The sequence below is a fragment of the Corvus moneduloides genome, chromosome 6 (assembly GCF_009650955.1).
Source record: "Corvus moneduloides isolate bCorMon1 chromosome 6, bCorMon1.pri, whole genome shotgun sequence".
NCBI classification, from domain to species: Eukaryota; Metazoa; Chordata; class Aves; order Passeriformes; family Corvidae; genus Corvus; species Corvus moneduloides.
In genome coordinates this window covers 8,051,134-8,123,222 of record NC_045481.1, presented here as the reverse complement: position 1 = coordinate 8,123,222, position 72,089 = coordinate 8,051,134, and the positions used below count along the sequence as shown (strand labels likewise).

General features: G+C 45.5%; 1 long non-coding RNA gene across 1 annotated transcript; it reads left to right on the top strand.

The window, feature by feature from the left end:
• Nucleotides 1-45,804: 45,804 nt before the first annotated feature.
• Nucleotides 45,805-55,030, top strand: LOC116446219. Its single transcript, XR_004241090.1, has 3 exons — nucleotides 45,805-46,123; nucleotides 47,799-47,887; nucleotides 54,144-55,030. It is a non-coding gene; the product is annotated as an uncharacterized LOC116446219 (long non-coding RNA).
• Nucleotides 55,031-72,089: the final 17,059 nt, after the last annotated feature.

The following is a 72,089-nucleotide window of genomic DNA, read 5'->3' as shown; positions in this document are numbered from 1 at the left end:
TCGTCAAAGGCCTGAACTGTCATTTGGGTTTTTCTACCCACATTTTGTCTAGCAATGAACCTGGATAGTAATTTTCCTTTGAGCTAGAGAATTTATCTTTTTAATGCTTAGTGTTTAGGGCAGACAAATAATCAGGTCACAATCAGGTCACAAAGATGCCTGGCATTCAGAGGTCAACAAACTTTCTACCCTGCACTTGGTTCACCACGATATGTTGTAATGAATGTTCTTACCGTGGGTGTGACCCTCATGGGTGTGACCCTTACCTGTACCACCCAAATGCTATTTTTCTACTGGCTGCTTACATCTCTAGCATGTGTCTCCCATGTGAAGCTCTCTATGCATACAGAACTCTTCTCTCCACAAATTGGATGAAGGTTAAATGAATAATGGGTTTAAAAGAACAATCACCCTGCTTTTTGACTCTGTGACTTTGTCTGGTGGTCTGTAGCAATCGTTCTGCAGATACTCTCCGGGTTCTGCTGAGCATCTTGTAAATCTGACTTAGCAGCTCACATGTCCACAGTGGTGCTAAATAGAACCACCCCCAGTCTGCCCTTCCTAATCAACAGTTTTATTTCAGTATCAGGGCAGTCATCTCGCCAGGGTTCTGTGACATCAGCTGCATCAGATTCCATCACAAGTAACTTTCTGTTCTTCTCATTTCTTACTGGCCCTTCTAGCACCCATATAATTGACCACAAGTTTCTTTTTTCATCGTTCAGTCCTTCCATCATTCAGTCAGCAAGCTGCTGTCTGCATGTGGAGTTGCATGACACACACACTTTCTTGGCAGTGTTTATTGTTGCTGGTCCAGCCAGCCCTATATGGCTCCCTCTGAAAATGTGGGCCACCTACATGTGACAGTATTGGCTTTTTTTTTTTTTTCTCTTTCTGATGTTACCACTCTTCCTCAAGGACAGGAGACAAGCAAATCTGTTTGCCTCATACCCGTTGTGCTGGCCATCTACAACTCATTCATGAGTTGTCCTGCTTTGCTTTGGTACACCAGAATTCAGTCAAATACAAATCTTCTTTTTTTGTGTGTTGAGGCTATTATTTTGTGTCAGCTCTAGCTGGATGAAAACAAGAAATATCTGAATGCTCATGAGGAAATCTTTAGTTTTAGGATATTTCAAAATCAGTTTTGCTGACCTGTTGATACACGTGAATATTTGACAAGTGAAACTGCTTGTGAGTCACATCGCTGTTACGGTAATAAAAAATGAAACATCATCTGTAGTATCTGGGTTGAGTGAAGGTGGTTGTGAAACAAGCTGTTGTGGTGGGAATGTCTTTCCAGAAGGAGAAAAGGAGAAGCGTATGAGACAGTAATAGCAAGTGTGTATAGGGGAAAGTGAGAAACACCATGGGCCAGAGAGCCTCCCACTCTGGGAGTTGCCGTGGAACACGGCAGGGCAGGGCAGTGCCCAGCAGCACAGCCCCAGCTCCTGTCTCCCAGCTCCCACCCCTTAACAGGGAAGCCAAGTCCAGCCAGGACTCACCCAGGTGGAGATGTCTGTGCTTCTGTCTGCTGAGCCTGGAATGGGCTAGGGGAACATAATGGAAATCTTGAGCCGGGTGGAAGCATCTTCTGCATACAGGCAGCGGGCTGCTGAGGCAGAGAGAGACCAGGATCCCATGGATGCTGCATTAGGTGATGTGGAGAGGGTCAGGGAGAGCCTTGAGAACAGTGAGGAATGTAAGGATGGAGAAGAGTCATCATTGTGCTATGTCTAGAAAATCAGGACAAAACTTGAAGGCAATGCAGCCAGAGTAGGCACAGGAAGAAAAGGCAGGAAGAGTGGGCTGGTGCAGGGAGGTGAAGAGGGTTTCTGTAGCCATGGCATTTGGGATCGGAAGTTAGGGGAGAAGAATTTGTGCTGCTGAAGGCTGGGATGGTGAAGAAGGTGTGGGCAGGATGTATTCGTGTGGGCAAGATGAGAACAGCCCCAGAGTGGTGATGCTATAGGCGAAGTTAGGAGTTATTGAATGTGCCTGCAAGGAGAAGATAAGGAGACAGGAGAAGAAAAGGAGAGTGACTTTGTCATGAAGGTGAAAGAAGGCATTAACAGGAATGGGAATGGGTCTAAAAGAAAGGTTTATGTAGGAAGAGCAGTCTTTGAGCTGCTCCTTCTGCAAGAACATGTGAGGGACAAGAATGCAAGAGCTCACAGTTACAGAGAGGTCAGACTAACAGTACAGATGAAAATACCTTTCTGAGAAAAGTGGTTACTGAGGTAGGGAATAGGAACAAGTCTGCCAGAGGAGGGACTGGCAAATGGTGATGACACCTTCACTGGCAAGGCCTGCAGAAGTGGCATGAGGGGAAGACACCAGAGGAATAAAGTCCAGCTTCTGGAGCAGAATGGGCTGAAGGTTCGCAGGAAGGATCTGGATGGAGTCACATCCAGGTTTGTTAGTTTCTCCTCAGAGATGAAAATGGTAAGGATGAGCTTGGGAATAGAGACTGGGCAGGTGGACAGGCACTATCAGTTGTCCTGGGAGGTGAGGCACGAAGCCTCCAGTTTTTGGAAATGAGACGTAGCTACAAGAGAACTGAGGACATCTGTCCCAAATATGGAAAGGGCTTAGGAGAGCTGTTCCAGGGCTTTAAGGAAATGAACCCCGGTGCTCCCCCCTGGAGGGAGTTAGGAGAACATCTAGTGGTGGCCTGGGGTGTTGTGAGGTTTCCCTCCATCCCTGTGACTGGTGGCCCCATGGTGTCTTCCCAATGACTCAGAGAATTTCCCGAGGCCCTCCTGAGAGCTCTCTCTGCATGCATCAAAACTGGTTTGTGGTTGGTTTCTTTCGAGCACCAAAACTGCAGAAGAAGTTTTCTAGCTCCTCTCTGTCTGAGAAATGGAGTAGGTCACTGGGAAAGCACATGTCAGATGGGAACTGGGTTGTCTGTCTGTCTGTCTGTCTGCCAGTTTGTGTGTCCCCAGGCAGGATGTCCTGGGTGGTTGGATCCTAACACCTACAGCCAGGGCTGTCCCCACCCTGCCACTTTGCCAGGGTCACAACTCCAGGTCTGAAGGGCTACATGAGAGACAGTGTGGATGCAGCCCTGCTTTTGGTGGGGAAGATAACTTCTAATACTTAAAAGTAAAAGTTCTTTTTTTTTTTTTAACCTCTTAAAAGTAGAAGTTCTACCTCTTCAAAGCTTTGCTACTTTACTTCTTTACTGCTCATGGATAACCACCACAGCCCTTCTCTCCTCATGGACATGCAATTGGTTCCACATGTCCAAAAGATTCCCCCAGGTGGAGGAGCACAACTCTGCCCAAGAGCCACTGGGGAGGAAACCTCACACTGGGCCCGGAGCAGCTCAACAGAGCTACCTGCTGCTGATATCAAGCTGCTTTTACTTTTTTTTTCCATAGCTATTTATTAAAGAGGCCCTGGGGTGGTGGTGAGGAGCCCGTGCATGCTCTCGGTGTGTGAGCACTAAGCTGGTGCTCATTTACATTTTCCTGTGTTGTGTCAGGCTGGCTGCCTCAATAAATACCCTCAAGTGCTTGTGGCCTGTCCTGAGATCTTCTTGTCCTTGCATGACTGAAGGGATCTCACACACTTCCATGCAAAGGACTCAGAGGTGGCACAGAAAAGCCATCACAATGTATTCATCAGAAGAGAACCTTTCAAAGCTTATGCAGTCAGGGATAGCTTCTTGTTTTTTCTCGAGTCACTCATTGTAAAACTATTCAAGCTACTCAGGGATAGAGAAAGTTATCAAGGAGTTTAAAAGAGGCAAATTCAGACATGTCTTGGCTGTTCAGGCTGCACATCCAACCTTTTTGCTTGTAGATGGAATGTAGCTGTTTCCATGTTGAAAAAATAACATGACTAAGATGTAGTGTGTTTGAATAATAAAGCAACCCAGTCTGGGCCCCACTGAGTGTTAAGGCAAGTCTCAGCTTGTAACTTGTGGCTTCGAGGCCTCTCACTGATTGGTGATGTTTTGTCTGAACCTCTCAAACCATAGGAATTCAGGAATGGCTTAGGCCGACTCTACAAATGCTGTTCCTGCAGAATGGATGTCGTCTTCCAGGATAGAATCATAGAATGGTTTGGGTTGGAAGAGACCCTAAAGATCATCTCATTCTAACTCCCTGCCATGGACAGGGACACCTCCCCCTAGACCAGCTTGCTAAAGGCCCCATCCAGCTTGGAATGAGCATGACTCTGTTCTCACTGAGCAGTCAGTGAGTCTGTCCCCTTGATCCACTCCTCACAGCCACAGCTCCTCTTGGCTGTGCCTGGCTGGATGACCTTGGTCTTGGGAAATGTTCTGTCTTGACCAGAAAAAGGTCTGAGACTGGGGGTACAGTCAGCAAAGTCAAGGGAGGCCCTTGTGAGCTTTAGGCTGCAAAAGTGGGATACAGAGAAAGAGTTTGTGTGCCTCTGTGGCTGTGGCTTGAGCCAACAATGAGAAAAAAATTGGACAAGAGCAGTGCCAGCATTTAGACTTTGAGGCTATTTGTTGTTCATTTCAAAGCTCAGGTGCTTTGAAAAGGATGGATAACACTGAGGTTCACTGCCTGGGTCTTTAACCTTTTTTCATTAGTGTTTGGAGGAAAAAAACCCATTAAGCTCACATATTTAAAAAAATGCCCCAAAACCTACAAAGCTGTGAATGATTCTAAGAGGTCACTTTCAGCTGTCATTTCAAGGTTTTTGGATAAATGTGTAGCATCCTTGGGGAGCAGTAGCTTCATCTGAGTGATTGACACCTGTCATATTAAAAATATGGACTAGTGAGGATTCCATTTCCAAGAATGGAGACTATTCCCCTGGCCCAGAAATGAGCTTAAAATTACAGCCATGCCTTACCTTCAAGTGGCTTGTCCTAGATTTTTAGGGCTGCTATGTGGTCTCATCCCACCCAAGATTTTATAGAGACTTTGTTTTCTCAAGCCTAGTCAATATATTTTTCCTAAACCACCACCACCACCATAAATGAATAAATAAATAAATAAACCGACATCCCAAAAGCAGATCAATTATTCAGGGTGCTTCCTGGGTATAAAATCTCTGGAGCAGCAACATTTAAGAGGCTGTGGATCAGCTACTTTGCAGTGCCATGAAAATTTCATGCTCTCTTGGCAAGGAAGTTAGTGAGTCAGGCAAACGAGCTCTTATGCTGTCTCCCTGACCTCGATGCAGGCATACACAGTTTCGGATTACAGCTGTGTATGTATGGCTCCGAGAGGAGAGACCCAGGTGCATTTAGGCCTTTGACATCCCAGGAGTCTGAGTTTCAGATGTGCAACACCATTAAACATGTTTTGAAAATTTCAGTCCTGATGACCATAAAATAAAAAAGTAATAATAATAATAGTAATAGTAATAATAATAATAGTAGTAATAAGCCTTACAGATGGATTATTTGTTTCTAAATGCAAAGGTTCAAGCCATGCACAGAACATCCACCTGAGAGGAGCTTTATTGACCCGATGGCACTGACTCCTCCTGCCCCTGGCCATTACTCCTACAGCCCCAAGGTTGTGTGGCTCACCTGGCCTGCAGACTGTGGCTGGAGGTGAAAAAGAAGTGGAAACAGAAAATGTGGAAGCAGAAAATGTGTCAACTAGTTGCTAAAGTGTTGAAGTTTAAAAAAAGCCAAGTGTGGGGGAAATGAGAGAAGAGAAAGAAGAAAAAGCAGAACAGTAGACCCAGCAGGCACATTTAGCCGCAACAGAAGCAACTACTAAAAAGTGAGAATCTGAATTTTTGAGTTGCTTACAGCTTGGTTACGCCGACTTTGCTGTACTGTGTACTTTGCTGTATTTGCTGCTCCTGACTGTCACACTCCCACGCTCTCCTGCGAGGCGTCAGGACCAGTTAATTCACCTCGCAAATCTTCTCTGCTTCTCGGCCGAGGCTCTGCCAGCCCGGGGATGCTCCAGCCTCGAGCTGAAGGTGCCGACTCTGGCCAGACGGTGTCACGCTAATCCCGCGGATGCTCGGCAGCCGGGAGTTTCTCTTCCAGCCACAAGCACTGCAGTGGAGGTGCCTCCTGTCCTGCTGCATCAGTGCCTTCCCAAGCTCTCCTTTTTTGTACCAATCACACAGCACAGAAGGTGCCATTAAGGCTTTAAAATTTAATGAGCTCTAATAAAACCCCTCCCTGTGATATACAACCCAAGAACAGGCTGTGCTGCAGGAAGATTGCATTTTGTGTACCTGTATATCTGTCCCTCCTCTTTGTTTTAGCTATATATTCCCAAATCACTTTAATAGCATTTCTGCATCTTTATGTTGGGGAGTTATTGCAGATTAACTCCTAAAGGTAGGTAGGTGTCTAAGTGTCTGACGTGGGGTACCTGCCCCACCCAGCCAGAGTGTTTTCATTCCTGACACCTGATAAATGCAAACCTGCCTAAACCTTGGCTTGGCTGAAATGATCATGCCTAAATCCTGCTCGATGACTTCCCAGCCCATGGAAACAAACGGGAAGTCCATCCTCTCTCCTGATTTGACGAAGGGTTCATCCTCTAAATTTACAGGGTGCAAGAAGCTCTGTAAGTGGCTATATCCCATAAGCTTTCTCAGCACACCAGTGTTCTGCACTGGAAACAGATGGCACTGGTCTAAGCCCTCTCTCAGGCTGTTGGAAACCCAGACTGAACTTCTGTTTCCTATGTAGAGCCTCCCATGTCCTGAAAACCTGCTGTGAGCATCCAACTGTTAGATCCTCTGGGGTCTGGTCTCAAAGTCTCCTACTGAGGCTGTTCCATGTGGTATAAATAATTAAAGCTTCACCAGACCAGAGAGAAGAAGTGGAAGATGGACTCTCCTTCCCCACAGTCAGGACACTCATGTGTATAATGTGGGAAAGTCTAGTTATAGGTTCCTGCTCCAGTGAACAGCTAACTAGCAGCACAAGTTGGACCAGCTCCAAGAGGAGAGGCTGAGACCCCCCTTCCCAGGACCATCCAGGGCCTGCTCATTTGGGCCTTTCCCTGAAACAGAAGAGAAAGAAAACCAAGAGCAACCTGCAAAATCTGCAAGCCCCTTAACTGCTGATGTGAGAGCTGAGATATCTCTGTGGGAAGGACCTGAGCTACCTCACATGAAACCTGAAGGGTGAGCTAGATCATAAGGGTGCATCCAGCTCTGTGTCTGTCTCCAGCCTTGGCTGAAGGCAGGCTCTGGTGGAAGAGCAAAACCACGGGGTAAATCTTTAACGATACCTCCCCAGGACTCACACAGGACCCAAGTGGATGACCCTGGTCATCTCACCTGTGTTCCCCATGGTTTATTCTTGTGCCTTACCCAGTTAGATCATTTGCTATGAACTTAAGCCCCTTAATTTCCTTGTACCTGTGGCAGAGGCCTGGACAGCCAAATGTGAACTGGGAGATCCCTGGGGTGGCCATGTGCCTCAGAGGTGAGCACAGCAACTTGTCTGCGGGTTTGCTGCTGTGCAGCACCAAGCATTGTGCATGTCTGAGGCCCACAGGCACCACCACAGCACAGACCCGAGTGCTGGTTCTGTGGTTTGCCACCATAAGTGACACCAGTCTCTATTATTTGTCACCTGATATTTAATGACCTGGGTGTGCAAGAGCATCTGAAGAGATTTTATTTTAGTCTCAGATTGGGTTTGCTCATTTTGCAAAAAGAAAGGGGAAAAGAAAAATGGTTTCTTTTTGAAATAAGCCTCCATCAAAAGATCTCTCAATTCCCCAGTCTGTTGCACCAATTTCAAAGAGGACGCAAGGTGTGGAAAGAGAATCAGTATTTTCATTTGTTATATTTGGACAGAAAGGCAAGTGCCCAGGTCTGAAGAAGAAAACTCCAGGCTAAGTTTAGGAGATTCTGTCTCAGACTTGGAAAATTGTGAGTATCTGAATTTATCCAGATCAGTAGTGGAGCTAATGAAAAGTGTTTTTTTGCAGGCCCTCCCCAAAGGATATCCTTACATCACCTCAGCTGGCCGTGACACTTGGCAGAAATGAGTGGAGCTGCACAGGTGTTAAAACTCAACAGTACGCAGAAAACCAAGGCTCTCATGTAGGCTCCTTGTTAGGAAGGTTTTTAAGCACCTTTAAACATGTTTGCAATTCTCCTGATTTCAAGTCAAGCTCCTTGCTTAACACATTAAAAGGCAGAATGACTTCGCTTTGGGAGCCCTGGAGACTTCATGGAGAAGTTGTTTGACCTCCTTGTGTCTCAATCCATCCAGAACATGAGAGTGAAAAATAAACAGCACCTCATTAAAAAAGAAACAGATAGTGTGACTGACCTGAGCTTGCCTTGGTAAATAAATTACAAAGCCATAAAACTGCTTGAGGAGCTGCTTTGCCCCTTTGAAACAACACCCACTTCAGTCACTCTAAACACACTGTGCTGGGGGTGATGCAGAGTAATCGCTGAGGAGCTCTTATCACTATCTGCCTGTCAAGCCCCCATACATTCTTCCTTGTCTGAGCTAAGCAGAAATTACAAACCAGTGATGAGAGGTTACAATAAACACCAAAAGAGGCTGATTCACCCACAAGCTTTCCCAGCTGTTCTTGCCACACAGAAGCATCCCAAGGTCAAATTTATACCCATGTCCTTCTCTGTTCCCAAAGGACTCACCTTGATAGTTCAGTTACCCAGGGTTCTAGATGCTTCTGCTCTCAATGCTGTTTGCTGGGATGCCCTGTATTTCCTTGGTAAATAGCAGAGTTTGCGAGGCTGGCACGAACAGTTGCACTGGATGATGTTGGAGTTACAGTGGGTGTCTTCCAGCTCAGGGTATTCTGTGATTCTCTGAATAAGGAGCAAAACAGCCAAGGACTGCTGGGAGAAGGGTCAGAGGAGTGATGTGGGATCTTGAAGATTAAAATAAACAGCCTACCAAAGTTTGGGACTGGTATGGGTCTGTTTAAGCACTGAGACAGAGTTTGTCTGAATGAAAATCAGGGCATCTATTTCAGCATCAAATCTGAATGCAGAGTGGAAAAGTCCCATGGCTGTAAAACCAAAAACTGTCTCTAGAAATGTATTTGTAGGGAGTTCACCACAGATAGGGATAGATACTGATATAACAGGATTGAAAGTGGGGAAAGGCTCCATATACCACACAACCAGGTGAAGCATGATCTCCTGCCACACAAACCAAATGCACAGCACCCCATCAAATAGAGCAAACTTCAGCTTCCTGCCCAGTGCTGCCTGGATTATCTGCCCATGTATTACCTTCCCATGACCTGAAACTCTCATCCTGCCCATTGCCTCATCCCTGGATAGCCTCCGTCTTTGGGAATGCAACCTGCCAGGGGTCACACAGAGAGATTACAGCCTAGACATTTAAGCTACATCAACACCTGTCCCCGTGCTGTGTCCTAAGGGCAGGATGGCAACAGGATGTTTCCTCCCATGTGTAAACAGAAATTTTCCTGATGGACTATGGTCCCACCAACGAGAAGGTGCAAGCTTGCTTTTCAATAGCTGCAGAACCAGTGCTTAACTAATGTGGAACTGCTGAGGAGAGATAATTTCTTGGCATGGTCTTTCTATGCTACCTTTAAATTCTTGTAATTAAAAAGAAGCAAGGAAAAAACCCCAAACCACAACAAGCACCGCTTTTTATTGCTCCCCCTATGCTTAATGAAGTCCTAAAGATTAGAGAAATGTGCAGACAAGACACCTGAGCATGGCAGACCAGAGCTCGTGGGCTGTACCCAGCCTGCTGCTGGCACTGTACACTGCCAGTGTGGCTGCAGAAGATCTGTGAATGATGCAGGTCACTTATTATCCAGGACAGCGAGGCTTAGGTACAGTGAGTGGAGAGAAACAACCATGGCACTTACATTAGGTACCCAAATGCCCTTTGTCCCGGGCAGAAGGTGTGATTTTGTGTGAACTGACAGCTCCTCTCCCTTCTGCTCAACCGTGGGAAAGGCTCTGTCACAACCAGATGCTGTAAGATGAAGATGGAGTTTTTCCTTTGTTTATAACCATCTAAGCAGCTGTGTCATGCCTCTGAATGAGTTTGAGATGAGTTTGAAAAGCAGCTCAATGGTAACCTCTGCATTTGAGGGCAACCACGTTTATTATTTAATTTTACTGCTTAGCGTTGCATGATGTTGTTCATCTTGAGGGGGGGCATTTACTGAGAGAAGTGCAGCATTCCAGACAGAACAATAAGTTAGATTTCCGTGGTATAAATATTCCCCTACATACAATGCAGTGAAAGGAGCTGTTTGCTCAGGATGAGTGAAAGTATTTTGTTGGCCTCCTCTCACAGCAACTCATCTCGGGCCATACCCTGTGGGCTCTTGCTCAGATGGGTTTCTTGATGCTATCAGCAGCAGCAGCATATCTGCAAATGTCTTAGGGGTACAAACCTTGGCCAAGCCACCCCAGGAGCCCGTGGAGTTACCCTGATGCACTCTGTTTTCCAGCTCGAGCTGTTTTGGGCAATCTAGATGACTTTATGGGCAGATTCCCTCAGGCTTGTATATGCTGAGCAATATTTAATGGGACATCTTGGGGAGTGAGAGGCCATCCAGGCTGAGTGGGGACTTGGGACTGGCCGTGACTTGGAAATATTGTGTATAGTTAAAATCTGCACACTCCAGTGAGATAGTTAATGTGGTTAAAATCAATGGGCTGTGCTAATTAACCTCAGCTGAAGCCTGCATTTCACATGGCTTTTCAGTACTCTTCCTTTAAACTCTATTAATTCCAATGTTTAATTGCAAACAAACTGGCTGATGGGTCAGTTAAAGAAAAATCTACTATAAAGGGTCAAGGATTTAACCTGTACTATCTCTATGACTCCCATGCAGATCTTTCAGAACAGTTTTTTGCATATGTTAAAATCTAATTTGAATTGTTCATCACATAGAGCTAGGTAAGCTTTTTTTTTTAATGAGAGATGTAACTTCAGGGCACTATTAAATTCTAATTAAAAATCAGTCAAAAGCACCCTTTTCTTAGTGTTTGTGCCTGCAGCAACACTTCCACTGTGGTATCAAAAGCTTAGTTCATTACTTCTTAATTAATTTTGCCTTGAGAAGCTGTAAGTTCTCAGAGGACCTGTTGGGTTTTCAGAACGTTGTCTACATAGTGTTTGCTTGTACACAGCAGCCACAATGACATTCAGATCAGGAATTCTTAGCCATGTAATCCAATTTGATACAATGTCTGCAGCCTGCCAGCTTTTGGGAATCTGAAAGATGCCTGAAGTTCACAACACAGAGGATATCCTGCCCAGAGCTACTGATCTTGTAGGGATTTTCCCATCTCCCTATTCCCAGTGTGCCTATTTTACGGTTGAAAAGGTTGGTATGTAGGTCGATTTTTATTTCTTTTTTTGCAAGGAAGATCATGATGAATACGAAACTAGTCTTGCTCCTGACCCCAAAGAAATCTTGTTTGGAAGTACTTGACTTGGCCAAGATTTTTTTCCTCCACCAGGCTCCTGGAGATGTTCATGCTCTTTTTTTCAAGATAAGAATCCTGCAATCCTGATCTCCCACTGCAAATGATTCATTTCCCCTCTTGGCCTGGCTGTGTACGCACGTGTCTGAGGGTGGTGAGCCAGAGCTGACCAGTGCCCCGGGACAAAGAAAGGAAAAGAAAGGAAAAGGGTGGAGGAGAATAATCTACCCAGTCCCAGGGCACATTTATCACTGGTTTAGGGCATTTTCACCAGAACAGTTTTGGTGATGAAGAGACCATAAATGTGCTTGGGGTGGCTTGAACATGCGAGCACTCCTCAAACTCTACAAGACAAGGGTTTGGCAGGAGAGTGTGAACCAAACTTGCAAATGTCCCTCTGAGCTGGGCCAAGGGGGACATCTGTAGCTGCTGTCTATGCCAAGAGGGACCTGGATGATACAAATTTTCATTAGGAACCTTTGTATTAAGCCTAGTTTGCACAAGCAGACCCTGTAACTATCAAAGCCAACAGTTCAAATCTGCCTTCATGTGTGTCCAAGTCTTCTTGCTGCAAGGCACAGAGTTAGATGGGTGTGGCTGAGGGAGCTGTGGATGAAAAAACTGTATAAATTGGGAGTGGGGAAAGCTTAAAATGAGATTTCGAGGCAATGTCAGCTTCCAGATTTCCTCTTAGAGAAAGTGCACAAAAAAAGGGTAAAAAATTTAAAAACAGAAAGAAAAGAAACCTTGATGAGTGGATGTGGGCAAGGTGTTTTTGATTCTGGGGGAAGCTCCCTCCTTTCCCCAGGTTATCCTGTCCTTTTCTTCAGCAACACTTCAGAGAGAGCTCTCCTCTCCTCTCCTCAAATGCTGATTTTGGGGCAGAACAGTGGCTGGATATTTTGCTCCTCCTCTTCTCTGCTGGGGATGGTGAAGGGGCTGAGCAAGAAAACAGACTGGACAGCTTATAAATTACCCTCTCAACTCTCTCTTCAGAGCTTGTGCACACTGGCACCAGCAGAAGCAGATCTCAAGGCTGAGGTCCTGAGCCCTGTCTGCCCCTTCTCTCTTGCTGGAACCACACTTAACAGCAGAGTGGATGGATGGATGGATGGATGGACAGATGGATGGCTCCACATCTAAATGGTCTCATTTCACATTGTGGAGGCCAGGAGAGGTTGAAAATCAATACCAAGTTTGGTTGATAAAGCTGCAGAGTTTGATTCTCCTGCTCTGTCATAGAGCATCAACACTCAACAACAAGCAGCTACCAGTTGAGATAAGCATCCAGCTGAGTTGAGAAAGCTGCAGCCCTGCCTGTATCAGGGAGAGGTGGTCATTATTTCTTTCTGTCCTCAGTAAAAGAGCCAAAGCCTCAAGCTTTTGAAGCTGCAGTTGTAGAAGTGCTAAGTCAGTGTGTAGCCTTCAGCTGTGGCCACGGCTGTGTTGTGCCAACATAGACACGTCAGTCCTGGAGAGAATAAGCTGAAAGTTTCCTCAGGTTTGATTTTCATGTTCATTCAATTTTGCCAAGTTTTTTTTAGTGACAGGCAGCAAACCTGAGCCTAATGTTCCCCAGAGATGTCTTCATTCAAATGTCAAGAACCACAGGGGATGTGAAGCTCAGAGAGAAGACAAGGGGAAGGAGAGACGTGTTCTTACCTGAGATGTAGGAGCAAAGCTGGCCTGGTTTTCCATGGAGGAAAAATCACAGCAGGACTGTGCCAAGGCCGTAGTGGTACAAAGATGGAAAATTTCAGGGGAAAACAGTGAGGCCATTGCCTATTCCATGTGGCTGGATAGGACAAATTTTTGTGATACACTGCAGGATGTGATAGCAATTCTGGGTGACGAGGTGAGCAAGGCTGCAGATTAGTTTTAGCAGGAATCCCCTGTATAGTTGAACCTACCCCTCTTCTTTTTCTGCTGAGAACAGCCAGTCATGGGGCTGTCACTGCAGTCTGTGCAAGACCTCCTGGCAGGGAAAGCAAGCCACTTGTGAAAGACTTCCTAAGGGAAATGCTTGTAGCCACTGAGGTTTAGCATACTTGAAAATGTACAAAAAGGAAAAATTCTTGTGTAGGACAGAGGATGGCCTGGATAAGATAAGATAAACAATCTTGTCAGGCTCTTAGAGCCTGTTTGTTTATACACCACATCTCATCAAGTGAGGGTGTATTGGCAGCATCCTCCAGCCTGTACCTCCTCACTTGCATCTGGGCAGAAACCCAGCAAAGAGACTGAGCCCAGCTGCAGAGCTGAGAGGGCAAGTGGACCTTCTCTCTCATTCCCTGCTCCCCTTCCAGTCCCTCTGCTTCCCTCACCTCCCTACTACCCCTTCCACCAGCTGTCCTCAGGAAGAGCTGACCTTTGGAGTACGTGCCTCTGACCACCGTGCACTCAGCGCTCTGGGATTACCAGGAGCAAGTTTCCGAGGAATTCATTTGTCATTGCTGGCTAAATAAATGGAGTGTGATAAGAATCTGCATTCTGCTTCCATAAAAACCTGTAGATGCTGTCGCTGGTGTCTCAGTAGTTTCTCACAAGAATGCCCAAGTCACTTATTCTTCTCCATAAAAGCCGGAAAGGGCTGCCTGGCTCAGCTGGTGTGGTTAGTTCTTGGGAGGGAGCCTCGGCACTTTCATTATCAGCAGTTGCCACGAAGTGTTGGACAGGGAGGGCTCAGCAGCACAGCAGGAAAAGGGCTTCATATCTGGAAATAATCTTGTAGAAGTCTTTCCTAGGCCTAAAATTCTTGGCAGCAGCCTTTCATCCAAATTTCCTGAGACAGCAAGGGGCTTTCATCCTTTGGTAAAGCCTGGCAAGTTTTACATATTTTTGAAAAGCAAATAATGTTTTTTTAAACTCCACACGGCATAAAAAGAATACATCTGGTCCCTTTTTATGATGGACATAAACCAACATATTACACAAGTGATTTCCTCAATTGTCTCCTCAGGAACAGATCTAGCTCCAGAGCACCTGAACACCAGATTTTCAGACACCTGATTGCTGCTGATATTAGTGTGATTTAGTTAGCTGCTTAAATATCTTTTCAAATTAAGCCTGTGCTACTTTGTATGTGTTAATACATTTATTCTCATAAATTCTCTCTGAAGCAGGGTTGTATTTCAAGGGTTGGAGTATAGGGGCAGAGTAACATAAGGTCACATTTTCTGAAGAGCCTGGAGTAAATCCCAGCAGACTGAAAACCCTTCCCCTGCAATTTGTCCAGTGTCTGGGGATAACATTCACATCTCCATCCTCCAAACTTGGATTGAGCAGTGCCAAGCAGGCATCAGCTAGAGCTCATTAGCTCCAGTAGTCTTTTAATTTTTCTATTAATACATAGAGTCTTTCCATTATAGAAACACCAGGCACTGGGGAGGGAGAGGATGACTTCTGTGCTTCAAATAGGTCTTCACAAAAGGGCTAAAAAAATCCCACAGAACACCCAAGATAACATTGTCGTCTGTAATCTTAGTAATGCACCCAAAATGGAAAGCATTCTTGTTGTGAAACTCTCAGGTTGCTGTTTTGTTTGCTCCTTATTAAGAGTTAATAAACAAAAGTGTTTGGGTTAATTTTGTCATGTGTACTGTGAGTTGCTAAGGAACACGGCTCCACTCTGCCTGAAGTCTCTGTAGCGAGACAACTGAGAGAGGCATTAAAGTGCTGTAAAATAAATGGGATGGAGCACATTACAGTGTAACAGGCCCTGGCCTGGCATTTGGAGCAGTTTCTTTGTTTTAGGTGTAGAAAAGCCAAAGAAACAGAGTCCAGCTGACATAGCAAGGGCAAAGGCTGGCAGGTGGAACCCGTGCATCTCTGGCTGGAAGATGATGCCTTTCTAGGCTGGGTGTGATGTGCAGCAGGAGGGCAGGCACCAAAGGGCCAAGGTGGGCAGAGAGGAAATTATCACAAGATCTGGGAGATTTATGGACAAGATTTTTGGTCAGGAACAGGTGGAGAGGGCTTGGTGTCTCTGAAGTTTCTACATGGTGGCCCATCATGGCAGGGAGGGCACATCCCATGTTGTGAGGTGATACAGGGGCTAGAGTTCCCCCACATTCTCCTAAGGCTTCCCAAAGAAAAGGCTCTCTGGGATGGCTTTTAGCACCCAGCAGGGCCAGGAAGGCCAGGCTGGGAGAAAGGAAAAACTGGATTAAATGGTGACCATGTGAATGTTCTGAGCAGGAGACTGTCTGTCGTGGAGGGCTGAGGGAAGGGCTGTGATTTTGCCACAGCTTTCAGACAAATGGACTTCTCTTTAAAATGATGATTATCACTGTCATATGAATGCAAATTGAGAATCATTTTCTGCAGACAAGTACAAAAAGAAGTACTGTGTAAGGTCTAATTTCACACTGAAAGCAAGTAGCAGAGAACAAGACACTATTTTAACAGCAATAGAGAGGGAGCATGTTGCTGGGCTGAGAAGTACCAGGGAACACTCTTAAAGGTTTTAACACACCTCCTTTGCTTAGTTTGCAGGCATTATTCAGGTTTTGAAAAAATCCTAATTTGGATCAGAGAATTTCAATCTTTCAGAGTGATGTTAGAAGTGAGTAGTTTGCCTCAGTCTCCTCCCAGGACATGTTTTTCTCAAGAACGAGGCACGTGTGTTTGGGTTGAGGATGCTAAAGGAATAATTGCACACATGTTTCTTAGGATCATTTCTGTTCCAGAACTGGAGATACAGTCTGAATAAAGCAAATCAAGTTACAAAAGTCTTTTATTGGTCCATTTGTAGGGTGAGGCACAAGTTTTCAGCATATGTCACTTTCAGAGTTACAATTTCAATGCAAACACTAATGTGTTCAGGAGACAGTTTTTCAAAATTTTCCCCTTGAATTCAGTGACTTTAAATAGTATCAATTCTCCTGCAAATTGAGCAGCAGTTAGAGGAGAGGGGAGAGAAATGAAATCCAGGAATACCAATCAGCCAAGACAGATGCTGGAGGAATGTGAGCAGTGCAAGTTTCAAACTTCCAGGGCTTCCCAGATTTCTCAGGGCTAAACTAATACTTGTTGGTGCGGAAAAAAAAAACCCCAAAACTCCAAAACTTTCTGGCTTTGATGAACTCTGGATGATAACTGCTGGGTTTAGGAATCAAATGACTTCTGTCAGAACATACCTGAAGCTGTTTCCTTCCAGTAGCCAACCAACCAACCTCCAAGTGCCTGCAGGAATGACAGGAGACAGCTCCTCGAAGCCTCTGGGGTTATGGTTAAAAGCACCAGGCTGGCGCTTCCCAAGACCTTACCAAGAATGCCTTAAAAGATACATGGAGCTCATTGATGGCTTCTGCAAGCAGAGGCTGGGCAGGATGCATTTCAAACAGCTTATGTGTAGAACACATATAGATGGTGCACACCCAGTCTGTTGTATTTTGCCTGCAGTGCCTGACATAGCACTGTCTGACAATGAATCACACACATTCAAACAGTCCAGCGTGCCACAGATTTAAACATGTAGGTGCCATTTCCTATTGTCCCCAGTCCAAGGGCCTGGTAGAACATCATGTTAAATAACAGGGCTGCTGTTAATAAAGCTGGAGAGTCTGTGTTCAGCGCTGCTACATGATAAAACACATCCCTAAGGCCAAGATTCTCTTCTGCTGACACAGGCAGCTAAACCCAGCTGTGCTGGAGCTGCTAACACACTTCTCAACCTTGCTGGAGACCCTCTAGAAATACTGAGATGATTAAAACGAGATAGAACAATATGACTAATGCAAACCAGGAACCCATGCTGCTTCTTAAAAATGCTGTTGTGCATATTTCTGCTGGTGGAAGGCAGGCCAAGTCACTGGCACTGCATCAAGTGGTTGCCTTATTTGTATGAAATTTGCTCTGACAAATGAATGCTTATTCCACGGAATGCATAGACACCTTCAGATCTCAGAAAGAGAGGAGATGGGGGACACCTATGTTAAAGAGAAGCATCTTGGGAAAGTGGCAAGCAGAGCAGGCTGAGACAGTGAGGTGTCAGGGCACAGGCAGCAGACCTGGCACCTCCCAGCAGGAGGAGGAAGTGTGAGTGACACAAAGCAGTGCAGTCAAAGGGTTGTTCAAGTGCTGCATAGTCAGCCGAAGGTGTCAGGTGGATTATAGATACTCCTGATTGCACATTGCTTGAGTATTTTAAAATTAATTCTATTCTGACCTGGAAGGGCAGATCTGGTGTCATGGGTTGGCAGAGCTGAACTCCCCCAGACCAGGTGTGGCTGTGCAAGTGATGAGCTGGACCTGCCAGCAGGAGCCAGGAGAACAGCCTTGGAGAGAAACTGAGGCTCAGCTTCATTTCACTTGGCTGTAAGGACTTAACTGAGTGCCTGAGCACCACTGCATCCTCCAAAGAGAGGCAGTGGGAGACACCTAATCCCCACCTCAGTTATGCTTTGTGGTTATCTGTCTCCTTCAAGGTTGCATTCTGGTGCTTGGCATTGTGGGCAATGAATCCATGACTGAGCAGCACCTGAGACCACAGAAGGAGGATTCCTCCCCTCCTCTGGGAGCACAGTGTCTCCCCTGGCTTTTGTCTTCTGCCACTTTTCTACCCATGCTGGCTTTCACTGCATCCTGACCTTGCTCTTTGCTGGAACTCCTTGACACCCAGTCTCCCTTTCAAAAAGCAGACTGAGGAATGCTAACACCAAGCCTTTGAAACTCTGACATTTCAAAATCACTTTTTCCTTCCTCACCTATCACAGAGAGAGTAAGTAGCTGCCGTATCCTTCTCATGTTTTGCCTCCCCAGACAATGGGGATGCTGGTCTGCTTTTTCACCCTGTCCTCATCTTTGCTTCCCACTGCAGTTGATCCCACCCAGCTGCTGCAGATAGGTCACACAGGAAAAAAATCCATTTAAATTAGGGCTTGAATCATACTTTAAATGACATGTAGGCCTCTCAAGGGTCCTTCTGAGACCAACTGAATCTCAATCCATTGAAAGTTTCTTTCTGAGCATATGAGAGAATTGAATGGGGCTGTGCTCTGCTACGTGGCGCTGAGGTTGATATGGCAACAAAGGTTCTAAAAATGATGAGACACAAATGATATTCTCCTGTGTTATAAATAGCTGTGTCAAGTTGTTATGGAAACTGTCGAGTAAACTGGGTTAAGAAGGGCTACTTTTCCTGCTCTCTTTTGCCAAGGCTTTCTGAAACATTCTGTGCCAGCACAGTACAAGGAGGAACAACAAAAGCTGGGCAACGCATTGATCAGAGTCTCTACAAATGAGGTGGGATGGCACCTCTGTCCTTAGAGGCTTGGACTTCAAATGACATGCTGTACCTGCTCTGTTCCCCATGACAGTGAAAATCATGATGTGGTCTCACCAGAATCCTCTCCTGGAGACCAGGGCCTTGATGCTCTGTGGAGACACAATTGTGTGGGCAGCTTTTTTTCCCTGAAGTCTCAGAGAAAACACTCAGGTGGGTGAATGCCATGTGGAACTGCAGTCACAGCTGTGCATACAGTAAAACACTTTTGGGGCAGGCAGGTGAAGGAAGCTTCCACCAAGATTAAAAGTGCAGTTCAGTGGGTTTTGAAACCAATGTACCAGCTGTGAACTGGAGGGGGCATCATGTATCCTTTGATGGGAATATAAAAAAGGTGACAATCAAAGCAAAAATGTTGAATTGCACTTTGGGCACCAACCTTTTGTCTTAAAGGTATTCCAACAGTAGACAGACCCAAAACACCCAAATCCTCTCTGAAGGATCCTTCTGTTCTTCAGCTGAAAGGTTGCTTTGACATCTTGTTTTCAGCCCCAGTCCCTTTTGTGAGCTGCACAGAGGCATCACTTAGATTAACCTCCCCTTGTGAGATGCCCACTGTGCTGCATTGTCAGAGGGGTGATTTCGAGATAACACACTTGTTCTTGACTCATTTTATGTCCTGAGGAATTTTACAGTGATGAAGAGCAATTTGATGTCTTTGAAAGATACCGGGCAGGTAAATGAACCACTCTCCTATTAATGCTGTTCTGTTATTGTCACTGCATCTGTCCAAGGCCATAATTCAAGCAGTACAACTGCTTATGGTATGCACAGCCTTCTTATCTTCATTTCCACCAATACAGTTATCTGGCACCTGTCCCTCTCAACACAATCAAGATTAGAGTCAGAGAGAATGAGGTTGTTGAAAGGTCTGCCTTTCATATTTCCAAAGACATGATAGCAAAGAGAATTTTGAAAGGGTATTCCTGAGCTGATGTACAGTGGGTATTCCGTCCCTATAAAAAGCTCTCTGTCATACATTCAATACACCTTTCCAGGGCTTAGCAGTCAGCATGTGGAGTTATGCCACAAGGGGTTAGTGGAATGTACTTTGTTCCTGTGTATAAATAGCTGGCTTTTAATAAAGAGCATTCAAAAGTATGCAGAAGCAGGCAGGATGTTAAGGCTGTGAAATCCTTTTCCTCTGGAGCTGTGCAAAAAAAAAAAAATTATATAAAAATTCACACATACAGAGGAAAGAAAGTAAACCACAGTGAATTGGCTTGGTGCCAGCATTACAAAAAGGGGCAAAAAAAAAAAGAACAAAAAAAGTTCACCTTTGTCTCTGGGAGCAAATTTTTGCTTTTATCCCTTCAGTGAGGAAAAATTGCCATTTTCTTGGCAAAAGAATAGAATGTGTGCACAATGGGGCAAGGCTGTGTGACACAGGGGTCAAATGGTAAAAACTGTGCCCTGCAAATCATTTTTGAAAGGTGAATAAGTTGCACCACACTAATTCTGGGATGGAGATCCCAATCAGAAGAACCGGACAGAGCTCCTGGCCAGGAGGACAGTAGTGCAGGGTGGTCATGGGAGGGAGAGGACTCCTCCAGCTCCCTGGTGCTTGCTTGTGAAAGCAAGAGATGTTGCTTGTGTCACACTGAGGAGAAACCTCAATCAGGGACAAGGAGGAATCTTGTGTGGTCCAGTTGAGGGGTGTAAGCACAGTGGTCAGTCCTTCTGCACCATCTGTCCATCTGTCTTGACCATTTCAATTATAAGGACCTCAGATGATGGACTGTTCCTCTGTCTGGGCATGTTTCTGGTAGTGATCTCTGACTCCTATAGAGCATAAAAATATGAATAAGTAATGAAGAGTGATAAGGAACAAGGGAGATGGGCAGCAGTAAAAAGACCCGAGACTGATTGATAATGCAAATATTCCTACTGAGTGGTAAAGGTTTCAGAAGGAAAGAGGAAAAGATCAAACAGGAGAAAGAATCAAGCACAGCTAAAAGAAGGAAAGGCTCCTAGTAGATGGCTCCCAGCCAAGGAGATGTTCAGGCAAAGAAAGGAAGAGAGAAATGTCCCATCATGGGGGGCAGCAGTGCAGGGTTTGTCAACATGCAATTTATATTGGATATCTAAAGAAATCCACAGAGGAAGTATCACCTTCTTCATTTGCTGGAAAATGCAATGTTTGTCCTCAGAAGGCTGCAGCACCGGCAGGGAACAGGGGAAATAAGTTTTCTACTTGCATAACATCTGCCAGGCTTACGGTCACCCCAGCAGGGCTTTCAGAGGCTGGTGGCTGTCCCCATCTCCTGGATCAGGGTTCCTTTGCCCCTGTGCTGCCTGGTGATCACCAGGTTTGTGGGACAGGAGCAGAGTCAGGGCAGAGGGCCCCTATGAAATAATGCACCTACAGACTGTTCTTGCCTTTCTGCTGATTTGGTAAAGGGTCTAGGACAACACTGGATCCAGCCTTTTTTGAAGGCATGAATATGCCTAAGTTACTCTATAAATTCATATTCATCTACCTGAGTCTTGCAGGGTTGTGGGCGCAGATGATGTGTGGCATGAGAAATGCTGGGGATTTCAGCATTTACAGTGTGATTTTAGAACGGGAACTGGCAGAAAAGAGTGGGATGGTCTTGTGGTGCTGAGAGCAGATGAACCAAGACTGAGCAAATGGTGTTTTGGACTGGGGATCTTCTGTCAGGGGTCGAAGTACTTGATTATAGGAACTACCTGAGGGATTATGTCCAAAAGATGGAAACTTAGAAACTCTGTCTACCAAAGTTTAAAGTTTCTATTTTGAAGGAGTCTCTTAGCCTGAGACTTATCCCTGACTATAAAAATGTAGATGACCCCGTGTTAGAACTGGTGCCATACCTCCAAATGAGGAAAACTAAATCCAAAGCAGAAGCAGAGGTACAGAATTGAACCGAGCATTCACGTTTCCTGTAGTTTTTTCAGGTTGGTTTAAGGGAGACTGCAGTGAAAGAGGAACTTGGTGACAATTTCCCAGAAGTCATACAACTCTCGAGCAGCTCCTGGGGAAAAGAAACAAGCAAAACACCCCCTGCATCTCAGGGCACCATGCAGTGATTTTCCAGTCCTTTCCAATTGCTTCACAATGCGTGGGCTGAGCAGTGATTGGGAGCTCTTACATTTTAATGCCAAGTTTCAGAAAGATCTTTCTCGATGTCTACTCCACCTTTGTTTCCTCTTTTCTTTGTGGTTTGGGTCCACCCAGACTCAGAAGTCAAAGAAAAGTGGATGGGCTGATTCACTAGACTTTGCACTTGAACAGCTTCAGACATTTTTCATTCATTCCAATCCTCTTTGGAGGCATTCATAACATTTTTGCCTTTTTTTTTTCCACAGCCTTACATGTACATACACTGCACTATCAGATAGGGTAATAATAAGCATTAAAGGAGTGTGCTTGTTCACATCTTCTAAGTGATGTCAGACAAAAATGTAGCCCTCAGCTCAGCTTAGCTCTCTGTAGTTCTGCAGCCACTCAGAGGCTGCTCGTGGCAGCACCTCCCCTGCTCCCTGAACTCCATCCATTTCTTAATTTCATGTTCTTCCTTGCATCATTCTTTCCCCCTGAGATCAGGATTCATGTCCCACTTTCCAATTGCCTTTATTCGCACTCAGCCCATCTCATTTAGCATTTTTTTTTTCTGAACCCAATCTGTTATCAACTATGTTCTTGGGCATGTGGTCATCCCTGGACATGTGGTCATCTCAGGAAATGTGATCTACCGTCCCATACACCTAGGGAAAGTTTGCCATAGAGAGTAGACCCATGGTCCTTGCTGTTTTCTTGCCTGCTGGGAGCTAAAAATTCCATGTTGAGTCCTCCCAGGAGAGACAGCACCTTTCAGAAATATTGTCCCCTTTTTTCTTTTTCCCAACAGTGGAAATGCTTTACATACTTTGCAGATGTGTAAGGCTGTTACGTAAAGCATCACAAGAAAGCAAAGGCCCTTGCAAATAATAAAACTGCAGGCTAGTTGAAACCAGCCCCCTTATTTCATTTTTCTTAACGAAATGTAAATCTACACCCACACAAACTATGTGTGCTCCGAGCAAAACAGTATTCCACATTCTGCGGCCGGGAGAGAGCCTGGTGGAGGGGCAGCTGCCTCACTGCTCTCCTTCTCCACTGAGCTCCTGCTTCCTCTCCACACCAGGACTGATCAGCCTGGGCATTGGCACGGCTGCTGCCAGAGGCACTGAGGCGAGGAAGTGTCCTGCCTGTCCATAACTCATCAGACAGCCTTCCTTGAGGATCTTCCCTCCCCTGTGGGCTCTGCAGAGGTGGACTGGAAAGTGCTCAGCCTGTTTTCCTCCAGGAAGTCTTTCATGTGCCCAGGCAAACTTCCCAGACAAACATGGGCACAAGCACAAAAACAGGAGAGTGGTGTCTGTCCAGCCAATGTTTATCCTGGACCTTCTCCATCTGAGCAGCCTGGGTCTTGTGCCCTCTTCCCTCCTACTTGGGACCAGAGCTGTCCCACTGTCACACTAACTTGCTTTTCCACCATGCATAGGTCTGGTTTAGACATGGAATAAAGATAATAACCCTACCTTCCACCACTCCCTCCAAAAAAGTAAAGGCATGGCAATCTTGGAGCAACACCTTAGTGGGCATCTCAAAGTTACTGCCACAAAATCACTGGCAAAGAAGTGACAGGGAAAACTTCAGGATGAGACATTTCTCAATATGATATTCAGGAAACTGTTTAACGTGACTAGCTTCAATCAAATTAATTGTCTATTATTCAATTAAAAATAAGGAAGTAAAGAGACAAAACCTTATTTAATTTCTTTCTGTCATCAGCCAATGTAATCTTCAGTTTAATGAACCTGATGGGTTGTCTTCACATGAATAAAGAATTTTTCCTCAGGCCACAAACTCCAGTCATCACTGGGGGCTGGGAAATCTCAGTTCCATTAACAAAGGAGAAGTCCAAAGGTGCTGCTCTGCAGATGGGATAGGACAATTCCCCATTGCTATTAAAGTGCCTTAACTGGAAAAGGTGCACTTGGGCTTGCAGAGGGACAACATACCCCATTTTCTAAGAAAAATTACTTCATTTTCTCACATATATTTTGTGACAATTCATTTCCTCTCCTCTTCCCAGAGGTTTTATATGCAGTTGTTTCATAATTTTCTGTCAGGTCCTAGGAACTGCAGTCTGGACACAGACAGAAGCTCAAGAAGAAATCCTTCCACTGAGCATGGATGCATTGGCTCCAAGCTGGTATCCAGGAAAACTGCGCAGGAACAGTGAGCCTCACCCTCTGCAGGGAACCTGGAAGAGGAGCACAGGCTGCATGCAAGCTGCTTCTCTGCTTCTCCCACCTCTGGACAACTCAGGGCCAGGCTTATTTTCCTTGAAATTATACTCCTTGAAGTAGTATTAGAAAGCCTCACCTCCATGGTTTTGCCCCATGTAATCCCCAGCCAGGTCCCTTTCTCTAACAGAATTAAAAAATATAACTTGAACTGTATCTCTGTATTTCCTGCACCTACACACAGTGTTTCTGGCCCAGTTGGAGCAGAGGAAGTTCAACACATGGTCTGTTAAATTAGACTTGAAAAGGGACAGCCAGTGGGAACAGGGAAGATAAGGAAGGGCTCTATTGGACATGGCACACCAGGGTATCCCAGCTAATCCAGGTGCTGATGGAGCTGGTGGTGGCTGTTGCAGTCTCTGTGCCCTAGAGCAGTACACAAATAGGTGGCCAGGAGTCACCTGTTCCAAGAGTCTCCCCTCCATTTTGGCCTCAGTTCTGAATCTGTGACCACTGAATGTCGATGAATGTGCACACACACATTTCATCACACGCTTGGTGTTCGTGCCCTTTCCCCGTGCTGGTAACCCACCCCAGCCATGTGGATCACCCTGCAGCAGACGCTCCAGTTTGTGGAGGCTCTGGGGCCAAAAATGTGATCCTAAATCCTTCACCATGCTGAAGTGAAGCTGCAGCATTGGCAGGCCCCCTGGTGTGACAGTCCCAGCCTCCAAGGGGATCCATGCTCTCCTCTACCTGTGTTAGCCTCATATAATGTTTCAGCTGCAGCTAGTGTGACACTGGCACCTTTGTGTGACTGAGACTTTCGTGCATCGGCCAAAGTGCAATGCTAAACCAATCAGGGTAATGAGTGCCTGATAACACACCACTTACTCCAAAAGGGGGTTGTATAATATTGCCTGAGCCATTGGAAGTGTCTCTTTGTGGCTGGGCTAAGTCAGAGGCCAGGTGGGCTCCTCTAGGGCAGGTCTGCTGGTCTGATGGCCATGCAGCACTGGGTCACACTGGGCTCTCCATGGAGAAGCCCCACTTGCCAGCCAGGAGCTTTATGGTGGATGATGGGAGCCATAACCCCATACACCTCCTACATATGCCTCCTACACCTTCACCATCCCCTGCTCCAAGCCAGCCTGGTTCAAGCACTGGGATCCAGCGTTCTTGGTGGGATATTGCAAAAAGGGAACACAGGAGCTGTGGTGATTCAGGGATTCCCTTTTTCCAGGCAAGATGCTCTGGTAGAATTTCAAAATTCCTTTCCCTTGACAGAAATCTCCTCTGTTACTGTGGCTCCCGAAGGGTGGTCCCAGAGCCTGGGAAATGCTTCCAGTTGGACCTTTAGGATGAGCCTGGCCTGACACAGATCTGTAGGAGGAACCAGGCTTTTCTTATTCCTTGCCAAAAATAAAACAAAAATGAGGCAGAACAAAAAAATTGGAGGTGTGGAAGGGTTACTTGTCAGTCCAGGCTCCAAGTCCAAGGAGAGAGGTCAGAGGATTCCCTGTGAAGCACTCAGAACCTGCAGGAGCAGATGATAAAGGTTTCTTTAGGCCAGCATCTGGCATTGCAGGGCTGCCTGGAGACTGGAGCAGTGTGCAAATAAAGTGACATGACGTCCTGTTAGGAAGGTCACTAATTGGCCATGGAGCAATCAGGATGAAGTGCTGTGAGTGGATTTTGGTGCTGGAAAAGCCATCAGTGAAGGTGGCTGTTGCTGCAGGGAGCAGCATCTCCCCGTGCCCAGGGTGCAGCATTTGCCGCTGGGCTGGACGAGTCTTGACTTCACCTTGACCTTCCTGAGTGTCTGTTTTGAGGCTGAAGGGAGGCTCAGGCATGGCTTGGGGTCACTGCAGGAGATGAAGGGGCACTTTTGAGTACAGAACAGCCCTAGTTAAGAGATTCCTACCACCCAGGGACAGATCCCTGTCCCTGCAACCTGTTCTTATGGATGGAGGTGGCAGTGGCTGGACTCCTTTGCATGTCTGCTGCTGTGCACAGCAGCTCTTTTCTAAATCAGTAGGGTCCTGATTCAGAAACCAGGCTACATTTCATGGAAATAGGTGTTTAGTCATAAGCTCAGCTGTCTTGGTCTATTCTGGCAGCTACTCCAACGTAATTGGCCCATTCCTCTGTGTGACAGTCAACAGAAACTCTGGTTTTAAGTCACACATCTGAGAAACCAGCTTTTAGCAGAAAGGGAAGGCTGGTTAAAGCTATCCACTAAGAACAGCAGCTCCAAAGGCTTTGCATCCTGGGCAACTCCAGTAATTGTTGCTCTGACATCAGCCCCTGGCCAAGCCTGATCCCAAACTGAGGCACCCTGAGCAGCAGAGCAAGGTTTGTACATAATTCCTGCTTTTTTTCCAGTTTGGTGTGACAGTGACTGCCTCCTCTAGCAGTCACCTGACGGTGGTAATTTTGTTCTAAAGCATGTGACTCCAGTTATCCCCTCGAATTAAGACATGCATTGCAAAATTTAACATTTTTTTTGTACGGCCTAGAAAAGCACATTTTTGACAGAGTATGACTTGACACCTTTCTGGAAAGCATGACTACTTGTCTCTTAGTTTGCCCAATGGGAAATGTAAATTACCAGTAAGCCAGCATGACATATCAAATTCAGCTCCCTGAGTAGAGCATATTAAAATGCCATTTTTACACCCCAAATTATATTTCATTATGCAGTTACAATTTTGACAGTAGCAGTGTGCAGAATGCATTTCATATGCTAACTAAAACAGACTTTTTTTCCTAATTTGCTGAAAAAATATTATGGTATATCTAGGGCATAATGTTTCTGGAGTGAAAAGAACAGCGGCATCAGGGATGTAGTCTGTGATCTTTGTTTCGGGTGCTGATTGTAGTCGTACACTCTGCTCTATGTGAAGTGACAGACATTTCACCCACTATTGCTGAAGAACCATCCCCCACTGTATTTTTTGTCTAATTTTAGTAATTTATAGGCAGTTGGATTAGGTGATCTCTGTAGGCCCCTGCAACTAAACTCTTCTATTCTACCAAAACAATTTGCTGATTCAATGGGTCATTGTCGTAGAAGACGACACATTTTTCCAGATGGCTTTTAAAATCCTTGTTTCTTTCAAGAAAGAGAAGAAAAGCTGAGCCTACAGATTTATCTAAAATCTGTAGAGGTGGATGTGGGGTTTAGCCCAGGGCAGAGCAGAGACCATTTCTCTTTATACACATTGGCAAAGAGAAGAGACTTTGCTAACTTTGTTTTCTTGAGCTGCTCTCCTGGCCTATGTTGTTTACTCACTCAGGGAGGGGTATAAAGTGTCATCACACCTCTTGGTATGGGCAGCAACAGGACAAGCTGTGACAGCAGGGAAGTGTCATCTATTTGCCACCTACTTGTGGACATTGCTCCTTGTGTGCCAGTCAGCTCAGCTGGAACTGGGGATAACCTGCATCCAGATCCAGCAAATGCTGCTTCCTGCCATCATCAGGAGCTGAATTAGGAACCAGGTTGTGCTTCAGGTGCCTCACAGATTTCTGCTTTTAATACTGCTGCTTAGACCCTGCTGTTACATCCTAAATGTGTTCCCTGTATTCCCTGTTCCTAGGCATTTTTCTGTAGTTTGGCCTGGAGACATCCCAGCAGGAGCTCCTCTGTCTGGCTTGGATGCTCACTGAGCACTTAACTCCTCCTGCTAATACCTCTGCCAGCTCCATCCCTGCTCCTGGCTTTTCGGCAGCCTTCAGACCCTGATCAGAGCAGCAGAACAGATCAAAGAGCTGTTTAGAAAGCGGTGTTTCATTAACACATGACCGACAGAGATGGTGCACGGCATGCAGGGGCACCAGGCACATGACAAGAAGCTCTGAGGACTCTGTGCCCAGAGGCTCCCTCCTCCTGGGCACCAGTGCAGCACCTCTTGGCAGCCCTGTGTTCATTTTGGCTTGTGTCCGGCCAGCAAAGCACGATAAGAAATAATTAGTGATTAAATTGCAACCTTTTATCTTAGTAAATGACAGTTACTTCCTCGTAGGCTGCCTAGGTTGACAGCGAGTGTTCAGGACAAGCTGAACAAATCTGTTTGCTTTGATCCTGAATAAAAACCTGGGAGAAGCTTCCCAGTCCTAAGGCAAGGCAGGGTGGAAGGCTCCGTCGGCTTTGGCTCTGCAGCTTCTGGGAGCCTCCAGCGAGAACTTTTGCTGGAAATGGATGCATCCATCCGACCACCTCCTTGTCCGGGGCCGCACAGCAGCAGAGGGCAGTAGCTCAACATGATGCTTTCTCCACTGCAGACGGCTTCCTTTCGGCTCACGGCATCCTTTCCTTCAGATTTTTGCAGCCTCCGGGTAGCTGTGCATGCTATTAACATCAATCATGCCTTTTTAAATAAAGCTGGGAGTCCTCTGCAGGGAAGGAGGACGGCTTGCCCGCTCCCCCAGCCTCTTACAAGGCACCCACGGGCAGCACCGAGTGCCTGCAGCTGACTCACTGACTGCCTCGGTGCCTCCCCATCAGCCCGGGAGGTGGAGGTGGCACAGGGGAATTAAGGCGCTGTGTGGGATGTGTAGGTGGCGCAAGCACTCTGGGAACTGAGACTGAAGAATCGGGCTGGCTGTTGTTGCTCATTAGGCTCTCCTCTGCAATGGATTTGGGTCCCACAGAAGAGGCCAGCAGTCTCTCTGGATGGTGCAAGTAAGGCTTTCAGCAATACCTGTGCGGTGCCCGTGAGTGCTTGGCCAGCGCAGGCTAATGCAGAGTCCTGGGTGTCAGTCTTTGGGAATAAAAACAATTTCTATCCTATTGAAGGGTGGATTCTGATCTAGTACAGAGCACCCAGACCTTGCCTCAGCAGCATAAAAAACCTTCCTATTTGCAGTTTTCTTCCTTGTGGCTACGACAGAGTGACCCTGAGGCCAAAGACACACAGGACGCAGCCTCCTCTAGCAAAACAGGCAGAGGCACAAAAATATGATTCCCTCTAACAGCCTCAAAAGCCTCTTCAGAAGCTTCAGAAACCCCAGCAAAGTGAAGGGAAATAAATCATGGAAACCTGTGATGAACCGCACCCTGAAAATACCAACGCACACACTGCTGGGGCAGAGAGCAATAAACCCAGCGCACAAGCAGGAACACGGCTGGAGGGTGCTCAGAGCCACATTTTACACAATCCAGCGCAGGTATGCGAGTTATTGCCTGGTGCCCTCCTGCCTCACCGGGACGCGGCCCGAGAGCTGCACAAACACGCTCGGCGAGCTGCAGGTTATATCTTTACCTGCTTTGGCAAGCTCGGCTCAGCCATCAGCCGAGCGAGAGCTGCGCCTCACCGCAGGTCCCGGGAGCCGGCGCTGCTCCGCGTGTGCCGGCGCGTTTCCCGGCGCGGGCAGGCTTCCCGAGGCAGCTCCGGGAGCCGGGGCTCACCCCTACCCTCCTTGGCTCCGGCGAGGCCACGCTGCAGGAGGGAGCTGGCTGCTGTCTTGTGCAGCAGAGAGTCATGAAGGGGCACGCGAGTCTCCAGCACAAAGCAAATCTGCAGGAGCAGATGCCCTCCAGACCCAAGCAGACCCCAAGGAGGGCTGGCACTTGCTGACCCCACTATTTTATGGAATCATAGAGTCATTAAGCCTGGAAAAGACCGCTGAGATCATTGAGGCCAACCATTAGCCCAGCACTGCCAAGCCCACCACTAAACCGTGTCTCTAAGCACCACATCTAGATATTTTTTGAACAGTTCCAAGGGTGGTTGTTTCTTGCAGGGCTGGAGAAATCACAGTCCTTGCTTGCTGCAGCCTGGCTTTTCTGTGTCTGCAAATGTCTTTACTGTGTGCCCTGAGACTGGTCTGCACACTGGACCTATAACCTTGCACCAGGGCTTACTCCTTCCTGCCCAGTGCCATCCAAGGAGCAAACACAGCAGGAAGGAGAAGACCATCACGCTGGAGTGCTTCCTTCTCACTGCCACAAGGGAGCACCCAGCATCAGCCCCATTCCAGACCTCCTTGCTCTGCAATCCCCTCTTCAGGCAGGTCCAGACTCTTTGCATCCAGATTTTTTGGCTGCACACTTTGTGTACCACATGCAGAAACCTAAAGGGAGTCACCTCGAGTAGGGTTTCATACAGGACCCTCAGAGTGTTCAGGCTGGATCAGATTTGTAAGGCTATCAGCACATTAAAAATCAGTACATTTCCCATCTACTTTCTTCACTTCTGTGGAAATAGAAGGTCCATGCAGCACCTTAAGGTTCCAGACACAGTTTAAGTATCATCAGGATTTGTTAAAGAACTTTTTTTTGCAGTGTCTGAACCACCAGAAGTAAATGTCAGCCTCATTGTCTCAAGGATTTTTTTGTGCACTCCTTGGGCCCTGGCATGAGCAATGCTCAGCTCTGGACACCCAGCCTTAACTCACTGAAATCAATAACAAGATTTAGGATGACCCCGGGCAACATTTTCCTCCTTTACAGGAGGATGTCACAGCTCTATCCTGTGCAGAGAGCCGCCAAGGTGAGGCAATGTGACCAAGATCATGCAGCAGCTCAGCAGCAGAGGATCCAGTTCCTTTGTACCACACTGAAAAATGTCCCCAGACTGGGGGATTGATGCCACCACAGTATTTCAGAGCCTCACACAGTTGAAGGAGAGACAGAAATCTTGTAGAGACAAGAATGAAGAATTAAAGCATGACGTGAGAATGAGGCAGGAAGAGATCACTTGCTGGATGGTCTGGAAACTCTTAGAGCTGAGGTCTGGCTCTTGATCTCTGGTCTGAGGCTTGGAGACTTGAATCTCCATAAGATGGTCTTATGGTGATGACTTCAAGGACAGTCTTGGAAGAGAAAACCAGCAGTCCCAGTTGCCATCAGTGCTTACTGGAGCTGGAGAAGGCAGGGACAATGAAGATTTAAAGAGGAGGGTTTGCAATTAACTGGCTGTTAATAGTCCCCAGGCACGACCTGTTGCTTGCTCTGTAGATGGCAGCACAAGGAAACCAACCAACTTCATGAACTGAGCAAGGCAAGTACAGAGGTCTGTCATTAACAGGGTCAGTGGAGGGAGTTATTTCACCTGAGACTTGAACCACTTTCAATTTTTAACAGCAATGGCTTAAGAAAACAAGAAAGAAGCCACGGCTGCAAACAAGCAGTAAAAATTACTTGTAAAGAAAGAAAGGTCTTATGTCATGTGGAGATAGCCTTCAGCTCGTAAAACCCTCTGATGGTTACCACATAACTGCAGCTCAAGGGAAGAAAGCCACCTGATTAGGCTTATTAAGAGCCTGTGTTCTTTTGGGCACAAATCTGACCTTTAATCTGTGTTTAAATAGCAAATAGGGACTCATTGTCTCAATCCCCAAATGTTTTTGCAAAAAGAGCTGGTATGGCAAAATTTATCAAAACACAACATGTTCTAAAGTGCTTGGAATTTCCATTTGAAAAATGTGGGTAGTTAATAGTTCTCAATCACCTCCTCTGTGTATCTGCCCTGAAATAATTTTGTTGCATTTTGATAAAACTTGGCTTTGCAATTTAAAGCCATAAATACTCCCTCCTGTAGAAAGACAGGGCTTTTGTTTTTCCTTCCACAGGGCACATTGGAAAGGGAGCCTGGAGGGACCTTCATCTCATGAACTCCCAGGGCTGCTATTTCTGAGCACCGATTTCCTACTTGGGATGTAGATCTTGACCTCTGTGGCCCCGGCCGACTGGTTTGCATAAACAAAGAGCATCGCAAAGAAGTCAAAGCCGGATGTACCTACAGCAAATAAATCTCTTCCTCTCTGACAAACAGAGGATGAATTGACCTCTTGCACGTCATGTCTGGTTGTCTGACCAAAACTGTCAGTCACAACTTTCTCTCTGGAAGCCTTGGATGAGACAAGGGATAAAAGGGACATAAAAGTGACATCAGTAAGGCTAAAACAATGAGCGACAGGATTTCCTCTACCATCTCCATTACTTGATCCCTACAAGTTTTCCAATCATGGCTGGTCAAATCCCAGACAGTGTCTGTGTGCATTTGACTCACACAGGGTGAATTAATAAACCATTGCCTGTCACTCCTGTCCCAGCCCCATTTTTGCATTCATTTTCTGGAAACGGTCCAGCGAACAAGTTCACCAGCCTGAACATTTGGGCTGGAGTGAATTTTAAAGCAAACATCTGGGATCTCTGCAAACAGGAAATCCACCACACTTCTGGGCTGGAACATTTGTAGCTGAGAAGTGGGTGCTTTCTGCTCTCCGGACAAGAGATTCCTGGGATACGCCCTGCAATCCACACATCTAATCAAGCCCTCACAGTTCTCCTCAGATTTCAGGTGGTGAATCCTAGAAGCACAACGCTGGGAGTCATACCATGAATTACAGCAGGAATTATTGTATCATGAGTCATGGGAAATTAATCTGTGAGTGCTGGACATTGCTCCATTGCTGGACATTGCAGGGCATTGCTGGCCATGCCCAGACCAGGGGGGATGTGAACTCCAAGGCAGAGCTGATCTCCTCTCCAGCCTCGTGGAGGGAGTCCTTCCCCGGTGAACGGGGGAGACAGGATGGGGAATCATGCATGGCCAGCATGCCCTGGCACAGATTTGGGGCTCAGGAGAAGAACATTTATCAGCCCCGTGCTGGCTTTGTGAGCAGTGATGTGGCTGGATGATTTAGGGGGAGTTATTTGCTCAGTTTCACTAACAGTGTGACAAGCAGCAAAATGTCACAGACAATTCCATCCCAGTGAGATTTTTCTGCAGTCACGCAGAGCCTTGTTTTCTAGCATACACCATCTGGCCCTACTGGACCTGCACATGTTTATGCCAGAGAAAGCTCTGACCCAGTAATCTCTGTAAGATGTGTATATATATATATATATACAGACACACACACATACATATATATATGTATGTAAAATCTCCAGTTTGCAGGGTCAATATGCAGGGCAGCCTGTAATGAGAAACACCCTCACACGGGTCGTGAAACTGTAGTGTGAGATCTTGGAGTACAAGTGCTGCCTGCTGGATACTAACCGAGGTTTTGAGACCTTTTCCCAGCCTTCCAGTTATGTGTGAAGTGTGAAAGTGCAGGGTAACATCCTCCCCATGGACCGAGGACTAACCAAGCCCTGCTAAAGCCTCCTTCCAGACTTCCTGGAAACGAGGAAACTGAGGCAGCAGCTGCTGCAGAGGAGACTGTGGACGTGTGGTCTATTCAGAATCCTTCCCTGTCCCATTTGTACCGAGCTGGTCCAAAAGAAGCAGCAATGCTGGGACAGTGGGGCTGGGCTCCTGGATGGATGCTGAGCTCAATTCTCATCTGGACTGACCTACAGCACTGCTGTAAATCCAGACTAATTTGACCACTGTCATTTCTTGTGGGAATGATGCCTGGAATGCACATCTGTATAATTTTTGTCCTTTTAAAAGGCAGATTCCAAGCTTGTGAGGAAACAGCATGTCAGGCAGGAAGACTCTGCACCATCGACCAAAGCACAGAGAGGATCGGCATTCCTGCTGGGACAGGCTAACAGTCTCAATCTTCCAGTCCATCCTGGAAAGAGGGGCTGTTTTCTCAGGCTCCAGAGAGTAAACTAGGAACTCCATCCAGAGTTCTGAAGTTCACATCTGAAAAACTCTGCACCTACCTCTAGAAAGGATGTGCCTTTCTGGGAAAAGAAAAAAAAGTTTTATTCAGATTAGAAGGCAATGGGGCAAGTTATTTCCTGGTGGTCCCAGTTGCTTTATATCTAAGAGGAATGTAGCCCATGTATTTATTTCCACCCTTCCCATTCTCCTAATGCTTCAAGGGCTCTCCTTTGGAAACACTTTTTTGGTGTAAAGCAAGCCGAACCTGTAATCCCTGCAGTGCCCATCACGTTTCTGCAGCAATTTTGGAAAGGAGAAGGGTGCAGGTTGCTCTCGAGCTTGTCACAGACCATTCCTTCGTTTTGGATCTGGATACATGAGGCTGAGCCCTGCATGGGGGCTAACGGGGAGCAGACCTGGCTGCTGGGTACAGGTGGCCCACAGGCTGCACTCAGTTCCCTGGAAGGGACCCAGGTGCATCCTTTGGGCTTTGTGTGCGTCCCCACATGCAGCCTGGTCCCAGTCCTGCCCTTCAGCCCCTCACTGAAATGAAGGGGGGGAAGAAGAGAAGGGAAAAATGTAAAAGAATGATGAAGGCTCCACCCTAATTGCAAGTCAGGTACATCAGCAGCTTTCCATTTTTGTGCATCTTGCATTTAAAAATTCGTCCTACTGTCACGGAGGTTTCTAGTGCAACACAGCAACCCAGAGATTGGAGGACAGAAAGTCTCCCTGTACCTCCACTCAGTTGGTCAGTGCTCCATGAAGATTTTTCTGGCAGCTGTGAGTACTGGGAAAAGGTTAGGAAGGCTTCAGATGGTAGGGAAGTGTCTCGCTCATTTGTTTGTTGGTTTGGATGTTGTTTTAACAGCAGTACAGCCTCTTGTTCTGCTGCCCCAGTGGCCAACTCCCAGTGCTGGCCTCAGGTTTACTCTGCCAGAAAGGCTCGGAGTGTACACCCTCAGGCATCCCCTATTTATCTACACAACACGGCTGTGGGAAGGGAAGTGCTGTTAGCCCTGAAAAAAAAATAAATTAACATGGAGTGACTGACAGGCAGATGAAGGGTCAGAACCCCAAAAGGACACAGATAAAAATCAAAGGAAAGTGAGGAACCAGGCCTGTGTGATTTTCCCAGGGGTAGCATAGGTAGGACACAATTCGTGACAGCCTGGTGGTTCCTGGTAGATTTGCCAGTCCCCAGGTTGCCCTTTGTCCATGCCCTGAAGCTCTTGGAAAAGAACCCTGAGAAGAGCAGGGGGCTGGCAGGCAGGAGAGGCCAGGCCTTCTCCTGTGTATCTTAGGATGCAGCTCAGCCAGTATCACATCACGCTGGGCTAGAAATCACATTTGCTTGAGTTCCCAAGATAAAGCAGCATATAATATCTCGGTAATTTTCCATCCATCCATTCAGTCTCATACACTCAGCATTTACTATCATCAACTTTATTGTCTCTTCCAGTGCAAACAGCCCTGCAGCACAGCCTTTATCTTCCCCTCCTTATCTCCAGGCTTCCAGGCTAGGGGAGCCCTCTGGAAAAAGTGAGATTTTTCTCAAAGAGAAACATGATTGCAGGCAGTTGACTTCAGATAGGCCCTACTACTTCTCACTTTTGTAGTGGAGAGGGAACCCCGTTAGGAGCCCATATATTTAAGTGGAGTATTTCAACAGCTGAGGAAAACCCCATCATGCTGCTGAAAGTGAGGGAGATTCACATGGCTCCAGCCAGCAGAAACCAGGGAAGCTGGGTGGCCTGACAAAATGGGGGCATTGCCTGGTATTTATTCAGAGCAGGGCTTTCTGTTAGGAGTTTTCCCCAGTCAGAGGCTCCCTTCCTCATGGTGCTGCATTCACCAGCAACCGGGGCATGGAAGGGCACCTCACATTTTTTCCTGATAAAAGACTCCAGGGCACATGAAGCCATGAAATATATCTGGAAGATGCAGGGAAACAGAGCAGATGCCCCTCCAGACCACTGCTAGTGGCCATGAGGGCTCAGGGAAGGATGGCAGGCAATGCCATACAGTCCATGCTCAGAGCAAGACTCATGGGGTGTGAGGATCAGGGCGCAGAGTTTGTACTGCTCTGCATGCTGGAAATTGTATCCACTTGGTTCAGTTTCTTTAAAAAGTCATTCAGAAGTATTTGGTGAAGCTGAAAGAAGCATTGACTTGAAAGAGGAAGTGTGGATTGAAATCCTAAATGCTTTCAATACTCTAAGTCCGCATGTGAAGCATGATTTAAACTGAGATACGTGTTGCCTAACCCAAATGATGGCAGTGACAGTTACATTAACCTCTCTGGCACCAGAGGGAAGATCACATCCCTCTAATACCAACTCTAAACAACAAAATTTCAATGCCAGTTGAAAAGCTAACATGCAACTGGCATTATCTGTGTTTTCTCTCCAGGCTCTGCCAAGATTTTCTTTTCTTATGAAGACTTGATCCAGCTCAATTTAGCAAAAAAAAAAAAAAAAAAAAGGTAAAAAAATCAATTCTCTGAGTCTGAATCCAAGCATTTGACAAGCTGCACCCTGGTGAGTACTTCTCGAAGCAGGACACATCTTGTTCTCTGGAAAAGCTTAAAACCCAACACCTCGGGGTGCATTATTGCAGGAACATTTTATCACAAGGGAGCAGTTTCCTGAAATCACAAAGTGAAAAGGGTGTGGGAAGGTATGGAGTCTTTCTTCCATTCTGCCCTGGTGAAAACACCTTCTGCAGAAGCAAGATTACTCGCAGGCAGGTTAGACTTATGCTGGAGCCCTCTTATTCTGTGGTCAGGTAGCATCACAAGCCACAGCTGAAATCTGGCCTGTCTCAAGGTCAGTGGAAGTGAGTCACCTGGGATTCTGTTGTCAGGAGCACTTTGACCAGCTACTATATTTGGAAAGGCCAAGATTAAGCAGAGCTTAAAGACCGAGTACATCCTCAAGGTCTAGAGTGCAGCAGGACCTCTAGGACCGGATCCCATGAAAGCGGAGATGCCATAATACGGTGCTGAGGGGTGCTATATAAATATGTCATTTCCAGTGAGCCACTCTTCCCACAGATTCTTGTCTGTGCCGTGTTGCTATTAGTGTTAGAAGCAATTTGTGGGTGAGACGGTGTTTCACCAAGGACAGTGTCTGTGATTCAACACTTTCTCCCATCCTACTTGTTTCAGAGCACGTAAAAGAGGTACTCGGGTAGGAGATGCCTTTCGTAGTTCCTCCAAATGCTGGAGGCTGTGACTGCTGAATTCTCACTTCCCTGACCCAAACCTTTTTGTTTTATCAGTACTGTGGCTCTGCCTGGGAGCTCCAGCTGAAACTCAGGTGGTGGCTGTGCTGGGTGCTGTACACAAACATGCCCCAGGTGACACCCTGGCGAGAACAGGCACCAGGCTAATGCATATTTGCAAACTCTTTTTCTCTGCTATCACACCCCCCCACACATCACCTTTTTTTGGAGTAAACATCCCCACTGCTTGTTCCCCACACTCCAAAAGGGCCCTACCAGTATTGCCTGACTTTGTGGCTCTGGACGAAGCTGTTGCTCTGAGCAAGTACAGACAGACAGAGCGATTGCCATAGCAACAGAAGTTATGTGTGAAATCCCTGGGAACCAGTCCTACTCCTCCTCCTCCTCCCCCACCCATTCAGTCCCTTTTCAGATTTCTTTCCTCTTTTTTTCTCGAGGTGCCAGTGCCAATTCATTCCTTGTGCTGAGCACCTAGGGAGATGCTTTGAAAGCAGCCCGCTGGGTTACGATAGCACGCCACCAATTACCACAGTGGCAGGACAACTTTGTGGAGCATCATATTGGAAAAATGCACCCTGCTGGGTCTTGAGAAAGTCTTAATAAGGAGAATTGAAACAGGGGAGACAGTGGGAAGGTTGCTGCCTGCATTTAGGACCTCAGGGCATACGCCAAATTCGTTCCTGATCAGATCTGCACTGAACTATTTACTTTCTGAGACGCTAAGTCAACAGATGCACACCAAAACAAATTAAAACCATTTAAGATCAAGCTGCTAATGGCTAGAACAACACAAAATAATGCAGGTTATTAACCCCATAATAAGGAGCTCATTAAAATGGGAATTGCCAATTAGGTTACTTAGGCGTTCCATTAGGAGAAATACAAGCAACAGAAAACCCACTGAATATTTGCCAGTTGCTGGGTGCAACACACTGTGAAGACTGATGGCCAGGGAGATGTGACCAACTGGTGTAGACTGGAAGCATTGCCAAGGGCTGCAACACAACCAAACTGTCTTAAACCACAACAGGATGAAGTTCAAATGTCTCATGAACTCAACTCAGACCTTGATGCATTTTATGCAGGGAGTGCTGAAGTTTCATTGGTGGTGAGGGTTAAGGATACCAGTGCTACCACTCACATTTGTGTTTGTATTGACATTTAGCTTCCCTTGGCAAGCAGTGCTTTCTTCGGGTCAAAAGGGCCATTTTTATACACCCTTTGGACACGATGATCAGCCCAAAACTTACTAAAAGCTTTTTATGTTGTAATCTCTGACAAGACAGACATTAAATAGGACAGCTATAGGCAGCGTGGCCTTGCACACAGACATCCCAAAACTGCTTTGGAGAAGAGTTTTACTACTCTAGTCTGTGCTCTGCATTTTACTATTTCTCACAGCTCTGGGGTTTTAACTTATTCTTCCTAGGTACTGGCATTTTTATGTCATCTGGAGGGAGCTGGCAGCCTCTCAGAGCTTGCTTTGCTTTATATATGTAAAAATATATTTTCCCCGACATAACCGAAAATGGCATGCACAGAAGAGACCTTTAAGCTTTATTTTGTTGCTGTATAAAAGTAGCACAATAACGTCCTCATGTTGAAGTCCCCATTTCCCAAATGGCATCCGTCTTGCTTTCCCACTCACACTTGAGCAGATTTCAGATATCACAGAATCACAGATATGCTGAGTTGGAAAGGACCCACAAGGATCAGTGAGTCCAACTCTTAGCCCTGCACAGCACCATCCCCAAGAATCACACCATGTGCCTGAGAGTATCACTTACACACTTAACTCTCACAAAACCAGATTTGAGCTGAATGTTCCAAAAGAGGCTTCTAGACACATTAGGAATGAGACAGACATTTAAAGGTTTCTGACTTATGACAAATGCTTTAAAAAAGGAAATTCCTTATCTTCCCTTCTGAAGGCAGAGAAAGCCCCAAAGGGTCAGGTGCTGCATGAGATGGGAGAAGGAGGAAGGGAGCAGGAAAGGCTGGTGCAATGCCTGAGTGCACAAGGAGGTTTTTGTGGCAGACAGTTTCCTGAAGCACTCTGAAAGCATCCAAAAGGGGCACTTTTTCCTCAGGAAAGGATCCAGCATTGACCCTGGGAGGACAGCAGCTACGATAACCCCCTTCTGTGGCACAGCCCAAGGGACCTACACCACCTACACCTACACCTAAGGGACCACACTACCTGGTAATAGGAATTGCTCTCAACCTAAATGCTAGTCTTCCCACAAGGACTGAATTTCCAGAAGGTACATTTAGTCAAGTAAGTCACCTTCTACTTTGACAACACCCATCTTTATCCATGCTTTACCTTCACTCCCTCTCAGCCATGGGAAATCTCTGCAGTGCCAAGCTTGATAGCATGTCAGAATGTATCCCACTGTGGGTATATACTGCACTGCCCAGTGCTGGGGTGAGCTTAGCTGGAAAGTGGATTTTGCTGTGCTGGAATGCCACTCCTGGAGCTGACACACCTTTGGGAAAGCTCCATTCCAGCCCCTCCATTGGCCAGCTTGCAGTCCTTATTGAGAGCCCCACTCATGATGCTTGTTTTCACTCATGGTACCAACAACTGTCCCAAAGACACCTGGGGAAAATGAACCCAGGATGGGGGAGAACACATAGGAGTTATCTGCTCCATCCCACAGCATCATTAGTCCCACATTCAGGGTGTGGGGATGAGACACCACACAAGGGACCCCCAGCATGTGGCAGCTCCAGGCAAGAACAAAGCCCTGCCGTATCAGGGCTTCACGTGGGATTGTGAGAACAATGTGTGTGTACTCCTTTTTGATATAACTAGACTGGCACTTCAAGGGGAAGAATTATGTGAGCATGTCAGTAATAGCTTTATGCAGCCCAAGGTGAGCATTTGAAAGTTATTTCACAGGCAAAACTGTGCTTTGAACAGTCAGCAAATCAAGGTCATCTCATTCAACAAAATCATAAAGAATAGCAAAAGTGCTAAATCAGTATGGTCATATATTTACAGTGAATAATTTAAGCAGCTCCAGAGTTGAAACCAAGAAGATTTTCTTCAATGCTTTGAATTTAGCTCTGTTTCAGAACCACTTAAAATGGTAAATTATGTTCTTTAATCCCACTGGTTTTATGGAAACTCAGTGCCTCCTGTCATGACGTCATAAGGGATATTTGCCTTAAAATTTGGGTGGGGACAGGTCCTGTTCTCTTTCATCTCTTCCAAGGTGTTAACTTTTTCACATATGCTTACATATGCAAACTGAGACAAAACAGGTTTTACTAGCATTGTTCAAGAAAGCATTAAAAAGATGTTAGGTATATTTAAAATTAGAACTGTGCTGTAATCTCAGCTGGTATAGACTGACATATTTCCAATGGTATAATGGATCTATGCCAAATTACATCAGCTGGCCACAGCATAAGATGTTAAAACCAACTGGAAAAACTCATCTGATATTTAAAAGCAACATATGGGAGCAGCAGAGACTTCAGAAGATACTTCATTTAGGATATTTTGGAAACAGAGTATGTCCTACAGTAGTGTGGAAGGAGGTGTATTAACTTGTATCTATGTCCTGTGGGCAGTAATTCTAATTTAAATCTTATTAATATTGCTCCACATCTTACTTAGCACTAATTGTCACGGTCTTCTGGGGTAAAGGAGTAGAAAGTGAATGATGCACTGTCACATGTGTGTTTAGGAAAAACAAATTTTAAATGAACAAACAGAAATGCTGACCCTGTCAGGACTTGCTTTGGCAACTCAAATGCTATGGGTAGTAAAGGATATGTACAAAATATATAGAATATGTATAAAATATTGTATAATGTATATACAAAATATGTACATTGGACAGAGACTATTTACAAGAGCATGTAGTGACAGGACAGGAGGGAACAGATTCAAACTGAGAGTAAGTTTAGATTAGATATTAGGAAGGAATTCTCCCCTGTGAGGGTGCTGAGGCCCTGGCACAGGTTGCCCAGAGCAGCTGTGGCTGCCCCACCCCAGGAAGTGTCCGAGGCCACGTTGCATGGGGCTTGGAGCAGCCTGGTCTGGTGGAAGGTGTCATTGCCCATGGCAAGAAGGTTGGAACTAAATGATCTTTAAGGTCCCTTCCAACCCTGGCTGTTCTATGATTTTATGATTCTGTGAAAATGTAGAGAGACTCAGCCACCAAATTCGAAGAAATCAGTATTCAGTGGTCACAGAGGCTGTGCTTGGCAAGCAGACTGGTCTCTGTGAATAGTCCTATCTACCTGAGTGTCTTCAGCACACCCTTATTTAGCAAAGTAACCTCAAGAGGATATCAATAGAACCTGGGCACCTCTGCTGAGCCAGGATCTCTCACCTTTGGTTTACACAGGAGTTCCACCTGCAAGCTTGTTGATGCTCAAGTGCACAAATGGTGCTGTTTGTAGAACAGATACCATGAGAGGATGACACAGACAAACATGGGAAAGGAGCCTGCTTTCTCACTCTCCTTGGCAGCAGGTTGAAGAGCACAGTGCATATTTTGTAGTGATTCAGCATTTGACTACCTAAAGAAAAAAAAGAATCAGTATTTCCAATTCTGTTTCCCTTATGTCTTTTTAATGCTTTAAAGAAGCTGCAGTGGTGAAAGTTTAATTGTAAAGATTGGTGTCATCTGTAAATGAAAAGTACAACTGATTGTTCTCATAAAATATGAGTCTACTATTGTTACAGTGTTTATGACAGAGTGTTAAATTAGTTCCCATGAAAAATTCAGATGGGACATAATGTTAAAGGGTATTTTGTCAATGGAAGTAAATGTGATGCAGATCAAAGTTTGGGATAAATTTTCAGCTTGGCTGAAGATCTCATGCTTTATCAATATACTTAGGTCTACACATTAAGCCCATCACAGACCTGCTCTGAAACCCAGAGATTTCAGGGAGCTCTGTGTCAGGTCACTTAACAACTTAAGAACAGAAACAGAAAGGGACATGTATCAAACATAAATCAAAAGTGGCATCAATGCTGCCACAAACTCCTGGTTTGCAAGTACTGACACCTTGTTTTCCACCCCACTGATTAAAATAAAGTCATGCAGACATGGATAAGAAGCACTGAAACTGAAATATTAAACTTTCCTTTCCTATTAGCTGGCAAGAGGGGATGGAGGAGAATTTGCCTCGGAGATGTCTGCAACTCAAACCCTGTTGAATACGAGGGCTCAGCAGATACCTAAGCAGGGACTTTAGGCTTTAGTTCTATATGAACTTGAACTCAGGCCCACAGCACACATATTCTACATTTTTAGCCTTAAATGGCTAAAAACCAGTGAAGTCTAAAGGCAAATCATAAGCATTATGTACAATAAAATGACTGGTTTATACCATTATGTTTTGATTTCCTCAGGAAAACTAGGACAATTAAAGGCAGGAAGGAAGATTATAAATTTGAAAGGAGACATGGAGATCACCACTCACCTGAATAGGAAGTTTTAAATAGTCTATCATTGACTCATCACAATTTGGAAACAGGACAGCTTACACTTTTACTCACAGAACACAGAATAGATATGACACTTATGAATTAAAATAGACTTATGGTAATCTGTACCCAAACAGTTAAAATACCTGTATTAGTTTTAATTATTTGTGTTAGCCTTTCATGGCGTAGACATACAGTGAATAATAGCTAGTTCTGGGAACCATAGTGTGAAAATGAAGAGTTAGACTTCAGCCTTTCAACCACAATAAACTCTCCATCACAAGACTTGGTTGCTTACTAAACCACTAAGCCTCTAACACATTGCCCACACCTAGACAGATAAGTATGGCTCTTTAAACCAGAGAGACAGATACATGTAATATCTAGTTAGCTGTGCTCCATAACATCTGTCTTCTGTAATAGTCTTCCTTTGTATGAAAGAATATGTTGGGAATGCTGAAATTAATATAAACATCAACAATGTGTAAGTCCTTAAGATGAAGTACTCCACTGTGCAAGAGGTTGTGCATCTTTATATTAAATCTTCTCTCTGTCTCTCCCCATTATTTAATAGATTAAATAGATGAAGTGTGGAGAAAAGTAATATTATCCTCATCTCCTGACAGGAAACTGTTGTACATAGGAGGGTTGAGTAACTTGGGTTCTGGAAAGCTGGGCTAGGACCAGGAACTGACCCTGGGCTACTTGTCCCATCATCTCAACCAGGAGCCTGCCCTTCCTCTCATTTAATAACACCAAAGTGGAGTGCAATTTGAAGATGAGACAATGAAACATTTCCTTTGAAAAAATTCCTTTGAAAATTTTAATTTCCTTTAAAATTAATTTTGGGTCCTTGATTACTAGTCTCAAATCACATATCTGCATATTCCCATTGTGATTGTTTCTCTGAAACAATACTTAGGCAAGCCCCACATTGCCCAGTCAGAGTAGGAGCATTGGAGACTTGGGATGCCCCTTAAAAACTATTTTCAACAGCTCGTTGCACACGTATGACCTTTCCCTGGCAACCAGGCTCAAAAAGCATGTAATTCAGCCAGCATTTGAGAAAGATGGTACCTTACTGTGGCTTCTGTGCAGCCAACACATGCTTCTAAAACCGGCGCGGTAACCACAGATGAGCAGATCCCAAATATTTTGATAGACAGAGCACCATAAAACATCAAGTTAGAAACTCGGCAGCCCACAGACGGCCAAGACTTCAGTGGCTGCCTCAACCTGTATCTAAGCAGCAACCCACACGAGTCAGGTGGTGGGAGGGAGATTCTCGTCCCCTTCCTCCAGAGCTTCCGTTGGTGCTGCTCCAGTTGCCGTCATGGGCACTCAAGTGGTGCTGTGTGATTCTAATGCGCTGTCACCCTCCCAAACACGTGGGCGAATTTCACATCGCTTACATGTGGCAAAAGCCTCTCCACTGAGAAGAATTGCCAGGAATTCCTTGGCCTGCTGTGAGCAGCACCGCCAGAGCCTCGAGGTGAAGAGCTGCCAGGTGTGGTGAAGATCAGATGAAAACGAGGAGTGTCTCTGCTGGGTGCAAATTCAAGGATGGAGGGCCTGCTGCAGACACATCCTGGCGTGGGCTCCCAAAAGCCCCTCGTTAATAAGGGCTTGAAGATGATGTGTGTGAAAACAAAGAACTTGCTAGCTGGCCATGCGCATTTTGAGATTTCTGGATCATAATTTGCACTGTGAATCCCTGCTAGAAGTCGGTGGGCAGACAACACAGAGAAACGGGAACATTGGTAGAACAAGTGGTCCAGCAGTTTTTTAAGGAAACCAGTGAAATTCCTGATAAGACCTCTCATATATTGCAGATTGATTGGTGTGGATTCAAGTGTAACATTAATCTCTGGTCTGTGGTAAAAGTCTAGTTGAGGTTGTGAGCTAACAGGAGTTAAGTCCTTGAGGTATGGCAGTGTAGCACATCATTCTCACAGTTCCCACACTGGAGATCCATGATACTACCACATGGATATCAAAAAGAAGGTGAGATTAATCTCTCCTCTGGCCCACATCAATTAGTCTCCAAAAAAAGGGGAATAAGTAGCACCACTGCAAAGGACATCTGCAATCCTTGTGCTGGGACTGGGCTTCTCCATGTGATAATTTATGTCCTTTTCTTTACCTGCCTGATGTTTGCCTTGCCAGTCCCTGTCTGTACACATCAGGAGTATTTAACCCCGTGCCACTGGGATTTTCCACCTCTTCTGCAATGACATTCCTTCCACTATACTTTTCCCACCCTGTATCCAAGCTCTGATGATTTTGCTTTCATTTTCACATCTACTGGCTCAGGGAAAATTGCCAAAAATGTGAGTGTAAACATGCTGTGATCCCAGAGGCATCAAGATGGTGACTCCATGGAGGTGGAGAGCCGAACACAGGACCTGAGTGTATGGTGGTTTTAAACCCTATTCTTCCCTACAATGGAGATCTTTCCAAGCCAGTCCTGCTGGAGATCCAAGTCATCAGACCATTATGCCTTTCCCATTCTGAAAGTGGCCATGTGTGTAGCCCCACCACTGCTCACTGATGAGCCCTGGTTCTCCCTCCCACTCAGCAGCATTCTTTCATGGTAAGGTTTGTTTCTGTATCAGACTATAACCTGCTGCCTTCCTTTTTTCTTTGTTTTTTCCAGGCTATGTCTGTGTTTATTTCCTTTGATGTTCCTAGTAAATAGGTCATTCCTTCCACCCTCTTGTCTATACCAGTTAATCTATACCATTACCTGTTTGCCTGCACTCTTCTCAGAAGGCCCTGCCCCAAGTGGTATTCCTATTAGCACTTCAAAAGAGGATTGATCTGGGTGTTTTTAATGAATTATCAGCCGTAGCTTTCCATCGACATTAGCATTCAAGGAGCTCTTCTGGATTACTCTTCTCCACAGCCGCTGGGGTTACTACGTTGACCTCTCCTTAGTGAGCAATGTTACCCTGTGGATGTTTCTGCACTTATATTTGTTCAATTTCTTGCTATTCCCACTATGTCCCACTCTTCATTTATTGAAATCCCTTTAGGATGGTGCTTCTAATAAATGATTCGCAATTCACACTCCGGCTGAGTGTTATCTTTGAATTTGATTGATGTATTTTTCTTCTCCTTCCTCAATGCTACTGCAGATGAATACAATGTCCAACTCAGCAGGAGTCCCTGAGGAGCCCAATATGGCAGTATTTATAAGCATACTCCACTTTCTGTTGTAGGGGCTGATTTTAATCTCTTTCATTGTTATTCTCTGTATCCACCCTACCTCTTTCTTGTAATGCTTTGGGCCCAGTCCAGCCACTGTTAAAGTCAACTGTGTCTGCATGGAATCCTTTAGGGATGGATCAGGTTCTACAGGAATATTATGTCTGAAGTACTGAAATCAAGGATCTTTCTGTAGAAGAGTTCTGTGTACAACCAGCTGTCTTGTCTTCCAGTGAAACCCTTGAGGGTAAATTTACTGAGTGACTCAAGGGACCACATCCCTTCTTCCTCCCACCAGCATGTCCTACTACGCTGTATACTCATCCCACATGATGGATAAGCAGCTGCTTATCCTTCACTCTCCCCACCCAACACTTCCCACTCCATGTGGTTTTCCTCCTCCCATCAACACTGTGAGTATAATCTGTCTGTAGAGTCTATCACTTGGGTGCAACTGCTCCTCTTGATGTGACCTATGTGTGTGACACACTTCTGTTTTTTTCCTCCTGCAGAACAGCTAATAGTGCTTTCTGATTATTAGAGACCAAGTTTCACCTGGAAAGGATGTCAAGTTAATTGATCTGTAATTCCCCTTTTGGAAAAGAAGCGTGATGTTTTCCCTCTGCCAGTCACCAGGGCTTCCTCAGTTCTCCAGGAGCACTTGAATATAATGGATAATGAGCCTAAGAGTTTTTCAGCTAATTCCTTTAATACCCTTGGGTATGTACCATCTGGCCCTCTGTGCCGATTCGAATGCATTATGTTCTTTATATTTCTTTGCTGTTTCTTTTTTTTTTCTTTTTCTTTTGCTAACTCCCGGCTCTCAGTTTCTTGGCTGTCCTTTGATTGCTCATTGCACAAGGTGTTTTTAAAGGAATTTTAGAAAACTGGAGTAGGTGACCTTTTCTTCAGCTCACTGTATCCATGGCAGAAATTAACTCGCTTTTTAAATTAACCTTTCATCAAGAAGCATTGTGTCTTAAAAGTTTGAGCTGAGATTATTTTCTTTTAGCCTATCCAGGCAAGACTGCATCTACAGGACATTTCCTGCTATTTGAAAGAGAAAGGCATTCAAGAGAAATTTCTGTAAGACCCTAAATCCAGGTCCTGTCTTCTCAATACTGGTAGGGTATTTTTCCTCCTTTCTATTATGTCCTATTTTCTCTCTCTTCAAGTGCATTAATGTGACTCTGGTTACATCCCTCAGTTACTTGTAGACTTAAGTCTGCTATTTTCTTATCTCTTTGCCATCTTATAGCTAAGTATCTCTTCATGAATCAAACCCACACCAAATGATCTGATCATGTCTTTACTCTCCTTTGAGGCCTCTGATTTTACAGGGTTGAGATTCCAAGAAATTAACAGCAACATTCCAGCTGTATCTAAGCCAGGCAGATTAGGGTGATGCCCACTGAGGATGGCAGGGAATTTCGCAATGCCAGCTGGCTGCCAGAAGTTACACATAGATTCTCCTCCTACATCACTTCCCAGCTTTCCTTAGCATTATGGCTGCTTCCGAGTGTCCTTCGGGAATATTTTTCCCAGAGTGATGGTAGCCCATATTATTCCACTTTCATGATTTCATTTTCTGGCCACATTGCTAATCTCTGTCGGTGCCACAGGCTAAATTCTCTGTTCAACAACACTCAAATCTCCTCCCATCTTAGCATCAACACCATCTTGCTGTACTGTGTATTTTCCCTGCTTACTTGCATGTGACTTGCTTTCATTTTTCTCTAAACTTCTCTTTCTTTTATCCAATATTCTCCCCACAATATTTTCCATTTTAAATGGCTTCTATAGAATTTCCTTTTCCTTTTTTAAAAACAAGTGAAAAAGCTTTTTTCTCCTTTCTACAGAGACATATTAGGCACGACAGTTTTATACCTGTCTACCTCTAATACATAGTGTCCTTGAAATAGGTACAGACAACGATGAGTCTACCCACATACTGAAAGATGGAGTAAAAGGTAAGCAAAATTCATTAGATGAAGCAGCACAAGTAGGCAGCACAACAAGCAGGACATGGTCACAGGATGCTTTTGATTTGAATGTGAATCATTCCCTGTACAATCTACTGAGGTTGGAAGGGACAGTCTCCTCCTGTCTTGCATTTAGGTGGCATCAGATGAAGGTAGTTGTGGTTTCCTTCCCTCCACCCTGACTTTGGAAAGTTGTCATGACATGGACCCCAGCACTCCATTCATTTGGCACATCCAGCGAGGTGGTGACTGGATATGGACTAGTCCATGCCTGTCAAAATGCTGGATGGGAAGCAGAGCAGGATAGGACACTCGATAACTTCCCCAAGCCTGCAGGCTTCAGAGAAAAAATGACCTCCTTTTTCTTTGCAGAGACAATAAACAAAAGGCTGCATTAAAACCTTTGTTTGCAGGAGATCATGAAGATTTCAGTGATACCATACTCCCCTGCAGGAGGAGGGATTAAGTGGGTTACAGAACAGATTTACAAGCCCTGGAGAGAGTAAGTATCCAATGGAAATCTTTGGCAATCTCCTTCCCTTCCTCTTCTGTGTCTCACCCTGGCTTCTGGTAACACTTAGAACAAAACCACCAGCTCTTGCTTATTTTAATGTGTTCTCTATTTTACACTGAACCCAAATGAAACATCAAAGGTCTGGCTCAAGCACTTGCAAGTAAAAATAGCTCTAAGGCCAATATATTTAAGGCCCTTGAATGATATCTCTGAAATAAGTCATCCTAAGCCCATGAGAGGGGAATGGTGTTGTTTGTTGAAGGAATGTGTGTGGTGCTGATAGTGGGCAGTACTGACACTTAAAGAGCAATGAGTGATACTGCAAAACAAAAGGAAGGTGAGAAAACCAACATGAAGACTGCATTGCACTGTATTGTGGAAGAATAGCAAAATATATTTAAGATAAAAGCCAGTTTCAAGCTGCCTTTATTTTCTTTCCAATCTGATCCATCTCCTCCCTTCTGAGAAATTTAGATTTGAACATGTCTTTCTTGGTACATGAGAGAATGGTAAATCATGGTACATCCTTGGTACATGAGGGTATGACCCTCTCTCTCCCACAAAATACTGCAATTTGTTTATAACCATCCAGGACCCATTTTTTCCCTGTGACGTGCCCGTTTTTGAAGTGAGATACATCAAGGCTATAAAGGCATAAAGCATATCCCATGCCGTCCTTTTGAATCAGCCTTTTGTCTGCATTGCTCTGTGTTTGAATAAAACATTATACTTTTATTCTCTGTCACTACCAACCTCTGTCTTAAATTCCTTTGCTTCACAGGTAAACAATATTTTCTTTTTCCATCTTCTAGTAATGAGGTGAATGCACCTTTGCAGTTATTAATCCATACTGCCTTCACTCTCTCACTGAAACTTGGGCAAGGACAGCTTGAGCCACTGTGATATCAATACCAAGTGAGATTTTCTGGAATAGATCAGTGTAAGTCGTGTCTTCCTTTGACCTGATGTTTTTCACCACCATTTTCCAGCCAATGGCTCCCAAACGCAACATTTGTAATTGGTCTTTCTCAGATATGATGGAGGTATATCATCTCAGGACGTAAACACATGGTATTCCACAGATTCCTGCCTGGCCTGGCCAGTCCTGGCCTGTCCTGGCAGACAATTTATGAAATCTCTTGAGTCATGAAGGAGGCTTTATATACTAGGAAGGTACTCGAAAGAAGTTGGAAAGTATACTCGATTTTAAGCACACACATCTTTCAAAGGCTGATGTATAGACAAACCCACTGAAGTGAATCCTTATTGCTCACCAGTGAGGGACATGAATGTGGTCATATGGAGCAGATGCAGGTTTCAAACCACTGTCTGTGAGCAGTGCAGTTGAGTGTCCCGTTAGCTGAACCAGAGAAAAGGACATTAATGGGTCAAAACTGGCCAGATACACAAGGGACAAGTGCTGGAGGGTGTGAAAAAACCCCAGTCTTATGGCCCTCAAGGCTGCTCTGTTATTTAAGGGCTTGCTGCAGTTATTTAAGCAGGGTGAACAAGATAAAAAGGGCTTGTTGGTGTTGGATGCTGAGGCAGTGTTTAAGACATCCCTGACTCACAGCTCACAAGCTGGGACTCGTTTTGCAAGTTCAGTCCCTGTTCAGATAGGATCAGGGAATGTCTCTGGGCTGGATTGCGAAGGAAGCAGTCTTGCCAAATATGCTCTGCCCACAGCACCGTCCAGACCCGTCAGATGATATTTCTTCTAATTTTACTAATGTATGCTTGGCCCCAATTCCACGCTACCTGAGGCTACAGCCGTAATAAAAACACAGCACACATGCTGTGGGTGGGTGCATGCAGCTGGTGGGAGTTGAGGCACGTGAAAATGAAAAACACAACTCTTTCTTAATTGCAGCAGAGGAATCAAGAAATAATATTCCACGGAGTCCTTTCCTTGTCCCTCTCTCTCTGTGGCACAGCCTCACCCACAACCCTGTGTGTCACTGGAGAAGATGACAGCAGGTTTCCTCTGTACGGAGATTGTTCCATACCTGAGCAATGCTGAGATTTTCAGGCAGAAGTGGGCTTGTATTGCCACACACAGCTTGTGTTCAGGTGTGGCTCCTACACCAGGATCATCCCATGTACCCACCTTGTGGGTTATGCTGGTGGATGGGGTGTTGGTGATCTAACCCCTACCTGAGGATGAAACCATCAGGCTACCCTCTTGCTGTGGTCATGCAGGTCATACACTCCTGGAAAGGAGTGAAAGAACCCTGGGCACACATTTTCTCCCACCCATGAACTGCTTCCATGAACCCTTCTGGTGGAGATGGGTTGGGCTGCAGCTCTGGGCTGGGTGAAAGTCTCACTAAACTTATAAACCACATGAGCTTAGAAAAGTTTGACTTCTTTGAGCCACAAGCCCTCACAAATGTGGGAACTTATAACAACATCACTGCTGTGTCTATAGAGAAGAAATTGAAACAGACACCTCTGTGAAGGCAAGGGACTGTTGGGGAAAAGAAGGGAAGGGGCAGAGAGGAACTCCTTGGTGCAGCCCTTGTTTCTGCTCTCAGGATGTAAACACAGGCACCAGAGGGATACTCCCTCAGAGGAGCAGAACATGTTGAGATCCTGATACCATCCTCACCTCTGAATCCAGCCAGCCATTGCAGCTCTTGACCTCCCTGCCACATCATCCCACTAACATATATCCCTGATATCACTTGTTAGGGGCCACCTTGTTCTCTGGCAGCTATTCCTACTGGAATCTTTTGAAGAAAGAACCAGCATGGGTTAGAGAAACCCGTGGGTAGTACTGAGAAGGCAGTTTATGTGCTGGGAAATTTGGGATTTTTATGGACTTGCAGAAGTTTCATGGTTCTGACATTAGTCTGAATCCTTTTTTTCTCAGCTTATAGTGAGCATTGCACATATCAGGAGTACTTTCAGTCTGAAAATTTGTATTCACCGCACATAGCACAGTCGATTTGTGTTGATTTTCAACAACAGCATTTTATTTACTGGCAGCATTTTTTGTTGGTTGATATTTAGCAGCTCCACTTGCTGATGCCCAACCCTGCAGGCTGATATGTAAGTAAAGATGATGCAAGAAATAGAAAATGGTCGCTTCCTTCTTCCAGGTCTTCTGATTCATTTCACATACTTGGTATATTAGTGATTGCTTTTTTCACTGGTCTGTGCTGTCTCAAATGCCTTAAAAACACTTGCCCAAGCAATGTACTGTCACATCAGAAGGAGTTTCTTTTCCCCACTCTCTCCAGGGGAACCTCCACCCCTCTCTGGGCAAAACACATGAGATGCTAAGGCTTAAAATTTATGGAGCCTGATTTAAAAGCCAGGATGTCTCCTGGTCTCAAGGGAAGGGAAATGACCATTGGCTTATTTTGCAGTCACTCCTTTTCAGAGAAGGAAGTGCTAATAAGCGCTCACTTGAGGCACAACAGCTTAGTGCAACTGAAGGCCAAAAAGCAGACACATAATTGCTGTGACTGGGAATAGAGGAGCCAAGAAGAACATGTGAGAAGTTATTCCTTGTGAGTGGTGCTCTGTGAGCGATGCACATCAGTCATGGTACTGTCTGAGATGTGCTACCCAACATCCAGGACTACCCCAGGGACCCTGCTTCCCCTGCCAAAGCAGCTCACTTGGAGCTGGGGATGGGTCTGTGGCTGCAGCATGGGAGAGGAGATAGAAAGGAGAGACAGCACTGGGAAAAGGAAATGCCTGGAAAACATCATAGGCAGTGGTAGGAATTCCACATGGAGACAGTCCATCGCACACTCTGTAGATACATGAGCTCTTGAGCAGTTTGAGAACAGCTCTGAAAACCCATCATGCTCACCCAGGGGAAATCTCAGATGAGATTTCAAAGCACAGCACTCTCAGGCTCTCAGGAGCCCTCCTGGAAGAATATCACCACGCACAAAAACAACAACAAACACAACACATGATGCAGCTGGAAACCAGAAGGGGCCATTAGTTTGTCTTACCTGGCTTAGCAATCACAGACCATCAGATTTCACATGAGTACTGTATCCGGAGACTTGGTCACACAAAATATCCTGATCCTCTCAAGACTATAATGTCTCAGGCAGAATCTAGGAATGGAATGGATTGATCCTCAGCAGTGGCAGAAAAGGGCTTGGGTGAGCTGTGCCCTGGTGGCACCGCCAGGCAACCTGCAACTCACTACTGTAGAGGAAGGCAAAATGAATCAAGATTCTTGTTCTCTGCTCTGAGGAAAAAAACAGTTTTGAACCTCACATTGAGTATTCACATTGATCCTCAGCAAGTTAGAGTCAAGAGTCAAAAGGGGATGTGGAAACACTGCCATGTACAGCTGTTGCACCACTTTTCTTGTTGCACTTCCACTTATTGCTCAAGAACGGTCCACAACCGTTTTGGCCAGGACTTGCCAGTGTTTGTGACTAAAAGTTCAGCATGATAGTGGCTAACACCCTTATTAGTAACTTTTAATAGGTCCCAGACTACGTGTAAAATGAACATAAGTAATTTCTTAAAGACTTGATGCACAAAGGCTTCTGCATGCCATTTGAATACTATGAAGAGTTTATAAGAAAATCAGTTATGAGGCAGTAAATCTAGGAGTCCCAGGCAATAAATTCTTTTGTGTTCCTCGTTTCTATGGCCCTTTCTTGCTGTTACAAGGTGTCAGAAAGGCATTTGCTGTCATGGATATATGCACACACACATTCCCACCAGATCTTTCAGAGATGATGCTCCTCTCTAATGGCCTCGTCTTGGAACAGGGAGGGAATGGCAGCACCTCAGCCTCTCCCCAAAAAGAAATTCACTAATCAAGAGAGGAGATTATCCTGCTGCATTTAGCATTGGTGCAGCCTCACTTTGAGAACCATGTGCTGTTCTGGGCTCCAAAATTTAAGAAAGTTGTTAAGGTACTGGAATGCATCCAGAGGAAGGCAACGAAGCTGGTCAAAGGATTTTGGGCTTTTCTAGTTTGGAGAAAAGGAGGCTGAGGAGTGAACTCATTGCTCTCTGCAGCTCCTTGAGGAGGGGAAGTGGAGAGAGAGGTGCTGATCCCTTCTCCCTGGGATCCAGTGATAGGGTGCATGGTGGTTCAAAGCTGCTCCAGAAGAATTTCACTCTTGACATTATAAAACATTTCTTTACTGGGAGGGTGGTCAAACACTGGAATTCCTTGAGAGGTGGTTGATGCCCCCAGGCTGTCAGTGTTTAAAGAGACATTTGGACAATGCCCTTAACGACATGCTGTAACTTCTGGTCAGCCCTGCAGTGGTCAGGCACTTGGACTGCATGATCATCATAGGTCCATTCCAACTGAAACAGTTCTATTCTATTCTATGCTATTCTATTCCATTTGGCTTAGCATGTAGCTGCTGGCAAAGGCCCCTGCTGGTCTTCCACACAGGCCACAAAGTTTGGCTTTTCTGGGTTGTTCAAACTGAGTCCAAAAGAAAGAACTGCTTGGTGAGTGTGCTTTGGTGACTCCAGCCTGCCAACTCAGCTGCCTACGCTCATGCTCTGTCTGGGGAAAATGACACCTGGGCATTTCCAGTAAGCCCAGCATCCTTTCACTGGCTGCTGCTGGGAACTCCCCACTGAATCACCCAACCCTCTGCAGACATACAAGCATTTCCTTCTGTTTCCTTCTGGAGAAACCAATCTGTGTGCACCCCCTGAGACCACGTGAGGTCTGACAGCAAGGCCAATCACCCAGGTATCAGACAGGCAGAAGTGTGTTTTCAGGAACACTTCAGTTTTCAGATCTGTTACTTTTTACTGTCATATTGAGAACTGGAAGTATCTGGAACCTTCAGAGGGAAGTGGTAAATGAGCAAAAATACACCCTTAGAATGCACCTACTCCTGCAGGAGCTGTGAGCTTGTATTACTGTCATATTACGAAGACTGAGCCATGTGTGTGATAACCACCTTGAGGAAAATTGCAGCTGGCCTTCCTCTCCATAATGTCCAGGAAGAGGGAGAGCAGGAGCTGGATTCAGAGGGCAGAGTATTCCCCACACCATGCAAGTTTGCCCTGTTGTATATGCTTACTTCACTGAAGAGTATTGCCAGTAGCTGAATTGAAGCACATCATGCAGAAAAACATCCTTCCTACAACAAAGTGGGAAGGTGAGGTGTCAGTGGACTCCTTATGGCAAGGTTTGGTTTGCTGGGCTTCATGTTGTTTGCTCATGTTGCACCCTCACTGGCAAGACTCAAAAGGGCCTCCAGTTGCCCTCATTCAGTTCTCTTTCCAGGTGGAATCACCCAGCTGCTGTGATTGTCACTTCTCAGCCTGGTGTCTGACAAGCAAAGAGCATCCTGGCCCCCAAAGCTCATTTTCCAGCTGCAGCCTGACTTCACTGATCCTCCTTTACACCCTCTGGTGTCTTCATGTCCTCTTGCTGCCCTAGCACAAGCCACTCCGGTAACAGATGCAAGATTGCTTTCCTGATTGCATATCATTCCACCTTCCACCCCTCTGTGAAAGAGCCAGACATTCCTTGTCACTCCTCTGCACAGAAAGCATCTCTAGACATTGTTGGCACCACTTCCCCAAGCAGTCTTCCATCCTGTGGGCAGACCCAGAGTTTGTTTGAGATGGAGAGCTTGCAGCCATGCCAGGCTTCCCAGGTAGCATGTGCCAGAGCATATGTAGTTTAAGCAAACAGAAATGTAAAGAAGAGCCTGACTCTCCCTCCCCCTCACCAGCCAAGTTCTGCGCATGTTCCCCAATAAAATTCCCAAATGAGGTCAAGGCGTTTAACTCATTACCATCATAGAGTTCCCCCACCAGACTGAAGGGTTTCCAGGCAGATGACAAACACTCCACCTAAGCAATGTGGATCACCAAAATCCACCACTGCAGCACAGCTGCTTTGGACTGGAGCACAGCATGTCTCTCAAGCCAGGAGTGTTACACAACCATTGCCTATAAAGGAGGAAATCAACAAAATTTCTCTAGTTGAATCGTAGCAGAAAATTAAGTAAATTTAAAGTGGGCTTTGCAAATGACATTCAGGCTCCAACAGCTGGGAATGGAAGGTCCTGGTGGTTCTAGTGGCCACAAGCCACCAGGAAATTAAAAGTAGCTTTCTATTTGGAAGATTGGAGGCCAGCAACACCATGGCCCCTACCAGCACTGAATTAGTCCTAGGCTGACCCCACCTGACAGCACTTCCTGCAACATCTGGATATTCTTTGGATGTGTCTGCCTAGTTGCAGCTTGTTCCAAGCTTGCTGAGTTCATGAGACTTGAAAACACACATCTGCCAGGGAGCTGGCAGTATCAAAGGAAAGAGCTGTACTGAGAGCTTGGTTATCCCTTTGCCAGCAATCAGGTGGGCACAGATCTGTCACAGGCTGCTGGGGATGGTCTGGACTTGGCTGGCAACAGCAGCTCCACTGCTGGCCATGGCAGGGTGGCTCGGAGGTGGCCAGGTCCTGTCCCCATCTCTGACAGCTCTGCCCAGGGGGTTACATACACAGAGCAGCCTGCATCCAATCAAGCTCCAACAGGATCCACTCTCAGGGAGGGATTTGCCCTCCCTTACACAAGCTGACTCTGCAGGATGGTGAGTCATGCGCCTGGGGGGCAGCGGAGTGAGCAGGGCTCCCCGGGACAGATGTGCCTCTGTCTGTCCAACACTTTCCCTACAGTGCCTTGGGCCAAGCCTGCCCACAGGCACTAACTCCAGAATCTTCCCTGTCTCTTGTGCAAGCTCCCACCCAAGCAGAGTGCTTACCTATGGAGTCAGTTAAAATTTTGGTGCTCTCTGCAAACCACAGGGCATCTGCATCATAACAAAACATCAGTTTGGTTTGAAAAAGTATCATCCTGTGTCAGAGAGGCCCTACAGGACACAGGGAGGATAAGGACACGTAATGCGATGGGTCACGATGGCTGGCAGAGCCGATGGAGTGTCCATGTTGGCAGTGGCACAGCGGGTGACAGGCATTGCAGGTTTCCTCAGCAGCACAGCTGCCTGAGCTGAGCTGAATTTTTGAATAAGAAAGCAAAGCCCTGGTTTAGTGTTTTTGTGCATGAGGAGGGTGTGCCGTGGAGCCAGAGTGTCTGGGACAGCCGTGGCCAGAGGAAGCCGCTGCGGCCGCTTGCGGAGGAGGAAGTCGGCGAGTGCTGGGTTTTGCTGGAGAGCAGGGGAGGTGGCGGGGGGAGTTGGAGAAGGGAGTCCAGCCTAAGAAAAGAGCAAGGAAGGAAGAGGCTTGGAAAGTGCACTGCTGGTGCGGACACGGAGGAGAGGGCCGGGAAAGGAGCTTGTCCCTGCAGACAGCTTCGTGCGATGTGGGAGAAAGGGCTGAGGTTTCAAGATGGATGGACTGGAAGGAGCAGGAAGACACAGCTGGGTGAGGTGGAGAACTGCTTCCAAGTGGAAAGTAGTCCAGGAAATGGTGGCTGGAACTGGAGGGTAAACCCAAGCATACTAAGAGATACAGAAAATGTCATTAGTGACCAGAAGTCATCATTCAGAACTGCTGAAATTGTGTGTAAAAAGAGAGACATCCTGGAGCAACCAAGATGAATAAAACCCAAAACTTTGCCGTCAAGTATCTGTAGCAAATATGCACTCAGTCTTACCTTGTAGACTCACGGCTTCATTTCACCATCATTTTTGTTTTGCTTGGTTAAAACCCTTAAGCTTTACCTGACACCATTTAAATCTGATGAAAAGGAGCAGAAAAGCAGGGAATGGGCATATGTGTTTTGCTGGAAAATCCCCAAGTGCCTGGACACGAGCAGAGAGCAGACCAAAGTCATGCAGTCAGGGGCAGGCTGGAAATATCCAGCAGTATGTGAGGCACATCACCAGCATGTGCTGTAGGCATCTCTTCCACTGCATGGAGAAGCCAAGCCAGCAAATATTGGTGTACATAGCCCTAAGGGCAATGGCAACTAGCCATGGGGCAGTGCCAGGGCAGGATTTCGAGGGAGCTAGGGCAGGAGAAAAGATCTGCTATGTCATAGCCACAAGACAGCCCCCCTAAAGGAGTCAAGTAATGGTTCTCTCTGGTATGAGTTTTACCAGCCAGTTCTGCTAAACCAGATCCAAGTGTGAATGTCCAGAGCAGGGCGACAAAGCTGGGGAAGGGTCTGGAGTGCAAGGCCTATGAGGAATAGCTGTGGAAGCTGAGGGAGTTTTAGCCTGGAGAAAAGGAGGCTCAGGGGGCACCTCATCGCTCTCTAAAACTCCCTGAGGAGAGTTTGTAGCAAGGTGAGGGTCACCTCTTTTCCAGGGTAAAAAGTGATGGACGAGAGGAAACAGCTTTGAGTTGTGCATGGATTGGATGTTAGGAAAAATTTCTGTACTGAAAGGTTGGTAAGGCACAGGAAGATGCTGTCCAGGGAAATCGCTGAGTTACTTTCCCTAGAGGTATTTAAAAGATGTGTGGATGTGGCACTCAGTGACATGGTTTACTGGCGGACTTGGCAGTGTTGGGTGATAATCTTAGAGGTCTTTTGCAATCTTAACGATCCCATGATTCTAAGTGCTTCCTGCCCAGCCCAGCCCAGCCCAGGATTAAAAACTGTGTTTGTTGTTGTGTCCTAACACCTATATCCCTCTGAATGTGCCCTGGAGATGTCCTCCTGATTGAGTAAACTCTTTACCCAAGGGCAGTGCAGGATTTAGCAACAGCCTACGGTGCAGCTGGCAGCACCCAGCAGTGCTCTCCAGTTCATGGCAGTCCTTTGGTTCATGCTGCTTGATCCCTGGCACTCACAGCCATCAAAGGGTTTGCAGAAATGCAGGTGGGAGATGGCTAATGACAAAGCTCAGCAGTGTCAGGGTGATCTGCAGAAATGCTGTGTTGGGCTCGGACTGGCTGGAGTTCAGAAGAGATGTGTGAGTGAAAGAGGCATGTCTTGCTGATGTGGCTCATAACTCCTGGGCTGTGGGCTGAGTTTCTCCTGTTGGCGTTTGATGTGTACCTAGTGAGGCTTAAAAACAAGTAACTCCAAGAACAAAGAAAGAGGCAGAGCTGAGCTGCCCAGGGTTGCCTGTCTCGTGACTGGAGACTCCAGAGTCCAATAAAACACAAGATGCAGCTGTGGCAGGACCGTTACAACATCTGTAGACACCCTTTGTTTGTGCTGTGGTTGAGGTCCTTTTGCTGCTTTTCCCTGCAAGCTAATGAGGTTTCTCTCTCCTTAAAGCAGAGACGAGAATTCACAGAAAAAATGGGAGTGCAGCATATCTGGGTGTCCTCCCCGTTTGCCAAGTGTTTGTTGCAAGCAGCCAAAATGATCAAAAGTTGACCTGGAGGGGAAAAGAATGATACAGACACATTTGCAGATCCTGACTAAAGAAACTGCATGAAACGAAGATACAAAATTGTACTGACTTTTTAGTTAAGTAGAGTTTTAGTAAGGAGTGGCATGTATTGTGGCTAGCACATACAGAATTTGGATGTATTAAATACTTCTAAAATTACATGGCACTCTGTTGTGTGTTATTATAGGTCTATTTGGGGTTTTTACCTGCAACAGGCCTAAAAATTATGTCTGTATAATTCCTGCTAAACCATCCTGCAAGATCAGAATTGTGGTCTGTGCTTCAGCAAAGAGAAGAGCTGAGGTTCATGAAGAACAACTTGCCAGGCTGGAAAACATGTAGCACCTGCATTCTCCCATCACACATGGGAAAATAGACACTGGTTTTCTCCACTTGCATTTTTCCTGGTCTGCAATGTCTGTACTGAGTACTGTCAGCCTGTGGAAGGAGGTAACAATGTCACAGGCACTGAAGTAATTTCTAATAGCAATGGAAAGTGTCCAGAAATGGCTTCCTGCAAACACAATCTAAGTTCACCATTTCTGCTCCTGATGAGCAACAGCTTAGACAGTTCTGGATGTCTTCTTGATTTTCAAATGTGACTTGAAGCATGTTAATGTTAATTACAAGTACCAAGAGCTTTGCACGTTCTGCTGATTTGGATGGAAAGGCAAAGTATATCCTGTCTTGTTTCGTGATTCAGCCCTGTAATTGGTAGTTTCCGTTCTGATGGCAAAAATCACCATGGTAGTAGAGATGCAGAAATAGTAAGCTGTTGTTCAGATTCCCAGCCTGATCTTTGCTGTCCAAGTTGTAAATCCGAAACTTGTACAAAATGAAAGCTGTATCATCTTTCTTAGCAGACAGGGAATTTATAGAGCACAATATACAATTACCCTACAGCATATATTCCTTTCTTTAGTAAGTCTGTCACTACAACTTTCCATTAAATATGGAAAATTTAGTGTAAACATATTAAACATTTGTCATAGAAAAATATTGACAACTATATATGCATACATGTATATGTACACATACGTGTGTGTGTGTGTATATATATATATATGCCCACATATATACATACCTACCTAAAAGCATATATACATTTTTTCATAGGTTGGTCATTTCTCACTGCAAGAGCCTTCTGGTAGTGCTGGACACAGGTGTGCTAAAAATATATATATATGCATGATGTTCAGGTAATGGTTCTTATCAGCCCTGCCTGCCTGTGGCTGCATTCCCCCAAGTATTGCTGAGCTTTTACAACCTGCCTGAATAGCTGAAAATAAAGATCTTAATTAAGAAAAGTCAACCTGGCCTGCTTGGCCTGCTTGGTCTTACGCACCTTTCTTCCTGCTTGCAACCTGAAATCAGCTTTCTACAAGGCAGGGAGGAAAACCCAGTGAAAAACTGGCAAAGGATGAGGAATGCACTCAATACAGAGACCCAAAGAGAAATAAAGGTGGGGCTTGTGTTGCATCTTTAGGCATGAAGTAAGAACATGACCATGAAATACCGCAAATAGAGACATTATCAAAATCCGAACTTTGTTTTCTCTTACAACATCCTTTGTTCCAGGAACCTGACAGAAAGGTCTAGGAATGAAACTGTTGCTGAGTATATCCAAAAAGGGCTTTTTCTATCTATAGACTCAATGCACCTACATGCATTGGACAGCTGTAGATATAAAAATGTGGTCAGATTTTGCATGGGTGCAATAGAGAACCACAGGAAGTTGCCCAAAAAGCCCCTTTGGTTTCACTCAAAGGAGACTATGTGGACAATTGGTAAGTAAGCACATTTCCAGGGAAATGGCATGTTCCTGCAGTGGTTTGGAGCCAGAAGGGACTGAGGCACAGGGTGATGTAACCCCACAGCTCAGATCAGGAAACTGCACTGGTTCAGTGCATCCAATTTCTATGTCTGACCCCATTGCAGCACGCTTGGTTTGATCTGCACCCACGCTTACCAGTTGTGTGTTACCAGTGAGAGTGTTTATTCACTAGGACAAACTGGGCAGGGAGCTGCTGGTATCTGCCTCTGGTCTGGCTGGAAGCTTTGCTGCAGCCTCAACATAAAGTTACAGGGCTCAGGTCAGGGCTTACTGGAAGAAACACCATGACCTGCAGCATTCAGGAGGTTGGCCTAGGTGACCTAAGCGTCCCCTTTGGCCTTAAGCTCTATGAATACTCCTGCAAGACCAACTGCCTTAATCCCTTACCAGAGAGGTGGGGGGATACTGATCTTCTCTCGTAAGACTTTCCATCTCTATTATGGCACACAGTCTTAAGCAGCTCACGTTCACCCATATGGCCAAGCACATACTTTGCATTTGTCTTCTGCTCTGGTGTTAATGATCCTACCAGATGCATTCCCAAATTCACCCAGCATGTGCAGTCCTTTTGGAATTGTGCATCGGGTAAGAGATACCAGCTTCCAGGAGCTGAGCGTGGGGAGCTCATATTGACTCATTCCAGCAATTTGTGGAGAACAAAAGAAATAGGTGAATTCCCTTCTTCCTCACAAAGTTTCCTGCCACTGACACAAGTGTTTCTTCAAACAAAGGATTTTCCCCCTCCTCAGATGTCCTCAGACACTGAATTTGTAGTATCTGATAACACACATTTCCATAGCAACAAATAGTGATGACCCAAACACAGGATTATGTGACTTCACTCAGAGTTGAGCAGAATATTAACAAGGATACTGATAGCTAATACTTTCCATTCTGTGGCACCTCCCTGCAGAGGATTTCAGGGAGCTTTATGCACATCGTCCCCAATTTGCAGATGGAGAAATTAAGAGGAGAAGTAAGTGATCTATTCTAAGACCAAGAAAAGAGGCTGGGCTCCAAGTTCCCAGGAGGGAGGGGGGGAGGGAGGACAAGAGTCACAAATACCAGGTCTTCTGGACTCCAAGGAGCAATGGAGCTGTCAAGATCCTTCTCTGCTCCATTCCTGACAGCTGTTTTCTTTGGGATAACACATCCACCTGGCTGCTTCCCATCCCCTCTGTCTGTTCCCTCTGAGGGTTCCCTGCTGTAAAGTGGCATCAGTAGGTCCAGCTGCCTTCTCTTACCACTCAGTGGGCTGGTGTTGCCCCTCCCTAACAATCCCCAAAAGCTTGGAGGTTTCCTTCACTCAAAGCAATTTACTTCAGGTGATGGGAAGGCAGAGTGAGTTTACAAACACAGGGTGCTTCAGACCTGAAATACATGAAATGCAGCTCCAGGAGCTTAAACTTCAGCAAAGGGATATTAAAGAAGCAACTGGATGAGCAAGCACTATGAAATGCTCTACTGGAGTCAAGGGAGCGATCCTACTGTCTGAACTTGCACAACATGTCCTGGAAAACAACCTGTATCTCACTGATGGTGAGTTGAAAAGACTGTTACATCTTCAGAAACTCAGGGAGTCTTTTAATTTCAAAAGAAATTTAATGAAAATGATAAAAGGAAGCACATCCCTATCTCTCCTCCCTCAGATAATTGGGTGTAAATACCAGCTTCTTTTCATGCATCAAACCTTTTATCTGTAATTAGAATTGGCTTCGTCCAGATCCACCGGTATCCCATGCTAAGAGAGCTCTGGTGGTGGAATAAAGTGCCATGTGATTATTTATTTACTGTTACAATGCGTGTCAGAACAACTTTGAGAGATTTGTCTGGGTTTGGAACTAGAGCTCTGAAAGACTGCTCCAGCTGAAGCCCAAGAAGACATCCCTTGGCACTTCTCTGTGATATTGTGCTGCCATGGTTGTCTCTCTGTGTTCAGAGAACAGGGGGATTTCATTCAACGAAGCTCTTGGGCATGAGTTTACCTCCAAGTATTGCAGAAAGTACCTTTAGAAACCAGGGAAAGCTAACTACATGCTTGAACCAGGCTAGAAAAAATCAGAGGTTTTCTTTTGGTCTGCTGTGAGTTTCAGAAAACCAATAAAACTATAAAAAATCAGATCAAATAAAACATTCTTTTTAGTCCTAGTTATCTGTTTCACCTGGGACTACTTGAAGACTTATTTTACTGAAAAATACAAGGATAATTAGGAGGGAAAGGGACAGAGTTGAAGAGGATTTTGGATGTGTGGGCAGGTAAGGGAAGCAGGGACTGGATGCTGCCTGTATGCCACAGCCCAGTGAGTAGGATGGCCACCTACTGAATGGGAATCCCCTTTTGCTGCACTGGGAGAACCACATAAACCTTGGTTCTTCCTTCCATCCCTCTGGGTGAGTGCCCAGGCACCTATTTTGTGGAGGACTGGTTGTGTGAAGCCTGTTTTTCACAGTCCCTCTCAGAGGGTTGTAGCTTGCAGGGAAGTTGTCAGATATCCATGTGATGTCACCTTGACCCTGCAGCAAATAAATGGTTTCTTAATATTAGTAATGCTGAGCCAGATAAAATGGGAGAAGGACTTCTCAGACCTGCAGATGTGTTGTACAGTATGAGAGCACAGAAAAAAGTATCCTGTACCCAGTCTGCATCTTCTCACTGGCAATAAGCCTCCCATCACCTTTTCTACCTCCCATTTGAGAAGAGTTTGGTTTTTTTTAAAAAAAAGTACTTTATGACTCTCAGGGCCTTTTAGAGGGAACTAATAATACTCTGTGACAAGAGACCTGCCTGGGTTTAGGGTGGAATTTCTGAGTGGCAGACCTTGCTGAGGATTTGAGGCAACCCTGTATCCAATTGCTGTCCTGGCTCATGAAATGCTATGTATAACACAAAAAGGTGCAGAGTAAACCAGCTGAGTGCTAAAGCTCTAAGCGGGCTCATAAATTAACATCCACTATGAAAGAAAATACGTGTGTTACTGCACAGTTATTACACATCTCTGCTGGAGAACAGCTGCAAAATCCCTGAGCAGCTACTGGAGCTGTGGGCTACCCTGCACAACTCAGAGAGATTTTAGCTATGGCTCATGTACCCTCTAGGGAGACAGACTGGGCTTTGGAAAAACATGAAACTAAACCAAACCCACAGAAAGCCAGTCTTACTCTGGGCTTTCTGCATGTGACATGAGCAGTCAGCCCGTAAAAGGAGAATTCCTTTAGGTTATAACTCCAAAACACATTTTCTTGTGGCTCATTCTAAAGAAGAGACATTTTCTATTTTTGTATAACATAGGGTGTTGATGATAGAATTTACAGAACACTATGATACTGAGGGAAAGGAAACTTTTCTATTGCCCCTGTGGTTGGAATAAATCCTTTTCCTGTCAGTTTCATGGTACCCATCACCTGACACACTCTTCCTACTAGTGGTAATCTAAAAAAATTAGGGGAAGCGGATTTTTTATTAGTCAAAGAGCTACCTAAAAACTGCAGAGCAAAGCAGAGCATCTTCCAAATAAACTCAGGCCAGCAGTTAGAAGTGACTTGGAAGACAAAGCGCATTAGGTTATGCCAAGAGCAAGCTGCAGTGCATCCTGCTGAAGTCCAGAGGGATCATCACACCCTGAGCTGATTGCAATGGCCTTGCAAACACCCACCACCAGCAGCAGATGTGTTACAAGCAGGAAGCCTGTCTAGAAACTCAAGTGCATCTCTGTGTCCTCTGTTGCATCCAGATAAGTGGACCAAAGAAGCCATCTGAATTCCTGGACAGATGTCACCCACACCCCCATGAATTCCACTGGGCGTTCACAGCAGTCCCCATGCATTAAGACCCTGCTGGCAGACCTGTGGCTCTTTGTTTTCTTCAAGTAAAAAGCAGGATATGACAGGCTGAATTTTGCCCTGAGTTCTGTGGATAGGGTGACTCAGAGACTGGGATATTTCAGGGGCAAAAGAGATTAGTGCTTGCTGGGCAGAGGAAGGTGTTTGCAGCAAGGAAGCTGATGCAATTAGCCCTTGCCTTTAGGGAGCTTAAGGAGCCTATGCTCAGCCAGAGACTTCTCCTCACCACGTCACTGCAGGCATTGCTTCAGTTAATTTGGTGAAGAAACACTGCAGGGGAAGTGACTTTGATGTTTCCTGCAGGAAAGTATATATAGACCTGCCAGTGCCTCGTGCTGTACACGCATGGCCCAGTCAGGGTGGATTTTACACTCAAACACGCAAGAGTTGTAGCACAATGGACCTGTGTGGGAGGGAGGGAGGGAGGGACCAGATGCTCAGATGCTTCCTTCCCCACCCTGCCTCAGTAGTGGCATGCACATATCTTGCTTCTCCTTCCTAAAGAGCATGGCCATTTCCAACTCCACGCAGCACTTCCCAAGGGCTCAGCTCCAGGCTGACTACCATGCACTAGGCTTCATTTGCACCATTTACATTACATAGAATATTCCTTGTTACTAGTTGTTTTGGGGGATTTTTGTATGTGTGTTCTTTTGGGTTTTTTTTAATGAGATGGAAGAAAAAATTACTTTGGACCACTTAGACCTTCTGCAAAGAAAGTGCTTAATTTCTTTGCAGGTTGCCTAAGCCCTTAAGAAAAACTTAGAAAGAGGGGACCATGAAAAGAAGGTGTTTCCAAATGAAACAAAGAAAATTCAAAATCTTGTTTGACCTTTTCATCATCATCTTCAACCTCCCATATCCATCTTCTACACTGCATCCCTACACAGAATGTGTTTGCACTGAGCTGGGCCAAAACTCTTGTAAATTCCACCTGTTTGCATGAATAGAACCCATTTCTCCAAAACTCCGTTTGTGGGTTTGTTGAATGGACTGGTTTGCACAGAAACCCCATCCAGCTCTAACACTTTAGTCAGCAGGAAGTTACAGGTACATTTTTCTTTCCTTAAGTGATTATTAAAGTCTTTTCCCACCAAATCCTCCTGGGAGTAGAGACAAAGGAAAGGCTCAAGCATGGGCTGAGCTGTAATATCACTATTTCTCAGTGGGGAGGCTTGTCCCCAAGGTAACTCGCACTGGAAAAGTTTGTTTGCCATAAAAGTAAACACTGCTATAGTAACCTGCCCTGTGCAGAACGGCCCATGCCAGCAAATCTAATAATTCCTTGCATTCACAGACGTAACTGCAGGGCAGATGCACCCAAACTGCCTTTAAATGACTCACTTTTGAGCAGAACATTGCTCAGTGCACGCTCTTGTTCAAGGCTCATCCCACTGTCTACAGTTCCTGCCTGCACCCTGCCCCAAACAATCCCAGCTGCTTCTCTCCCAGCTCCCCGTCTGGATGGTTTATCTCTTCCTTGTGTTTCCCACTATTTCCTGACCTAGGAGACAATGAATCCCAGTTTCATGCTTTCTGGAGCTCTCACCAAGGCTCTGTATTTTTCTTGCCTTGTGGTCAATGTCTGTCTCACTGGCTTCTGTCTTCTACCTTATACCAGGGCTCTCCCTCTGACTTGCTTTGCCTCTTTGTCTCTTTCTGCCACTTTACTGCCAGTTCCATCTGCCTGAACCAAGCACCCACCATCTCCTCAGCCTCTAGAAAGGTCATCTTTGCCCAGTCAGGACAAACACCCTCCAGCCCCCTCTGCCAAGGGCTCCCTGCCTCTCTGCCAGTTCCACATCAGTCCTCTCCTCACACAGTTCTTGGGGGTCCTTGCAGCAGGGTGTTGGAGAGTTCAGACATCTTCAGGAAGTCACCACCAGATCACAACACAAGAAATTATAGTGGGCTATATGGGTACAAGCCCTGGCCCAGGAAGTGAGAATGCCATATAATCCCAGAGGATAGCAATATTCCAGAAACTTGTGCATCTGCCATACTCTTACCTTTTTACAAGCACCACAACCAGTAGGTCAAGGCCAAGAATCAGATTTCTGAGCAAGATGTGTCTGATGACTGAATTGGTAGACCCTTTCTCATGTTTTGGTGAATTTGTCCTCCACATCTTCCATTCCAGAGTGAGATCTCAACCCCTCGCACTCACATCAGTTTTCCACCATGTCCAGCTGAAAAGAGAAGGAGCAGACTAACACTGGAAAATGTTGAGGCTGCCACAGGTGTGGAGGTCATCAGCTTGCCCAGGCCTCTCCTTGGTGGGCTCATTCTGCTGTCCCAAGCACCAGTGAGAGCACAGGGATTGTCCTGTCCAGGCTGCTGTTCCTGTCCTTGTGTTCTCCTGGTTTAGGAGATCAGTGGCATTTCCTCTTCCGCTGGTCTCTCCATCTGCCACAAATTCCCACAGCATCAGCTCAGAGAGACACAGATCTTTTGGACTCTCTCCTTCTGATTCTAGAACCACCTTTGCTGTATTTTAGGCATCTCTAAGAAGCAGATGAGCTCTGCAGAAAGCTGTAGGGTGTGTGGACATACTCAGCAGTAGACCCTTTACTTTTACTGACTGTCTTACACAGGCCAGGTCTGTATAGCTTTTAAGACATCCCTCCACATGTTTCTACGAACACGGTCTTCAGCCATTCAAATTAGGAGCCATGGAGAGGCAACCAATTCCCTCCCTACCTCATGCACACAAAAAGTATCACTACGTTAGGACACCTCATAAATAAAACATATGTCAGAAGTTTTCCTTGCATCAAGCACAGCAAACAAATGCATTCAGTCCTGTTTGAGTGAGGAGACATTCGTGCCAAGCCATGCTGCCGGAAATCATGTTTATACCTGCACAGAAATTGCTCAAGATCATTATGTCCTTGCGAAACTATTACTTCTGTCCCCTCCCTCTCTCCCTCAACCCCACTACAGCCAAGGTCTGGGATAGCCAAGGCTCTTTGGGCACAAGATTGAAACTACACAAGTGCAGCCTGCCTGGATGCCACTGGTCTGTTTGCTCAGTGACTTAGAGCACTCTTCTCATTCCTCCTTCTTCCCAGTTATTCTTTGCCTCCTCTCATTTTTTCCACATGCCCAGATTGCAGTGGGAGCCCCTTCTCTCTCAGAAAGCCTGGACAACACTCCAGGAGCAGAAAATGGCCTCTGGGAGAAGGCAGGGAGCTGCACTCCACTCCCACCTAGCAGCTGTGATCCTGCTGTGAGCAGCCATCATGAGGAGAGTATGGAAAGGGTTGAGGAAAACGCCAAGTTCAGCAGTTGACCATCTTATAAAGTATCAGCACAGAAATCCTGTCCAAGCCATGTATGTTTTGGTGTACTAACCTACAGCAGCTTGAAGCAGGACCACAGCTGGCCCCAGTTCAAAAGCTCAGAATTTCAGTGACTGCTAACAATGTCTGGGAAGAGGTGAAGATGGATGTGACAGAGAGAGAAATCTGACTTCTCTCTCTCATTTAATTTATTAGGAAAGACAGCAGCCTTAATTAGCTTTTTGGTTTGGGTTGGGGGGTTTTTTGTTTGTTTTGGTTTTGGGTTTTTTTTTGTCCTGATCTGAATTTGGCATCCACAGTAGAGTATGAGTGAGACTGAGCATCATCATTTTTCCTCTGTGAGATGCATTGCTGAACAACTGCTTTGCAACAAAACTTTTCAGAGCAGAGACATTATAAGTCAGGACCTCTTTGTACCAAGAAAACACTTGTCCATATGCACAGGAGAGCTGGAGCCAAACTAAACCTTTGGAAGGTCTAGCAAAGCAGGTGATGTGTCTCTGGGAAGAGGCCACTTTGCTCAAGAGGGGCAGGTGATCAAATAGTGAAGAGTCCATGAAAATGAAGAGGATGCTTTCATTATTATTTGGAAGGGAGCAGTGATGATAATCACTTCCTCTGTTCTCTTCATGGCAGAGAGCAAACGTTCACCACCAATTTATCACTTGCACACAAACAGAGGCCAGTGCAAAGTGAGAGGACATCACCTTTCCCTGGACTGCCTGTGGGAACAGTGTGAGCTGTCACACACCTCTTTAGGCTGAAACCACTTCATATTCCAGCTGCTGAACCCTTGCTGTGTTTAGTAGCCCCACTTGCAATACTTGGGTAAATTAAGTTGATCCATAGAATGTAAGTAATGCAGCTGAATAAACGAAAAATACAGTTCGCAGGCAGCCTGTGCTGAGTCTGTGAGGGAGGCTTCTGAAACGGAGCTGCTTGTCAGATGGGGAACAGGTAAACAGCCCATCAGTGTACATATCCCCTTTTACTGAATTCAGAACTGGATCAAAATCAATGCCTGATAAAGGGCCAGAGAGATCCTTCTGATCATTTACACAGGTCATGCAATTTCACTTCACAGTTCCTGAATCTGCCCTCATAATTTTTAACTGATTTTAAACAAGTCTTTCAAAAATTATACGATCATTATTTACCAAATTCAGGCTTTAGGGAGTCTGTTGCACCTGTTGGCAATGCCCTACAATGAGAATCTTCTCTGATCAAGAGAAAAACTGTACCTAACTTACCGGGATTTGTTTACAGGGAGCTGCTGACCATCGGGTATGTATTTTTATCTCTAATTATTTAATATTTTAAAATTGGGCTAGGCAGAGAAAAGTCAGTGGAAATCAGTGGAAATAAGACTAATTGTTTCTATTAAAATCTGGAAGATTTTTAAAATCAAGCAGAAAAGTTGTTGAAACATCCTATTCCACCTTTTGAGAATAAAGTAATTTTCAATTTCCAGCCTAGAACAGCTTCTCATTTTAATATCCTACTGTAACACGGATCATAATGTAACAAAGTAGTTACAAAATATAGTGCAAAATGGAAACAGTGAAAAATAAAAATTAATTAGATCAAAAGATTGAATTTAAATCAATCAAACTCATGTTTGTTTGTGTTCTTTTCCCCAAAGGTTTGCCTTACAGCAATTTTGGAGTTTCAGGTTTTCAACCCCGCTCTGAATAAACTCTGGAAATCTTCCTGAGGCGGAATATCAACATTCAGTAGGACCTTCCAAGATTTATGTTGCTGACCCAGCTTGCATTACCAGGGGACACAGCATAGCTATATCAGATACAGAGATCCTGCCTTTAGTGTACACACAGTTACATCTGGGGTCTCTGCCAACACAGCCATTCCAGCACAGCCTCTGAAGGAGAAACTCAGCTTCCATCACTGCTTATCCTGTCTGTTCCTGTTTAGCTTCATATCTCCACACTGGCTCAAAAATGTGCATTTATCTAAAATAAAGGTGGAGCTTGGGATTTCACTTGGCTCGCAAAATTTGGTCCTACCCACTTTTACTTTGTTTGATTTTTTATGTATACATATACATGCATATATATACAAGTGCATTCACACATACACAGAAGCATACAATGTTAAAGACAGAATACAGGCTTTTTTTAATGTTTTCCAGGTGGTTTTCAGGCCTAACAGCTGAGACTCTTTTTTTTTCTAAGTACTAAGAGGATAAATACTGCCATTTAAAAAATAAACTTCCTCAAAATTGTCCTTTCTGTTCTGAAAGACCGTCTTGTTCTTTAGGTGATTTATGATATCAATCTGTAACTCCACGTGTATTGTTCAGAGTGTTCAGCAAACAAGATGTGAGTGTTTGAAATACTTCAGGGCAGGAAGAGAAGACGCACAAAACATTCAAACAGCCTCCCAGTTCTAGTACAGGCACTTGAAATCCAGTGTCTTCTTTCCCGCTAATACATCTCATGCTGTCATTGCCTCTTCATTTCCACATAAATGAGCATTGACAGGCCAGCTAAGCCAGGCATTTGCTGTGCAGAGACCAAAACCAGCTTAAGTTGAGTACATTCCCACTTTTTAAAGTTATAGGCCACTGGCCAGCTGCGCCAAAATTGTCTGATTCTTTTTTTTTGGAGTGAATGCTTACTTGATGCCCAGGCAAAATTTCAGTGTAGGAACGTGGGCCAAGTAAAATGAAGGAGCATGATGAATGTTAGGAAATTGGTGTACCTTGACCATGGAAACCACCATTTGGTGGCAGGGTTGGGCCAGCCCTTTCCCAGGCCAGTTAAATCCCAGAGGTTCCTACCACAGACCTGTTGCCTGAGGAAATCAATTTCTGTTTCAAGGGGCTGGAACAGGAAAGTCTCCACAGAGAAGAGCAAAGAAGTTAGCCTTAAAAGACATGAGCCCTGAGAGTATTATGGGAATCCTGAAGGCCATAGACTGAGGGTTTCTGAGCAAGAGGGGAGCCCAAACTCCTGCAAGACCAGCCATGCTGGGGAGAAAGCAAGACAGGGGGAGGAGAGGGAAGAAAGACAGGAGTAAAAAGAAGAACTGGTAACTTCGTTAGAGGACCAAGGAATAATTTAGTCTGGGAGGCACCTCTGGAACAACTCAGTACAACTTTGAGTTGGACCAAGATCAACTTGCTCAGGGACTTGTTCAGTCCAGCCTCCAACATCTGTGAGGATGGGAAATCCCATAGCCTTTCTGGGTGGCTTGTGCTATATTTGACCACTGTCATGGTAAAACATTTTTTGGCCTTACCTCTAACTGGAATTTTCCATGTTCCAGCTTGTGACATTAGAGGGCACATCCCTGCTTGCACCTTTTGTTTATGAATTTGTGTAATCCCTGGCTCTGCTGTCACTCCTTGTCTCCACAGCCTTCTAAAGCAACAAACTCCCCAAGCTGAGTACCAGCTGTGCAAGAAAGGCTAATCCTGGTGGTCTAAGCCAAGAATGACCTTGGGGTGGTGGTGAGATGGAGAACAGAGAGTTCCCTCTTCATACACCTTCTTCCTCTGTTAAGACCCATTTTTCCATCATAACTTCTTTTCTAGATTGGGGCTCTGGGACGAACAGTTCCGCAAGCATTTGATTTGCCTGAAGAATATTGCAAAGGTTATTAATTTCATCAGTGACTGATTTACATAAATTTGTTCAGCCAGCACTACAATAGCTCTTTCTGGCCAAGTCTGAATGAGTTACACATCTAATATTATATATCTCACAAATGTTATATGTGTATCACCTACGTGCCCATGTACTCACACATACATTCATCACCCTGATACATCCTTTCATGTCAGGTATGTGAATTATTTTGTTTATAAGAAACAAAGTTCCCTCCCTGTGCCAGGATTAAGAAGACCTGTGTTCCTTTCCTGCCTCTCCTTGGGATCCCATGTGATCTGGCCAAGTCATTTCATGTCTCTGTGCCTCTGCCTCCCGTCTGGAGAGCAGGGGCAGCGCTTGAGAAGAAACCGCGCGCGGTTCGCTCTCCTCGGAGCTGCATCCTGGAGATGCCGAGCAGGAAGAGCGGGGATGTGTCATTCTCTGCAGAACGATGGCAATTCTGACATTCCTAATGCCATGGCAATATGAATATTCAAAATAGAAGGGCCTTTGTTAGAGATCCTGATGAATCGGTGATTAATATCTCTGTCATTTCCTTAGAATAACGTGTGCTATGCTCTTATCTGGAGAAAAGGGAAAGAGAGAGGGGGGAAAGATAGTGCCTGAGTGTGCTGGTACATGGACTTCAGTCGTGTCAGACAAAGCCTGGAGACTCGATTATGAACAAACACTGGTTCCCAAACTGGCCCTATTCCTGTGACATTTACACTGCTCAGGTTCATGTACTTAACACTCAGCTCCAGGAACCCTTCCTGATTCCCAAGTGCTGCTGGTGTAAAGTGTCAAACCCACCAAACTCCGGGATGACAATCAGACACTGCAGCTATTTTCATCTTTCTCTTACGGACACTCTGTGCCCCTCGGCTGATCCAGCTTGGCAGAACTCTCTTCTGAGCCACAAAGCACACAGAAGATCCACATTACACCTTGTCATAATATTGGTCTCTAATTAAGTTGTTTCAACAAGAAGGCATCTTTGAAGGACACACATATTTTAGTGGAAAATTAAATTATTAAGCAAAGTATTTGGGACGTTTCTATTTCACTGGAACATCTGAAGATAACTTTACCATCAAAGCGACCATATCATGTAATTGCACTCAAGCTGCTGGCCACAGTACATCTCCAGAACACCTTCTTACCCCATTATCTGGCTCAGACAGAAGAATTCTGCCCTCAAATTCTTGTTATGCACACATATAGTGCATATTTTCCTACTAGACAAAGCTTAACTGTGCACAATTCCTCTGCAATGAATTACTTCTCTAGGATCTAACTACAAAGGCCCATTTGGAAACCATAAATG